The sequence below is a fragment of the Chrysochloris asiatica genome, unplaced genomic scaffold, assembly GCF_000296735.1.
Source record: "Chrysochloris asiatica unplaced genomic scaffold, ChrAsi1.0 scaffold00053, whole genome shotgun sequence".
In the NCBI taxonomy this organism is placed as follows: domain Eukaryota; kingdom Metazoa; phylum Chordata; class Mammalia; order Afrosoricida; family Chrysochloridae; genus Chrysochloris; species Chrysochloris asiatica.
The window spans coordinates 12,652,116-12,720,034 of record NW_006408571.1 but is presented as its reverse complement, the minus strand read 5'-3'; the positions used below and the strand labels follow the sequence as shown (position 1 = coordinate 12,720,034).

Sequence of the window (67,919 nt, the reverse complement as noted above, 5' to 3'; positions counted from 1 at the left end):
AAAAACAAACAAACAAACATAGGGAATAGAAGCAAATATTGTTGAATGATGATGCAGAAATTGTAATCATTACAAATGAAATGATGAGTGTAAAGTTGATGTTTCCCCCATGTAAACTAATCAATTAACAATACAAAAAAAATTTTTTTTAATTAAGTCTTTGACAATTTCGATCTTTTCTCCATTTATATGAATGTTGTTTATTGGACCAGTGGTGAGGATTTTTGTTTTCTTTACATTAGGTGCAACCAATACTGAAGGCTGTGGTCTTTGATCTTCATCAGTAAGTATTTTAAGTCCTCTTTATTTTCAGCAAGCAAGGTTGTATCATCTGTATTTCACAGACTGCTAATCCTGATGTCACATTTTTCTCCATATAATCCAGTTTCTTGGATTATTTGCTCAGCATATTGATTGAATTGTTTTTAAGTGCCATTGAGTCAGTTCTGATCCATAGCGACCCTGTATAGGGTTTCCAAGGAGTTGCTGGTGAGCTTGAACTGCCAACCTTGCAGTTCAAACGGCTTTGCAGTCTGGCGCATTAACCCACAGAGCCAAACCAGGACTCCATAGATTTAATAAGTATGGTAAAAGAATACAACTGGGGTACACAATTTTCCTAATTTTAAACCATTCAGTGTTCCCTTTTTCTGTTCGGACAACTGCCTCTTGGTCTATGTAGAGATTCCTCATGAGCCTAGTTAAATGTTCCGGAATACTCATTCTCTGCAATGCTGTCCATAGCTTGTCATAATCCACACAATCGAAAGCCTTTGCATAGTCAATAAAACACAGGTAAACATCTTGCTGGTATTCTCTGCTTTTAGCCAAGTTTCATCTGACATCAGCAATGATATCCCTCATTTCATGTCCTCTTCTGAATCTGGTTTGAACCTATGGAAGTTCTCTGTCAAAGTATGGTTGTACTACTTTAACAAAATATTACTTGCATGTGATATTAATGATACTGTCTGATTGATGATTTCCACATTCCATTGGATCACCTCTCTTTAGAATGAGAACAAATATGTATCTCTTCCAGTTAGTTGACCAGGTATCTAAGGGTCACTAAGTAGGTTGGGTTGGGCTTTCTATCCCTTCTAAGAAATCTTCCATAGAAATTGACATTACTTGGTTGGTGGAATTTAAGCACAGTTCAGATCTTAAAATTACATTTCTCAGAGTTTTCCACAAACTAGTGGGTATCCTGGCTGTCCTATGACAGCCTCTTTCTACATCTGAAGGCTCAAATGAATTGCAATTATCCTGTATTTCAATGGGACACTTTGAAAAAGGAAGTGTATACCCAAACGTGTTTGTATATTCTTTGGCTACTGGCCAAAGAATATGAAAGTATCCAGCCAGAATTTTTGGCATTCTAGCTTAAAATAATTCATTCATTCATTCAGTTAAATAAAATATCCCATTAAGGGGTCTTGAACAATTTGGAACCCCCATGACCTATACTAAAATAAACAATATTTCATTTATATATATAAATATATATTTGCCTGGTGAGTTCTTGAGGCGGGTTTCAGATTTTTGGTAGTACAACTTGAAAGATTGGGGAAAGCACTGTTAAAATGTGAGTAGAAAATTTCTGTTAAATATCTTGAGTGAAGTTTGAGTTTAAAAGACGTTTGAACTTGGAATTGAGTGGGAGGCCAAAGATTTAAGGAATCAGATTTCTCAAGACAAGTAAATTGGATGATGTGTGTTTTGTGTGCACGATTGGGAATTACTAAATGATGGTGAATTCTAGGCTCTGACAATCATTGTCAACAGAAGATCAAGTTGTAAATATTTTTAAATCTCAAATTATAAAGCTAGTTAAATCTTTCTAATGACTAGTCTACATTTTCCTTAAGTTGCCTTTTATAGTATATGTAGAGCGCTTCATCCTAATCATAGATTGGAGATTGGGAACCACACACAGGCTTTTGTGGTTTTTTCATACATCTGGGGGATGTTGAAGAATTCAACTAATTTCTAACCTAGTTTTTAGATTAGAATGCTAGAAACAAGAATATGCAGAAAACTAATTTGGTTTATAGAAACATTACTACTGGAAAATGAACCAGTAGAGGCCTTTCTTCCAGAACACAAGGACTTGATGGTCAGGCTTATATTAGGTTCTGAACCTTAATGCTACTTATTCATACATATTAAAAATGGTATAAGTGAAAAGTATATTAGTGATATGAACTTCCAGTTCACCTGAGAATTCTTCCATTTGAAAAATATGATATTTGCATGGAATTACTTTGAATCTTTATTTTCTCAGTCTTTATCCCTCCTCCCACTAGATAGAATTGAAACCAGAATTTTCCCTTCTTGATAAAGAAACAAAAACTGAACATGTCATTTGGAAATTGATACTTAATAACTAGTGATAAATTTGAAATACTAGAATACTTTATAAACCTAATCCTAGTCTTATGAAAATGTATCTCTTTTGTAACTATTTTTTGAACCTGTATTGATGTTGCTTTTTAAGATATTTTAAATTGTATTTTTCCCTCTTTTTTTCAGAGCTGCTTGTTCCTTTAGGGGCTTCTGAAATTCACAAGGGGCTAAGTGTTATTAATAAGGCTTATAACTGGGTGAGTGTATTGCTCTAGTCTCCCAAAAAAGGGCCTGTTTATTTTTCAGTGTAATTTCTAAAGTCACATGGTCTTTGAACTTTAGGGATCATTTTGCATAAGTGCAGATACAAATTTAAACCCAAGTACACCCCATGGTGTGTCACCCTGTGAATGAATGTTGGCTGATTTGTTAATATTGCATGTATATGGTAAAGCTAAGGAGCTCTGGTAGAGTAGTGGTTATGAGTTAAGCTGCTGATCTCAAGGTCAGCAGTTCAAAACTACCAGAGGTTCTGTGGGAGAAAAATGAAGCTTTCTGCTCCCATAAAGATTTACAGCTTCACATAACCATCATGACCAGTGTAAAGCTACACAAATCAAGATTACCCCTGTCTTGGGTATATTACCAGTGCTGGATGGAAAAGCTAAAACAATCAAACTTAAAACTGTTTTTTTTTTTTTTCTGTAATGTGTAAATCAGAAAAACTTGACAGCCAGTGGGCTGTTTCCTTGTTGACTTCTGCAGGTGAACTGAGATGATAGTGCTAACTCAGAGACATAGAGTTACCTGAATCTTGATAATATTAACAAATCAGGTAGCTTTTAGAGTTTTGTATGTGTGTATGTTGTTGTTGTTATGTGCCGTGGAGTCGGTTCTGACTCATAGCGACCCTGTACAGGGTTTCCAAGGCTGTAAATCTTTACAGGAGCAGAAAGCCTCATCTTTCTCCCGCGGAACAGCTGGTAGTTTTGAACTGCTGACCTTGCGGTTCGCAGCCCGATTCGTAAGGTTTCCCCTAACCCCCACATACACATTAATTATTGAACTTTTGTAAACTGGCATTGAAACAATGAAATTGTTGTATCAATTTTTTTTAACTTTTACAGTGTAATTCATGTGTTTTTCAGAGGCAAAGCAAAGGTAAAATTCTCAAGGTTCTTTGTCTGTTTTAGTAGCATTTAAGGGAGGATCTTTTTATACATTTGAATTTGTAATAGATAAAAAATAATTGTAAATCCTTTTTATTTTTAAAATTCTTAAACCATGTGCTAGTTTTCTGGTCCAAATTGTGTAGAAAAGAGTAAGTTAAAGTTCAGTTGCATTCTGTTAACCATTATGAGTGTATTCTTGTAAAGTCATATTGAAGCAAAGTTTTTATTTTTAAAAATTGACATTCCTTATCAGCACTTTCAGAGCCTTTATCAGTAGGGTAAGCACTGGACTGCTACCTGCAAGGTCCATAGTTCAAACTCACCAGCCACTCCTTGGAAACACTATATAGGGTCGTTATGAGTCAGAACCAACACGACGGCACTCAACAATAACAAGAATCAATACTTTCAGGGTTGTTGTTGTTAAGTGTTGTCGAGTCGGTTCCAACTCACAGCAACCCAGTATATGGTTTCCAAGGCTGTAAATATTTGTGGGAGCAGGCAGCCTCATCTGTTTCTTGAGGAGCAGCTGGTGTGCTCAAACCACCAACCTTTTGGTTTGCAGTCCAGTGCTAATTCTAGTTGTGACAATGGGTCTGACTAGCCTGCACACAGTTTTAAGAGCTCAGTTATGCATGTTTGTACTGTACTTGAAGTGACCGTAAGACTTCGGAAGCAGTCAAGAGTCATACAGCAAGGCTAGCTCCCAAAGTTTAGTCTTTTTTTTTTTTTTTTAATGCATTACAACTTTGTTGCGGTATGGCTGGTTAAATTGAACTAAAATTGAATAAAATTTCAAATTCAGTTCTTACTTGCACCAGCCACATTTCAGGGAGCTAGTGGCCACTGATTGGACTGTGCATGTAAAGGACATTTTTATGATCACAGAAAGTTCTATTTGACTAGTGTACTAGATTAAAGTCCTGGTGTCACCGTGGGTTAGGTGTTGGGCTGCTAACCTCAAGGTTGGTGGTTCAAACACACCAGCTACTCCTTGGGAGCTGCCTGATCCCATAAAGGCTACAATGAAAAACATGTCTCTGATACTGTTTCAAAGAACAGAGCTAAGAAAAAAACAGAATTATAGAAAGACAGATAATGGAGCTTAGAAATAGTGCAGAACAAGAAAAAGGTAATAGAAGAGGAAAGAATGTAAAAGAGGATCACATAATACAGCCAAGTCTTTTAAATCTCAAAGGTTTTACCAAAGAAAAAGGAGGAAAATAAGGATTTCAAAGAGTGTTAAAGATGGAAAAGATCCAGAAAGGGCTGTGGGCTTTTAAAAAATTCAATGAAGAAGTAGTGGTGTATGTTGGCAAAGAAAAGTGTAGAGTTGAGAGGAGGGAGAAAATTTATAGTAGAGGAAGTAGGTGTGAAGTTTTCCTCTAAAGATGCCCAGCAGAGCAAAGAAGGAATGAAGAAAAAGACCACTGGGAATAAGGTAGGGCCAAGGCTGAAACAGCAGGGAGAAAGCAACAGAGCCCAAAGTAGGAAATTATTTTTTATTTTCATTAACTGACCCAGATTTTGTTTGGGGGTGGGTAGGAGTGTGCCTAAGAGCTATTGCAAGGTTTAAGGGTTGCTATGAGTCAGAACCGACTCAGCGGCCCTTAACAATATAATTTAAACACCTAAACCCACAGCCATCAAGTAGGTTCCACCTCCTAATGACCCTGTATAGGGTTTTCCATGGCTGTAAATTTTTATGGGACCACAACTGCCGACCTTGTAGTTAGCAGTCCAGTGCTTATCCTATAGTGCCACCAGGACACCAACATATATCATTGTTGTTGTTAAGTGCCATAGGATCATTTCCAATTCATATAGACCCTGCACAGGGTTTCTGAGGAGCGGCTGGTGAGCTTGAACTGTTGACCTTGCATTTTAAACTGATCTTGCAGTCCAATGCATTAACCCAACCCATAGTGCCACACCAGGACCCCAAAAGACCCTTAATCCTTGCAAATGTCCAGAATAACATAAATTATAAGGGTCACGACAGCCTTAGTGTCAGGCTGAGACAAGTACTAATGCCATTTTGAGTCGATTTTACAAGAGAAACAAGTCTATTGAATTGCCATGTTGTGAAAATACTGTGTGAATAAAACAGCTTGATACTTTTCACTTGGCTCCCCCCCCCCCTTTTTTTTTAATAAACTGAAGGGTCAATACAGAAATTACATACATGTTCACAGAAGATAATAAGTAACATTTAGTCCTGGTGTGGCATGGAGTCCTGGTGTGGTGCTGTAGGTTAATGCGCTGGACCACAAAGTTGCTTGGACCAGAAGGTCAGCAGTTCAAACTCCCCAGTCACTCCTCAGAAATCCTATACAGGGTCACTATGTATTGGAACTGACTCGGCAGCACTTAACAAGGGTAAAACTGAGACTTCCTTGTCTTTGTATAAATACTGTAGCCCAATGCTTCCTTATCCCAAGGAAGGTTTTACTTAGTTCAGGTTAAAGAATGGCACAGAAGTTAAGGTTAAAGATAGAGGCTGTAACATGAAGGAGAGGAAGACTAAGCAGTGTTATGCTACTCAGACTGAAGAACTGAGGCACTAGCAGAACAGAATTGACTCCAATGAGTGAGAAGAAAACAACACAACACCAAGACAATGGAAATAGCTCAACACCATATATCTTGACAGATTCACTTAGGGTGTTAAATACGAAATCAGATGTTACAACTTTTCTGTTCTTAGTTAAAATTTTTAATTCAATAAAATCACTTGTATTGGGTGACAAATGGGTCATACAATATTTAAATGATAATGAGCAAATCAGTATTACTCATAAACCTGCTTTTAAGTCACCCACTATTTTTCCTGCTCAAAGACCAGCAATGCTCTACTCTAACTTTGTGAACAAACTTAAGTTCTTCATTCTGGCATTCAAAGTCTTTAATGACTTAACTATGCTGTTGTCTTTAAGTGTCTTTGAGTCAGTTCCGACTCATAGTGACCCTGTATAGGGTTTCTGAGGAGCGGCTGGTGAGCCTGAACCCCCAACCCTGAGGTTCAAATCATACTTGCGGTAGAGTGCTTTATCCTATAGCACCACACAACTTAAGCTATAAATGTACTCACAGAAACCTACCTCCTGTTGTTGAGTGTCATTAAGTGTGTTAGACTCACAGCAACTCTGTATAGGGTATCCAAAGAGTGGCTGGTGGGTTTGAACTGCCAACCTTGCCGTTAACAGTGCATTGCTCTATCCTACAGCGCCACAGCAGGGCTCCAAGTCTAATTCGTGCTACTTCCTAAAATCTAACCTTCACTTTGTCCGCTCGACAGATCTCTGTCACAGGTTAGATCTCCGTTTCCATCTGGTGTGCAATTCTTCCCTTCCGTCTTAATTCTCTCCTCCAAGGCCCAAAGTGGCTGTTTTCTGTAACTTCAGTCAACAGAGTGCTCACTCCACAGCTCCAAACCTGTCCCCGAACTAAACCGCCCCCCCACCACTCCCATGGCTTTCTCGCTCCACAGAACACCATCTGGGGTCTTCTCCCAGCCCCACAATGTTTCCCAGGACACTCTCTAAGAGAAACCAGAACATGGGTGCCAACGATCTTTTTACCCCATAAACTCTCACAGAGGTTTTCCTGCCCCAAATCTCTTAGTGTATGTGTATATATATACATACATATACATACATATATATATACATATATATATAAAGGCCCTCCTCCTGAGGCTTGTTGGCGGCTCCAGTTCCCAGTTCTGCGAAGCCGCTCTTCATTCTCCCCTAGCCCTGGTCCCTCCTATCCGCCCGCATGCGCTACTGCGGTGACTCACCGGAGGGCTGGCCTGCCGGGGCCGGAATGCGCTCACTTCCTCAGCCCGCGCACCTGCCTGGCGTTGCTGGCGCGCTGCCCCACCGGGCCTCCGGCGGATGTTTTCCTTATCCCTGAACGAGCTACGAGAGCCAACCACCGTGCTCCACACAAACGGTGCCCCAAATGGCCTCTCCCCAGGAGTCAGAGAGGTTCGGTGCTGACCACTGACACTCCCACACACACACACAAACCACACACCTCACCTCCACCCCCAAGAAAAACACCCCGTATACACACACACACTCCGCCTGCAAGACACCTCGCACACTTAACTGCACACCACATATACACACAGGCATACAAGTCATGCTCTGCAACCAGCGCCCTACACAGTCTCTCCCAGGAGGCATTCGGCACTGGCCACTGATACCCCCTACACATACACAAATATCTCGCCTCCACCCTCAAGAAAAACACTGCTTGCACACATAGAAAGATGAGGCTTTCTGCTCCTGTAAAGATTTACAGCCTCGGAAACCCTGTACACGGTCACTCTGAGTGGGAACCAGTTCCATGGCACAAAACTACCACCACCACCCCACACACACAGCCTGAAGGAAGTACACATCACACACATAGCTGTGCACATACCCACAGGCATGCAAGTTGGTCCAACCACCTCCCTGCTGCTCCCAACTTCTAGGAGAGGAATTTTGGCTCAACCCCTGTTTTCCAAAGTCCCCTCTCAGTCTCTGTCACGGATCCTACCCTCACCACGGTAGCCCCTTCACCTTTTACCACTACCACCTTCAGGCTCAATAGCTTCTCGCTCTCATTCTCCCCCTATTGGGCTGGCTCTGGGTTGTAGGAGCAGAGTAGTCACGGCCCAGCCTTCCAGGGTCTCAGCTGAATCCCCCTCCCAGCAGCAGCAAAGCTACTGAACACTGGGATTCTGGGTCCTTGTGCAAGACAGGCCTTCTAATTCACCTGCTCCAGACAACAGGAGGCCAAGGCCATGCCCACACATAGCCAACATCAGGCCACCCTGCTACAGAGTTGAGTTTTTTTATCTTTCTTTTTGGCCCTTTGGAAAGGGGCTGAAACCAAACTAGGGTGAATGTGTGGTACATTTTGAAATTCCCTCAATCTAAGTGCTCTTTCTGGAAGAGGTTGGTTAGGGAGCTTGCAGTAAACTGAAATTGTTTCTGAACAGTTGAGAGGCAGGGGGGCTCCCTGGAAAAGGCTGAAATAGCTGCATCTTATCCATTGAGGGCAGAGGGTATTGGAATAAATGGGACTGGAGCCTACGGGAAAAATGGGATCAATGCCTAAGTGACCTTACCCTGTAGATAAGAATAGTTGGAAAATGGGTCTTTGAAGTATATTAAAGTGGGGAAAAAAAAATCCAGTTTGCAAGCAGCCTTATATCAAAGAGATGGCTAGCATTAGAATGGACGGTGAGGAGAACGTAAGAGTTCCATGTGGGTGGGGATGGAAAGAAATGGGAGCAAGCTGGAAAACTCTAACTCTGGGACTTCCCAAGAGAGAGGTGATGGGTTTGACCTGGGGAAAGCAAGAACAGTTAAATCAGAACCACTGATTTTAAACCACACATTCAGAATTTCAAGGCTACAAGGACCAAAACAAAAATTCTCTTGGAGGCATTTGTATTTAAAGGCAGTGGTAGGAATAACATGGAGTATGTGACAGGACAGTCTATGCCAGGAGTAGCAGCCTCCAAAAGAACCTTCAGTTGTGTACACAGAGCTGTTAAATAGCATCCAAACAAAGCAAAGTCTCTGGGGTCTTGCATCAATCAGAGGAACTCTTTTTTTCTGAGGGCTATGTGCTAAGGAGCTCTGGTAGCGTAGTGGTTACAAATCGGGCTGCGAACCTTAAGGTCAGCGGTTCAAAACTACCAACCACTCCGCGGGAGAAAGATAAGGCTTTCTAATCTGTAAAGATTTACTCCTTCGGAAACCCTGTACAGGGTCGCTATGGGTCAGAACCGACTCGATGGCACTTAACAACAGCAACAATGTGCCAGAGACAGTGCTAAGAACATTACATGTATTATCTCATTTAGTCCTCATACCAAGCCTGCGAGCTGGCATTATTATCTCCAATTTTAAAGATGAGGAGACAGGCTGAGGTGAAACAGTCTGCTCAGGTGCACAGCTAGTGGAGTCAGAACCGAATGCAAAAAGTCTGACGCCACCGCCTCTGCTCTTAATCAGCCATCTTGAAGCCCTCCAGAACTTTCACAGAATTTAAAAGGGGATTTCAGAGAATAAATTTCTAAAATCTCATTCCATCCTGTTGAAGAAAGAGGGGAACCTCTGTGAAGTTAGACTTGTACCACTAGCACATTTAGAGGAACTGTTCTCTGAAAGGGAGGGGAGAACCATCCCCAGGTAGGCTTTTGCATCTGCCTGGTCTCAGGGTAGTAAGGGACAATGGAGAGTTCTGTTCTGGAGACCCTTCCCCAGCTAGGAGGGGCAGCCCTGTCTCTAGGCTACTTCAAGGAGACCATGCCCCAGGGTCTGGGGGGAAATGCATCCTGCACTCCAGGTGGCTGCTCCCTCTCCTGGAGACTGGCTGTCGCACCCCACTTCAGCTCCTTGGTTTGGCTAGGGCACAGGATTCGCCATCCCCAGGAAATGCCTCCCTCCGGTCCAGGCAGGGATCCCAGCATACACACCCCTGGAGCTGGGGGGAGGGGGGCAGTGGAATGCTTCCTTCTGTACAGGCCAAAGAAGAGATTTGGGGACCACCTGGGGGCCCTCACCCCTCCCAACTCCTTAGTAAGGAAGTGCCCAGTCCAGTGCCCCTTCCACGGTCACCTCCCTCCCCTAGCTATGTTGGGGCATGAATCAGCGCTCACAGCTTGTTAAAGCTAGGCCTCTTGTTTTCATGCCCTCACCTCAGGAAGCAGACTTACAGCTTTTCCAGCTCTGCTCAGCAGGGGGCCAGGGTCCTCACTTTATAAACATCACCAAGCCTGGGAGAGCAGAGGGCACTGAGATGGTGTGAGACAGGAGCCCAGGGGAGAAAGAAATTCAAGGAAAGAAACAAGAAGAAACCAAGGAGGCAGAAGCCACAAAGGGTCCAAGAGCGCAGTGCTGCAGGCAGGAATGGCCCCAAGGATGCTCTGGGCTAGACAGGCCAAAGGAACCCTGAGAGGCCAGGGGCTCATCTGCTTGGTGATCTCTCTACTCCTCCAGCACCCAGGAGTCCACAGCAAGTGCTACTTCCAAGCTCAAGGTAAAGCGGGGGGAGGTATTAGGAAGAGATAAAGAACAGAGTTAGGGGTGAGGGGCTACTGATCAACCTATGTTGGAACGTCAGGATAGCTACCCTCCTTCCCCCAGTTCTAAAGCAGAAAATGAAACAAAATATGAGGGAGTGTGTTCTTACTTGCTTCCATGTCAGACCAGAGGGGTTTGCTTCTTCCACCGTTCCCCACCACACTAACATTTGCCATTCTTCCCTTAGCCCCCTGTCACTATGAGGGGAAATATTTCACCCTGGGTGAGTCTTGGCTCCGCAAGGACTGTTTCCATTGCACCTGTCTGCATCCTGTCGGTGTGGGCTGCTGTGACACGTGAGTGACCAAGGATGGCCAGTGACATGAGGGACTGAGGGACAGCCAGGGAGTGACTAGAAGGCTGTGATGTGAGAATGAACAGAAAAGTTGAGCCCAAACTGAAGGTACCAGTAAGAGTGTGAAAAAGAAAGTTAACAGGTTGCAGAGTGAGGGAGACAAGGGTGTATCTGGAAGGAAAATATCCCTGCAATGAAATGATGACAAAGTCCATATAAGGTTAAGTTAGAGCTTAATGGGGGGAGCCAGGACACAGTACGGAAGATCTGGGAGGACTGCTGGGAGAGAGGGTTGTGGGCAGGGATAGAGGTGGCCTTTCACTCTGTTGATTCCTTCCCCATCCTCTGGTTCCTTAGGTCCCAGCATCCCATCGATTTCCCTGATGGGTGTGAGGTACGTCAGGAGGCAGGAACCTGCCAGTTCTCTCTGGTTCAAAAATCTGACCCTCGGCTGCCTTGTAAAGGGGGAAGACCCAACCCAGAGTGGGGCTCAGCTAACACTCCTGATCCTGTGGTTCCTGCTCCCCGCTCCAGCTAAACTCAACTGATCATCCTTCGGCTGATTGCCCACTGCTGCTGCCACTTCCAGGGAAACCACTAGCAGCTGCCAATTTATTCTGAATAAATAAATTAATACTAGAGCTGACAGTCTGCCTCTTACTGTCCGTGCCTCTGCGCCCCAAGTGGAAACAGTGGACCCTACTAAAGTCCAGGTGTTGCATTCTCAGTGTCCTGAAGGCAAATGGACAGTTGGGCCAGTTTCAGATGGTGATAGTGCTGGTGCTAGGGCCTGGGGCAGCATATGAGGCCAGGGTGGGGCTCGTAGGCAGCACCTTGATGGGGAGGTCCCAGCTGAAGGTGTCTACGGGCACTTGCTCAGGCCCTGTCCAGGTGGCAGGCTCAGGCTGTTCCATGGGGGGCAGGAGCACCAAACCTGGCTCTCGGGATGTGACAAACTCAAAATGCAATCGCCACTTCAGGGACACTAGAAGGGTAAAAAAAAAACAAAAACAACGAGACAAAGGTAGAGGCATTAGAAGCCAGCAGGAGTAAAAGGCAAATGACAGGATGTGGTTAGTGATGAGAAGCTGTATTCAGGAAGAAGGTGAGATGTCACAGGGCAGGGAGCTGGCACCAAGGGTTTTTCTAAAGGCAGCTGTGCATTAACCAGAGAAGTGAGAAAAGCCTAGCAGAGTCAAGTCCCTAAAAGCCTAGGAGTGAGACAGTCAAGATGAGGTAGTTTGAAGTGTTCCAACAGGTAGGGGTGGGGAAGGAGAGCTGCAAAGCTGATAAGAGTTCAGTGGTCAGTGTGTCTAGGAAACAGGAGTAGAGGTTGAAGGACGGTTTCAGAAGGCAGCCAGGGTGGGTATATCTGGGAGTGTGATAGGAAATCAGAATCCATCACACTCTGCCTAAGCACAGAACTTGACCCTCATTCCTCCCTCCTCCCCATAGTGATCGGAGTCTCACCAACTGCTGTGCAGAAGCCTGGGGTGGAGCTGAGAGGGATGGGGAGGGAGAAGCTCGTTCTGGTTGTATGCAGGCAGGACTCCTGGTGTCGGGCATGAGTCACATGGGAAACAGCAGGGGCACCCCCTGCCCCGCGACGCCGCTGGTACTCAGGCTGTACCCGTTCCTCAGTCTGCAAGCTTACTGAAAACTGGGAGCAAGGAGAAAGGTTCAGGCCAGCAGACATCAGGGCGTGCTGACCAGGTGAGAGAAGCCCGACCTCAGCTGTTTAACCTATGAAAGGGACCCTGGGTGAACCCACTCTCCACTTTTACACAGCACCTCTCTTCATGCAGGCTAGTCTCCTCTCTCCATCCTAGCCCTCTCCAGACCTAGTATCCCAGGAGCCCTCTCCTTACTTACCTGCAAACAAGCTACGGTTCCTTCCCCTAAGTTTAAAGTCCCCACCACGTCCTCGCCAAGTCTGTATACAGATTTGAAGATGCCAAATGTCCCGACTTTCCCTCGGCCATCACTGATGTTGTACAGATCTAGGGAGAATAGAAAGATGTAAGTCTGGAGTCCACACTGGCAAATGCCCAAGACTAGAAACTAGGACAAAAAGGTGGGGCTTTTCTTTACAATCTGGTGTGAGCTATCAGTGGATCCTCACTAATGAATGTAGTGGTTAAGAAAATCTGTCCGTGAGACAGGAATACCATGAGGGGAGGGGTAAGGTGCAACAGTTCAGAAAGGATGCTCACGGAGGCTGCGGCAGGATGTGGCAGCCATGAGGCGCTCCCCAGCCAGCTCAGCTAGCCAGGAATCCTTCTTTCCACCTTCATCCTCCTCCAAGAATGGACTGGATGGGGCCACAGCCATATCCTGGGGAAACCTGACATCCTGAAGACCTAGAGAGAGAATGAATGGAAAAGTTGATAGGAGGGACAGAAATGGGAGTAGAGGTGAGGGTTATAGATTGCAACCTGTGAGAGATGAAAGTAAGGAGTAAAGCTCTCATGTCAGCCTATTCTCCAGAACTGGACTTCTCTAACTCGAGCACAGGGGTGGGGGAACATCTGGTCTGGCCCTGCCAAGGCAACCAGTTTCAGCCATCACACTGTTGTTAACTGCCATCAAGTTGGTTTCAACTCACAGTGGTCCTGTATAGGGTTTCTGAAGAGTGCCTGGTAAGTCTGAATCGCCGACCTAGTGGTTCAAACCGAACTTGTGGTCCAGTGCTTTATCCCACAGTGCTCACTATACCATCACATTAGGGGTGAGTGGATTAAATATTTGACCAAATATAGCAGACTCATTTTTAAGTTGATAGTTTTGCATGGCACACAAATGATATTATAAATCTTGGCAGAAAAAAGGTTCCTCACCCCTGGTCTAGCACCTCCAGAAGACCCAGAAACTTCCCTTCATCACCTCTTATGAACTCCTTTACACAATTTCTGCTTTGGTGAGCCTCTTCCCCATCCCTTCCCTCTGGAAACCCTTACTTACCAGTCAGCACAAGCACCCTCAAAGGAACCCTGAGTAAAGTGATGGGAGAGTTGACACGCTGGCAGCCAATGGTCAGTTTGTAGACGTACTTGACTGACTGACCTCGAAAGGAGGGTGGTCCCTCTATGGGCAGGACTTCACTGTAGGAGTCTGGTTGGGAAGTAGTAGTTAGCAGTGTAGCCAGAGGAGTCCCCCCTCCAGGACTTAGAAGGCAATCCGGGGGGAGAGTGGGGCAGTGGGTGGGGTGGGCAATCACTTACATGACTTGGACTCTCCAGGCTCTAGCCTCAAGTCACAGAACAGGATTTTCGGTGGAGTAGAAAGGATGCATTGACCTCTCTCTCCTAAAAGAGAAAAGCCCATCTGAAATGTCATGACCCTGTTGTCTAGGAACTTGTACAGGACCAGCAAGCAAGTAGGGGCACGGAAGGGCTGCTAACAAAGGGCAGCCCAAGCTAAGCTCCCCTTCTTCTTCTGGTGTGAGATAGGAACATAATCTGAAACCCTTAAAGAGGCCATTTCACCCCCACACACACACACACCCCCAATGTGACAGCAACTCTAAGGACCCAACTTAACAATAGCACCCTTTGATGACAATGCCCCATGTAACCTCGGTGTGGCAGAAAGACCGTCTGGCTCTCAGGCTGAACATCAGGCTGACTGGAGTCAGGAGGAGGCAGTGCTACTCGGCTCTCACTGGCATGGAACTGACAGTGGATTTGGGCACTGGCCCAGGCCAGAGCTTCACTATGGGAAGAGGAAAAGGCGGCTTCAGAGGGCAGTCTCTGATCTCACAAATGCTCTCTCAACTCCCTAGCACACTGTCAGGAAACAAGGTGAGACAGCAGTCCTAGAGATCGGGAAACCCAGACACTCCCTGTCTCCCAAAGAAACCACTAAACGGAGAGAAGTACATAATGGGTATAAACGGACATGGAGAAGGGGGGAGGGAAAGGAGGACTATGTCATACACATTGTCTGTTAAATATTCTTTTCCTACAATGAGGGCACAATGAATAAGCAGATAGTGGATGGGTGTAGCTACAGGGCAGCCCTAAGCTGCAGACTAACACTGGAGGTGGGATGCGCCAGCTTCTTCATTCAGTATCAGCATCCTCACCTGGAGGCAGAAGTTGCCGTGGGAGGCAGGGGGTTGGTGACGGTCACCACACATTCCAGTGCCTCCCCCGCCAGAAACACAGGACCCCGGCTCAGCTCTGCTACCACTTCAATCATGGCAGTTCGTGATTAGACCTAGAAGAAAATAAGGGGGATCGGAAGTCAGCACATAGCATGAAAGGTTGTCTGAGGCCAGAACCCGGAGGGTGAGACCTGTGGTGGTGGTCTACACCACGGTTTGGGGAGTGGGCAGGCGGCAGGCGGCAGGCAGCTGAATCAGTACAGTTCTGGGAGAAGGATCCCAGACTCTCGCCCCTTTGAGCTCTAGGTTATTCCCTTTCTCCGCCGGGAACCCCAGGCCAGTCTCCGCCCCATTACCTAAAGGCCCCTGCCCAAGGCCACGACCACCCATCCGTCCCCTCGAGCCCCTACGCCCGCCACCTCACACGGTGAAAACGGCACATCGATGCCCTCACCTGCCCGACCCTCTAGGACCCAGCCAGGTGTGTCGCAGTCTTCCCCGCGACAACGGCGCGGCAGAGGCGGGACTTCCCTTCTGCACTCCCACTGAGTCCCTTCCGGCCGGAAGCGCCCTGCTGGCTGGACCGGGAAGGGCTCGAGCGGTTCCCCCGCCTTGGGTCACCTTCCCACAGGCCGGAACCTGAGCGCAGAGTCCGCCCCGGACGCCGGCCGGCGGGACCCGGTGCCCAACCCTGGAGGGTCTGGTGTCGCGGCTCAGGGCCCCCGGCCCGCCCCGCCCGCCACCGCCAGCTCCCGGGCCGGTCCCGGGGGCGGTGCCTTGCGGGCTGGCCCCGGGACTCCTCCCCTCGCTGTGGGCCCTGCCGCCCTTTGGCCCGGCGCTCTAATCACCGCGGCCCAATGACGATGAGGCTCTACCCTTCCCGCCCAGGACCCAGGGAGACAACCGTGGGACAGTCCGAGGCGGCTTTATTACTGTTGCCGCCACGGCTGCAGCAACAGCTCCTGGGCTCCGCAGAGGCACCAGCTCACCTCCGCTGTCCCCAACACCCGGCCCTTCGGGGCGGCACCTAACAACCACAGGCGCTTGCATCTAGATTTGGTTGGCGAGAGATACTTGGTTTCAGAGGGCTCGGGATCCGAGGCCATCGCGGTCGTGGGACCCAAGATACAGGGAGTATGGAAACCGGAATCTCAACTTCGAAGCAGACCAGCTTCGTCAAAGGGGATCCGCAAGTTCGTTGCATTGAAGATTCTGGAGGCGCTGAGGCTGTGTACGTTGCTGATTCCAAGAACCCTGAAGACAACCGACCCGAAGATGAGCCGGACCGCTGCAACCCGGAGAACTCCGGGCAGCTGATGGCTTCCTATGAGGGTAAAGCTAGGGGATACCAGGTGCCTCCCTTTGGCTGGCGCATCTGCTTAGCTCACGAGTTTGCAGAGAAGAGGAAACCCTTTAATGCCAACAACATCTCTCTAAGCAACATGATAAAGTATATAGGCATGGGCTTGAGGTGAGTAGACCCCATTGCTTAGATACTCTTTTGCTTCACTTTGTTTCAGCACAAGACTTCTAGCAGAGGTGGGAAGGAGGGAGAAAAATAAGCGCCTTATCCTGGTTAAGTGGCCCCTGTTGTTATTGTGTTTTAGTGCCATCGAGTCGGTTCTGATTCACAGGGACCCTGTATAGGGTTTCCAAGGAGTGGCTGGTGGGTTTGAACCACTGACTTTGTGATTAGCAGTCCAGTGCTTATCCTGTAGTGCCACACCAGGTGGCCCCTTGTTGCTGCTGTTAAGTGCTGTGGAGTTGGAACCACCCTTGTGGTTCTCACGCAGTCCAGTGCTTATCCTATGAAGCACATATCCCCAGCATTTTATAGGCCCATGGTTTTGGAAGCTGAGACCAGTTCACATGTCTTTACAAACCCCTCCCTCTCAGCAGCTTCTTGTCTTTTCAGCAGAAAAGGACCAGCAGTCAGTCTATCCCACTTCCCTGCCCTTTCTCAGTCTCTCTTCTCTTTGGGATTGACTATCCTTTGTGACAGAGGGTGGTGCTGTAACATAAGCACTAGGCTGCTAACCTGAGGTCTGCGAGTCAAACCCACCAGCCAGTCTGGAAACCCTATGCAGGGTGGCTATGTGTCTGAAGACTTGACAGCATTTAACAACAACAGATACTTTGTGGCAAGATGGGGCCAGGTAGGAAAAGATAGTGTGGCTGCCGTGGTACTGACACAATGTTCTTTTATTTGGGAGGCGGAGCTTCTAGGACAGTCTTTGTACCTCTTCTAGGCACACCATGTCCCACCTGCTTCTTTCTGCTTAAGGAGTGGGTGAGGAGACATGCAGACCACTCTATCCTCGAATAGACAGGCCCTGGTATGAAAAACAGAGATGACTTCTGACCAGAAAAGGCACTGCCATGGGTATCCCCCAGAGCTCTTGGTAACAGTCACCCAGAGCTTGCCCTGGTTTCCCCCACCCCAAGGGTTGCAGTTGCAGAACTTGTACTGGGCTGTAGAACCCCTCTAGATAGATCCTCACTGAGTTCAAAGAGAGGAGCCAGGCCTATTAACAAGAGCAGGTAGATGTGATGACAGAAAGCATCACCCTGAGGTCATCCTGAGTCAGTTCATGCAGTATAAACACATAAAGGCATAAAGGTTGGGAAACCCAGCTCTGACAGCCCCTAAGTAGGGAAACCCTTCATGTCAACTATCAGTGCATTGGGGCTGGGGCTGAGGAGTCAGACCATTTACCCTTGCCCAGCCTTCAGCAGTAGAAAGGGCCAGAACTGCCTCAGTATCTGACGCTTTTGCTACTTCCTGTGGGTGGCCTGTGGCCGGAGGAGCATCATCTCTCCAGGCTTCTGCTGACCCAGCCTAACATTGATCCCAAAGCCTCGGGGTGAAAATCGGATCTAGGACCAGGACAATGAGGTATCAAGCCTCTCAGTTCCTGAGTATGAAATGAGTCAGAGAGGCCTGAAGCTGTGCTCAGCCCCCTGAGCCTTGACTCCCCATACCAGGATAGGGTGGGGGTCACTGACATAGAGCTTTTGGAATGGGATGAGGTCTTGAGGTGAGAATAGGAATGAGACAAGGAAGAATTCTGAATGGTAGTCCTGAGTTGAGGCTGAAGGTATGGAGTAGACCAAATAGGCCAGGAATGGACAGCTGCTAAATCACGGAAGCAGGAGAAATAGGCCCTAAGAAGGAGTTGAGCTGGGAGCATTCCAAGGAAGCTCTAGCAAGGCAGAGTTCTCAGGCTTCAGGTGTGGTAAGAACTCAGTTTTGATTGCTCTCTCTTCCATTCAAAGTCCATTCATTCAATAAATAGTGGGTATGTTGCCATGGAGTCGGTTCCAACTCATAACGACCCTGTATAGGGTTTCTGAGGCTGTAAATCTTTATGGGAGCAGAAAGCCTCATCTTTCTCCCATGGAGTGGCTGGTAGATTCGAACTGCTGACCTTGTGGTTAGCAGCTCAGCTCATAATTCACTATGAGAGTTACTAAGTGCTTATTCTAGACTCCTTTGCTCTGTCCATCTTCATATTTTGCATTTCTACTTCCTTGCTGACCTATCCCTGCGGCACCCTCCTAGACTAGTTTCAAAGTCCAGTTTCCTCTGAGCTGCCAGAGAGGATCTTCAGTCTTTCCTTCATCTAGTCCTTTGTCTTTTCTTCCCTCCCCTCTACCCCCAGAATCTATCTTCCTTTTAATCACATTTCTCCTTCCCTCCCACTCCTGTCTTTCATCTCTCTTTGCCCCTGTTGTTTGTATCTCACACTCATTTGTAAATTCAACAAATATTTATTGACTCCAAACCATGAGCGCTGCCCTGAGCTTGGAACTTTAGATAATATTCAACTAGTCTCTCCCTTTCCTCAAGGAAACTAAACAATGTCAGACTCACATGAGGAACATTGAAATAATACGACAGTGTCTGGTTAGGAGTTGAGATAGTGTGTTTACAAGTACTAATACCTAACACAGGTAGGTATTCTACGTTAAGGCTTTCCTATCCATTATGTCATTTTCTGCCATTTTATCCTTTCAACCATTCCATGAGGTCAGTAGGACAGGAGGTAGGTATCCTATTATGTGGATGAGGAAACAGAGGTTCAGAGGAGTTACTTACCCTCTCCATGGTTAGAATGATATGTTAGGACAGTAAATATAAAATGCCTGGAATAGAAGTAGGAGAGAATCTGGCAGGGCTGGGGTTCCTTAGTGAAGCCTCACCCTGAATGGAAATAGGAAATAAGATCAAAGATAGACTGGGCCAGATGGTAGAACCTGGAATCCCAAACTGAATCACTTGTCTATTGGGTACACCCCAGGAGAGTCTCAATCAGGTGGTGACAAGTCCAGGAAAACGTTGGGATTTTTTGAAGGCTTTACTAAGGTGTGTGAGAGCAAAATCAGAACGCTTCCAGTGTAAATGCTGCACTAAACACTCAGAGGAAAACCCCAAAATGTAAATGATGGTTGTCTGTGGGTGCGATTTTTACCCCCCTTCCACTTAGCATATCCTCCAAATTTTCACCTTTTATAATTGGGGAGAAAATAACATTTTAAAAGAAGAAAGCTCTGTGCCAGTTCCTATTGAGAGGTGGTGGTGTCAGCCAGGAACCCATAACTGGCCCTTTCAGTGCCTCGGATAGGAGCTCCTAAGGTTTGAACGGAAGCAGTGGTAGAGAGGTCAAAAAGATTTGAAAGCCTGTTCTGAGGAGAAACAGTGACAGTCACTCTGTGAGCTAAAGGGACAAAGAAGTCAGTAGGAGGAGAGGTTTGGAAAAGGAAGAGATGGGTCTTCAGGCCATTTAGTAGGTGACAGAGGGAGGCGATGACTGTAGCCCATGAGTACCACTTACCCACCCACTACCCTTCACACTGCTTCTTTTTCCTCAGGTACTTTCAGTGGTGGTACCGGAAGACTCAGGTGGAGAAGAAGACACCTTTCATTGATATGATCAATTGTGTGCCCTTGAGACAGATTTATGGTGAGCCTCACCCCCGCTTTGCCCATCTCAGGTCTGTCATGGCATTAGGGAAAAAAGCTTGCAGTTGATGCAAGTCACACTACCCTACATCTGGGATTTTAGAAGAACCCATCTGTACAGTCCAGAAAGTGAAAATAAGATCCTTATCTTCTTATGTCCTAGTGACCATTCTGATTCTCTCTATAGGTTGTCCCTTAGGTGGCATCGGGGGAGGTACTATCACCCGTGGCTGGAGAGGCCAGTTCTGTCGTTGGCAGCTCAACCCTGGAATGTACCAACACCGGACAGTCATTGCTGACCAAGTAAGAGCCAGGAGGTGGAGGAGAGAGACTCAGGATAGGACCTACCCAGTCCAGGAGGGACCTCTTGGCTAGTGTAGGATGTGCCAATTCAGTTTGTATATGATTCAATAAGTACTTTCATGATGCTCTCCATGTGCCAAGCCCTGTATTAGGACATACTATAGAAATAAGACACACAGGATACATAGTCCTTGAAAGAGTAAACAGCCCTGGCTCCCCTGCCTTCCATTTCTCTAGTAAACACCTCCTACCTCCACCAGCTGAGTCAGTACCCAGCCACAGAGAGTTTAGACTTCCTAGATCACTTAACCGGGATGAAAAAAAAAAAGAACATTTGGTAGGTAGGACCTTAAAGGCAAACAAAACCTGGAAGTCTATAAATGCATGGAAAAAGAGGAAAGATCTGCACCTCTGTCCTATCTAATTGCCACCTTGCAGCCAGAGGTCAGCTCTGCAGTTGGCGATGCCCCATCTGGGGGCTCCTTGGCTTAGGGCATGGAAAGCCATCATCTTCTAGACATAGGTCTCTGCTTTCTCTCCTTTTCTGAAGCTGCACTTCTTTATTCTCTGCTTCCTCTTTACATCTAGGCCAGAGCTTGTGGCCTGTCATTCTCTCATTCTAGTGATCTCCCATTTTGAATTACCCACCAAGTTCCTGTTTCCTGTAGGAGGGATATCTCCAGCTTTCAGCTCATCTTCAAAGGAAAAATGACCAGGAGACCTTGTGTCCAATTAATGACAGTGCCCTTCCCAGTTCAGGTTTACCAGCCCTGCCCAATGCCCCAAGCTTCCTCTCTGGCTCACCCCTTAGGTATCCCAAGGGGAATGCCCTCTGGAATTGGGACTCTACAGTTAAAGTAATAATGGTAGCTATCCTTTATTGCATGCTTAACAGGTGCTAAGCACTGTACTGGGTGCTTTTTGTATGATAAATTTAAGATGAAAAATAATCCTACCAGGTAACTGCCATTATTATATCCACTGTACAAATGAGGAAACTAAGGTCAAGAGATGTTTAGTAATATGCTCAAGGTCACAGAGTTGACAGATGGAAAGATCTGGACTCAGCAGTGCTTCCCTTTGTAGTTAAAAGTCTGTGGTCTTAACAGACTTCTATTCCAACAACATGAAATGATATTTTATACATACAGTAAAAATATCAGACAGTTTGAACCAAGGGAAAAGATAGCAATCTCTCATAGCCCCTCCTCTCCAGGAGCTTACATTTTAGAGAATATAGAGTATGAGACCACATCAGTGCTCCAGTGACAGGGATGGGTAGCGTACTGAGGAAAAAGGCACACTGCTCACACTTTGCTTGTCCTCTCGCCACACACCCCAACTCTGCCAAGGAGTCATGGGTAGAGAAAGGTACACCAAAGAACTAGAAAGGATCTTCTGTGCTCAAAGAATCTGTAAAGCAATGGGCCGCCCCCCAATGATAAATGATACATTGTAACAGAATGCATTGAATGCTAGAATTGAGATATGTGGGAACACACAGGAGAATGGCTCACTGCTTGAGGAAGACATGGCATTTGACCTAGTCCTTAAAGAATGAGGGATTTTGCCTGATGGAACATGAGCCAAAGCAAAGGCATGGAGGAGGAAAGGCAGTGTGCTCAAGAACCAGTGAGTATGTGAGATTAGAGAGTAGGTGCTTGACTAGGTGATGATGGGCAGGGAGAGGTCAGATCAAGAAGGGCTCTGAAAGCCGGGTAGAAGAGTTTAGACTTTAGTCTGAGGGTCTTGGGGTATATCACTGAAACATACACAGGGGCTGACATATTTTGATAGTCTATAAGGAAGGTCACACTGACATCCAAGTGACAGGGGCAGAAAGAGTAAAAGCAAGGATGGTGAGGGCTTAGGGTTGGTACCAAGACCACAGGGAGTCTAGGAAATGAATGGAGGGGAGGCAGCAGGACTGGGTGGTGACTCACCGAGCTTGGAGGCAAAGCCTAGGGTGACAGCAGGTTGGTGGTCCCGTGGTAACAATTGCAGGCTCGGGAAAGTAGTCTCCCTCACCACAGAGTTACAAAGCAGGAGCCAGGTAACTTTGAAGTGCCTGTGGGTTACCCCATTCCAGCCCGTCTACCTTCCTGATTTAGTTTACAGTGTGCTTACGGCGGAAAGGGCAGACTGTGTACCAGCAAGTCCTGTCCTTGGAGCGTCCGAGTGTCCTACGCAGCTGGAACTGGGCCTTCTGTGGCTTCTTTGCCTTCTATCATGCCCTCTATCCCCGAGCCTGGACTGTTTATCAGCTTCCCGGCCAGAATGTCACTCTTACCTGCCGCCAAATCACACCCATCTTACCCCATGATTACCAGGTGAGGATCTCCCACTCTGTTCTCTCCATTGCCCCTCTTCCCCAGGATCTGCCTTTGCTGGAAATTCTCTGAAAGGGTGGGGGCTGGAGCCATGAGCATGGCATTGGCTTCCCAGGACCACCACCCAATTTGGCTCCGGTCTTCTATCTCCTGGTAGGCAGCTGGTTGTGTGACAGGAGTGGAAGACTGGAGAGAGTTCATGGGGAGTATTTGAGTTAGGTCCTATGTGCCCAGGACTGATCCTGGGGAGTGGGCTGGGATGGGCTGCACTGTGTACTATCTGAGTCCAGTCTTTTGCCCTCAGGACAGCAGCCTCCCGGTTGGAGTCTTTGTGTGGGATATCGAAAATGAAGGGGACGAAGCCCTGGAAGTGTCCATCATGTTCTCTATGCAGAATGGACTGGGGGGTGGGGATGATGCCCCAGGGGGGTTGTGGAATGAGCCGTTCAGTCTGGAACAAGATGGGGAAACTGTACAGGGGCTACTGCTGCATCACCCCACCCTTCCAAACCCCTACACAATGGCTGTGGCTGCACGACTTACGGTAACGTAACGTAACGTATGGACCTGCCCCTATACCTTAGTCCCTGAACCCCTAGCCTCACCCTCACCCTGGCCCTAAGCACACCTCCACTCCATCATGGTCTCTTCATAAATCCCTAAATCCTACCCATACCAGAGTCCTCACATCTCTGGAACTTGGAGGTTGGGAGTATGTCACAGGAACTGGAGAAGTTGTCAGAAGCCATCATGTGTGGGCTTCCCCTCACAGAGTCTTTGGCCCCTTAACAGGCAGATACCACGGTAACCCACATCACAGCCTTTGACCCTGACAGCACTGGGCAGCAAGTGTGGCAGGATCTACTTCAGGATGGACAGCTGGACTCCCCCACTGGTGAAGGGGGCTCTGACAGGGAGGGGGTGGGAAGCCTGGTGATGAATAGGTCTTTCTCCCTGTTAGGGCGCCCTAGTTCTGAAGCTGGAGGGTGGGTGCCTGTGCTGACTCATCCTGTATTTCTCTCAGGCCAAAGTGCCCCCTCTCAAAAAGGAGTAGGTATCGCAGGGGCTGTGTGTGCCACAAGCAAGCTGCCACCTCGAGGCCGATGCTGCCTGGAGTTCTCGCTGGCATGGGACATGCCCAGGATCATGTTTGGAGCCAAGGGCCAGGTCTACTACAGGTGATGGGGTCAAGAAAGTACAGGGCTTCAAGGGCTGGGACTCAGCTGGAAACCATGTTGTCAGCCATGCCCCTTTCCACCCTAGGAGGTACACCAGGTTCTTCGGTCAAGATGGCAGTGCTGCACCTGCCCTTAGCCACTATGCACTGTGCCGATACGCAGACTGGGAAGAGAAGATCTCAGCTTGGCAGAGCCCAATACTGGAGGACAGGTGCTAATGGGGCCCATCTCTATGGCCACCTTGCTGCCGCCCAGCCACTCAAACTATGATTGAGACTCCCAGTTTACTCTCCACCAAAAAGTCAAAAGGATTGTGCCAAGATTGAGTTGGCATTCCCCCACTCTGCTGAACCCCAGAATCCTTCCTTTCCTGGGAGGTTCACACTCAAACCATTCCCTCCTCCTGACTCCCCAGATCCTTGCCTGCCTGGTACAAATCTGCACTGTTCAATGAACTGTACTTCCTGGCCGATGGAGGCACGGTATGGCTGGAAATTCCTAAGGACGCCCTACCAAAGGAGCTGGAGGGGAACATGAGGCAGCTCCGCCCCCTGCTACAGGAGTACGGACGATTTGGCTACCTTGAGGGTACGGGCTCCTGGTGAGCTAGGGTATGGCAGGCTATACTCCTGAGGTCAGGTAGTGCTGTACGGCAAAGGAGGAGACTGGGTTTTGTCTCTCCTCACGTACTGGTTGAGACATGAAGGGTATAACTGGTGACTGTCTCCCCTCCAACTCTAGAGAAGACATAGATAGGCAGCTGTTAGGAAAAAGCAGGAATTCTGGCAACTGTCTCTCTCACTCCCCCAGGCCAGGAGTATCGCATGTACAACACGTATGATGTGCACTTTTACGCTTCCTTCGCCCTCCTCATGCTCTGGCCCAAACTTGAGCTCAGCCTGCAGTATGACATGGGTAAGGGTCCCTTTTGTGCCCCCTTCTCAATTGGCTCTCATCCCTGAACTTTGCGGTTGGTCAGATTGTCTCTCCCTCAGCCTCCCCAAACCCAACACATGCCTATACAGTGTTCACTGGTCCCCTCCTGTGCATGCACACACACTCGAAGCTTGGTGCCTTAGCCCACTCCCACCCACTTATTTGACTCTTCCTTCCCCCAGCTCTGGCCACTCTCCAGGAGGACCTAACACAACGACGGTACCTGATGAGTGGTGTAATGGCACCTGTGAAGAGGAGGAACGTCATCCCCCATGACATTGGGGACCCAGGTAGAAATGTTTTCACCCCACTCAGGTGTACTCCCTCACCTTCTGCTCACTCTATCCTAGCCGCCAATGCAAATGAACCAGGTCCCCTCCCCTCTCACAGATGATGAGCCATGGCTCCGAGTCAATGCCTATGTCATCCACGACACTGCTGACTGGAAGGACCTGAACCTGAAGTTTGTGCTGCAGGTTTATCGGGACTATTACCTGACGGGTGACCAAGGCTTCCTAAGGGACATGTGGCCTGTGTGTTTGGTAAGGGAGTCATGTGCCAGCAGCATGCCTGGTGTCCGGCTCGGATTCTTTCCTTAATCTCTAGAGCCTTAGTATCTTGGTTCCCTCTAGGCCGTGATGGAGTCTGAGATGAAGTTTGACAAGGACCACGATGGACTCATTGAGAATGGAGGCTATGCAGACCAGACCTATGATGGATGGGTCGTCACAGGGCCGAGGTTGGGAGATAGCGCTTGCCAGGTTGGAGGTGGGGAACAAGGGGATTGTGGGCTCCAGGAAGAGTGATTCATTGCCTGGTACACTGACTGGGAGTGGCTGGAGCTGCTGGTCTGACCTCAAGCTCATGTCCCTGGTTAGTGCATACTGTGGAGGGCTGTGGCTGGCAGCTGTGGCTGTGATGGTCCAGATGGCTACTCTGTGTGGAGCAAAGGACACCCACGAAGAGTTCTCTTCCATTCTCAGCCGAGGCCGAGAAGCCTACGAAAGGCTGCTGTGGAATGGTGAGTTAGGGAAGGCTAGCTGGAGGAGGCAAAGGCATTTCAAGGCAGTTAAGGGGACACGGGGCGCCTTACTGCACCGTTCCTCTGCTCCAGGTCGCTATTACAACTATGACTGCAGCACCCGACCTCAGTGCCGGAGCATCATGTCTGACCAGTGTGCCGGCCAGTGGTTCCTGAGGGCCTGTGGCCTAGGAGAAGGAGACACGGAGGTGAGAGGGACGAGATGGAGGAGCCTGAGAGAAAAGAGGATTCTCCTTCAAAGTGGGAAGCAATTATTAAGGGACCATGTTTCTGCCCTTGCCCCCTCCAGGTTTTTCCTAGCAGACATGTGGTGCGTGCTCTCCAAACTATCTTCGAGCTTAATGTCCAGGCCTTTGCAGGAGGGGCCATGGGGGCTGTGAATGGGATGCAGCCCCACGGTGTCCCCGATACGTCCAGTGTCCAGTCTGATGAAGTCTGGGTGGGTGTGGTCTATGGGCTGGCAGCCACCATGATCCAGGAGGTAATACACTACCCTTTCCACCTCCCCATCATCTGTACCTTGGTCCACCCCCTTCTGTGACTGCTTCCCACTCTGGTCCTCTCAGGGAGGCCTCTTCTCTGGCCTGCACCCCAGCTCCTGCCTTCTTTGGGGCTTTTGCTGGTAGGTCAAGCTTTTCCCGACTAGGGAGGCTCCCTAAGGTCACAGCCTCTATTGTCTCCATCTGCCCAGCTGAAGTGGCTGTTGCAGGGGTGCCAAGTTGTATGATGATCATCTTTGCCCACAGGGCCTGACTTCCGAGGGCTTCCAGACAGCAGAAGGCTGCTACCGCACCGTGTGGGAGCGCCTAGGCCTGGCCTTCCAGACTCCTGAAGCATACTGCCAGCAGCGAGTGTTCCGCTCCCTGGCATACATGCGGCCTCTGAGCATCTGGGCCATGCAGCTGGCCCTGCAGCAGCGTCAAAAGGCCTCCAGGCCAGTAGTTGAACAGGACACAGGACCAGGGGAAACCATGGAAAATCTGGACCCAGAGTGAGCGCTGTGACTGTGGGAGGGAGAAGCTAACAACCCAGCCTCCAGCCTGGCCTTCTCTCCCTCCCATTAAACCTCCTGCAGCACTGAGCCACCAGGACAATCACACCTCCCTCCCCACCACCCAACTGGGCCAGTAAACAGGGGCTGGGGGTGAGCCAGGAATCCCAATCATTTATTTATTTCTTTCCTTACCCGTTCCCTGCATGAAATGTTCAAGGTCCACTTATGGGATGATGGAGACAGGCAGGTATAAAATAAAACCCCAGAAAGCCAGTAAGTCTGGTGTGTGTGAGCCTCAGGCTTCCTGGCAAAACACAGGACTAGTGGCAGCCCTTTGTATTTGGACACAGACTGGGGCCCCCAAGCTCTTACTAAGGCCCTACACACCCTCACACCTAGCCTGTGTATCTGACCCACAAGATGACAGTAGGGAGCCCTCTCCCATTTCTTGTGAGATTTGCCTGCAGAGGAAGAATGGGACTTAGGCAGGATTGCATTGAGAAAAGGTCAGGAGACTCCTCGCCAGGAGCCTGAGGCATGTGCCACAAGAAGCAACACAAGTGGTCAGGAGCTTGGAGGAAATGGTCTGAGCTGTCTGTTGGTACCTTTGACTGCAGGGCAAGCAACTCCAGCTGGTGAGGATCCTCACTGGGGAGGGATCGAAGCTGGCGGGACAACACTAAAGAGACAAAAGACATCAGTCAGGGGCAGACCAGGGCCTCTCTCCAGCCCATGCCTGGCTGGTAGCCTCTCACCTCCATTCTCAGCTGTCAGGCTCCCCTTTGTGTCAGAGGAGTACATAGTAGGGACGAGGAGGAGGCAGAAGGAGAAGAGTAGGACCTAGAGCACAGAGAAAAGGAGATGAAGAAAGGGGCTCTGGACCGCACCCTGTCCCCACCACCTGAGGAAAGCATCTCCTTCCCCCAGCAGCCTCACCAGGACACAGGTGCTGCCACTGGTGGTTTGGCTGGATATCTGAATCACCATGGCCTGGAGTTTCCTCAGCTGATCCAGAAGGGAGCTAGAGGAAGAGAAAGGAGAGTGAGCACACTGTCCTGACAACTGAGATGCAATGAAACCATCCTATTAAAGCCACTCCCTCCATCTGTGCCCTGGATCTTCTCTAATTTTTGTCCTGTTTTTGCCAATGACCACTTTTCTGCAAATAAAAAGCTTAAAGCACTCTATTAAATAAACAACCAATCACTAAACAACCTCTACCCTGACAAGACTCCTTTGCAAATACCTTCAGTAGTTAGGCTCACCAATGATGCACAGCATCCTCACCAGGCATTCTATACCCTCTGCCTTCGAGCTGCAACTCATCTGTGTCAGAGTTCCAGCCAAACCAGACAGTGGTGTGTTCTCTGCTTGAAATGCTTTCTCCATTCCCAGAACCCTAACTACTATTCAAATGTCATTTACCACTCAGGTCTTTCTTGATCCCTCCTTTCTTTCTTGGTACTTGATATTTATGAATCTATTCCGCCAGTACTATGAACTGCTTGAGCTCAGAGGTACAGTGAAGTGCCTGACTGCATTTAGGAGCTGCCAGAGGTCAAGTGTGGAATGGGAAAGAGTGGGGCCACATTAAGTGAGAGACAGGAAAGGACTGATGGTGGAGGGCTGCTTACAGATTTTGTTCTTCCAGGTGCTGCACTTTGTTCTGTAACTCCAAATTCTGGGCTGTGTATTTCAAGATCCTGGGGGAACAACAGGGATGTGGCCTCTGTCCACCCTTCAAACACAACACTTCCAACGTCTTTTCCCTCCACTCTTGAGTCCCTCTTTTCCTTTCATACCTGCTCTCTAAACCCCCCACATACACCTTCTTCTTCCTACGACTCTCCTGAGCAGACTTTTTGTTTCGAATTTTCCTCCGGACTCGTTTCAGAGCTTGTTCCTCCTTCTGGGAAAAGATGGGAAAAGGGCATCAGAGAAACGTTGGACAAAGGATTGGAAAGCAAATTTCAATCATCTGATTACTAAGTGCTCGATTGCTGTGCAAGTATCTCAGGGTGTAGGTGTTAACACCATTGTTAACAAACCCAGATCTTTTTACACCATTTTTTTAAAAAAACAACACTCTTGGGCCCAAATCTGCCTCCTCAGGATTTCTATACATTAGCCTTCAAATTTTTTTAAAAATCTTTAGCTGATCATCTTAACTAATCTCTTCAGGATAGACTCCATCTTGTTAATATGTGTTAAAGATCTGGATCAAAACTGGATGCTAAGATTTGTTGTATAATGCATATGAGTAGCTTCCAACTCATAGTGATCCTGTATAGAGTTTCCAAGGAGTGGTTGGTGTGTTTAAATTACCAACCTTACTAACTGCAAGTGCTTATCCTATGGACATGAAGATGTGCCCTGGCAAATACAACAACAGGGCAGTCACTGCCCTTCTGGAGGCAACACTTCCATGGGCACAGCCTCCAAATCCCATTCACTTAGGAGCCATGTTATACTGCTGACTCATCTTGTACCTTTTCAGAAATTAAAATTTTCTTAACCTGTCGATGAACAATTTAATCACAATTTTACTATACTGCCTGTGAAGTCAATAAATTTTAACAGGAATTTACATTTATTCTTGTTACACTGTTAGTCCAGCTTTAAGTTCTCTACAGCTTAATCCTACCATTCAGCAAGAGATGGGTGACTAAAGCCAACAAAGTCTAAGTGTCTCTCAATTGCACAAGGCCCTGAAGTAATACTGTGCTGATAATTTTGAATTTTTTTCTTAAGGAGAATGTTTCAGACCCCGCAAAAACAGCATTTTGCATTCAGCATATTATCCACATGTCCCAGCTTTCTATTAGCAACACATTTGCTGAATTTCTCCACCCTGTCCTTTTATAAATTACTGATAAAAAAATTAACAAAACCTGCTTACTTGAAACCATACAACTTCCTTCCAGCCATTGCTCTGTCAATGAGAGTCTTACCTTTGTGAGAGGAAGTGATCCAGGCAGAGTAAGGCCCTCCTTCTCTAACAGCCTCTTCTCCTCATCTGTTAGTATCAGTCTTTCAATATCCTGGGATTATTGGGGAAATGTCAGAGATGAGGGAAATCCTGCCCCCAATAGAGAATAATCCTGAAAACCTGGTTACCTGCTCTGCGGGCTCCTTCACCTGCAGTAGAGTCATCTGGGCTGCCTCCTGCCCACAGCTCCCACTGTCTGCAAAAGGGAAAGTCTGAATAGTCAGGCCCAGGAGCCCTTTCCTCCCCATAAATTCAATTATTCCAGACGCACCTAAATCTAGGGAGACGTGATCCTGTGGGAGGGAGTAGTTGTGATCATGATCGACAGGACACAGATTGGAAGAGCTGAGAGCGTTCAAAGATGCTGGAGGACTTAGCAAGGAACACAGAAAATCCTCCACGTCCCACTCGTTCAATACCTGCACAAGGTTCAAATTAACGGGCTTTACCCTATCACCACCACCCCAAGCCTCAAGGATGCTCCCAAACTCCGCATTACATCTACTCACAATTCTCACTTACCTCGGAGAGCGGCGGCAGCTCCCAGTCCAGCAGAGACTCCAGTGCTTGCTCGGGCACCACCTCCAAATCTCCGCTTTCCTCTAGCCGAAAACCCAGCAGGTCCTGGTCACCGGGATCCAGTGTCAGCTCCATATGGGACTTCGACGGAAACGATGGCAGAAATTTGGGGATCCACTTAACTCCAGAACTCCAGGCACGATCCACAGTCCAGTTTTCGGCCGCCCACCTATGCTATTCTGCAAGGTCGGTCTGAATCGCAAGGTCGGTGGTTCAAGCTCACCAGCCGCACTTCGGAAACCCTATACAGGGTCGCTATGAATCGGAACCGGCTTGACGGCACTTAACAGCAACAATCTATGCCCTGGTCCCTCTTCGGTCGGACTCTCCCGGGAGAGGCTATCCCTCACTCTCTAGTAGACCCGCCTTTCAGACTCGATTCTCAGCAACTTCCAACACAACGGAAGTAAGGCACCTCGCCACCACGGCATTCTGGGACATGGAGTTCCCTCCAACTCGGAAGTGGCCTGTGTGCTACGCCACGTCCCGGAGGCTATGTAAATTGTGGGACGTCCATTCATCCTCCGCACACCCTGAAGGCGGGAATTCTGGAGCTCCAGCTCCACCTTCGCCTAGAACAAGAAAAGGAAGGATTCGAGACTAAAAGGGAACTTGGGAGCAGTTCAGGCGTTTTCTCCGGATTGCACACACCCGTGTTTCCTGCCGGGGAGGGGCTGCCAGTCTTCAACCAGCTCCAGAGCATCGAGAACTGAGACCAGAGTAGCTTCCTGCAGACCCTGCAACCATAGAGCGCGGGCCCAGGGCGCCGCCCGCGGGTGGGGGACGTTGCAGGGACGGAAGTGGACGAGAGAGTCTGTCGGCGGGAGGGCGAGGCCAGAGCCCCAGAGCGACCGGGAGAACAAGCGGGCTAGCGGGCCGGCGGGCGGGGCGCAGAGCCGGGCAGCTCAGGTAGGCTGAACCGGGCCGAGCTGGAGTTTTGGGGTGGGGCCGCGAGGCCCGGCCCGGGAGGGCGGGCGGGGCCCCTGTAGCTCCTGTTTCGGGTCCGGTTGGAGAGGTCAGGGTCCAAGGTATCTCAGCTTGGTATCAGAACTAAGTAGGCCGTTTTGCGGAAGCCAGGCCTTTCCTGGGAGGCAGCCCGCTGCTGGGATGGGTTTTAGGGAAGGTTAAGTGTAACCTTGGAGTCGGTTCCGACTCATACCTACCCAGTACCGGGTTCGGGGCTGTAAATCTTTACGGGAGCAGAAAACCTCATTTTTCTCTCGCGGAACAGCTGGTAGTTTCGAACTGCTGACAGGGAGATTAGCAGCCAGTTCGTAACCACTACGCTACCAGAGCTCCTTAAAGTTAGTGAAAGTCAGACCCATTTTGTACCTAAGGTTTAGATTAAGGTCATTTGGTTTTCTGGGATGGACAACCAAAAGCAGAGTTCAGGGTCAGGTCAATAGGAATTGGAGTAGAAATCCGTTTTTTGGGATTACGAACTTTGGTAAGGCCATTATAAGGGATAAGTAGTGGGGGAGGGGGGGTCAGAAATCAAGATATAAAAGAATCTTAGGTTTAAGCTGTTAGGGTCAGGGGGTATGGTGTTAAATGTAAAATCGTATTAGTATTTGGGAGCAGGCATTGGATGTGGTTCTTTGCTGTTAGGGTCAGGGTTAATGTTAGAAATTAGGAGCAGCTTTAGTGGTTATGGTGTTGACCTACGACTTGGGAAATGTAAGAGGCTGTCAGTAGTTAGATGCTCTTGTTTTGAAGAGACTTCTCATTCCTTGGGAGTCAGTTGCAGGGGCTTCTTTGGAAAATGACAAACTGGATTGGAAGCACAGGAGTCTGGTCCATTTGCTAAAGCTAAGGCTTTTTCTGTGGCCAGCACAGTTGAGGGACCAGGGTTCCTGGATTATGTTGTTTACAAGGTAGGAGACAAGAAAGGGTTAGGGGCCCAGGAGAAGCACAATACCTAGTCTCAACTAGTGAACTGCCTAAGGGAGAGGGGGAAGCTGAGCAAGGAAACACTGTTGTCCTGGGAGAAGGGGATGGCTTAGTCCTCTGAAAGTCAACCCCCACTGCCCCCTCATTCCCTAGCTCTCATCCCTGCAGTTCACACCCTTCCTGTATACCCCCTTACAGAACACTTCCCTTGCCTATAAGTCTTCCACATTCTTCATCTTCTTACCATCTGTTTCCAACCTCAGTTCTGCCAACCCCTCTCCACTTGATTCACACATCCTACCTTAATTTACCCTCACCCAAACCCAGCATCTTAAAACACTCTCCCACCATTTTCACCCACTCACCCACTCATCTGGTCACTTAAGCAGACTCCAACCCAATCCAAATGCCATGTACACCAGTTTCTGCTGTGTGCCATCCCCCAATTCTAAACCTCCTTTACATTCTTGATCCAATCGCAGATCCCCTTCCCCCACTCCCCAAACAGAAAAGAGGAAATGAGACCCAAAGAGGAAACTGGGTCTTGCTGATCCCACGCCCAGCCAGACCACTGACCACACCCCCATTGCACTCCCAGCCTGACCCGGCCACTGACCACAGCCCTATCACGTACCCAGCTGACTGGACCACTGACCACACCCCCATTTCACTCCCAGCCTGACCCGGCCACTGACCACAGCCCTATCACGTACCCAGCTGACCCAGCCACTGGCTGCATCCCATCATTCCCCCAACTCCAGCTTTACTTAGTCATCGCCAATGCCCCCTTGCCTCCCACAGCACCACTTAATTTAGTCACCTCTTCACCCCCTGTAGCCTGATTTGGCCTCTGAATCTGATTTAGCCATTGTACACATATTAATTTCTCTCCTTCCTCTTGCCTGATCCAGTCAATGATCATATGCTCATTTTTCTTACCACCATCATTACCACTGTCTTCCCCAGGCCCAGCCTGCTGCAGTCACTGACCACACCCCATCCACCCCTACCTGGCTCCTAACCACATACTTATCAAAACCCTTTCCCCACAGCCTCATTCTCACATTCCTGATCAGCTTACCTAAAGTCTTAAAGTCAAGTTATTGCTGCAGCTCCAGCCCCTAAAGAAAGCTATGAGAGAACCCAGCCTGACTTTAGGCCCCATTCTCTGAGGGTTGATAGGGCAGGCTTGTCAAGGTCCTATCAGTTCCACCTTTTAGCATTTCTTCTGAGTGATATCCTCACCACCTTCTAACTTTAGTTTCAAGCTCTCACTTGGGCTAATACAATGTCCTTCTAACCAGTCTCTTAGATCATTAAAATCTAGTGCTGGGCATGTCCCTTCTCTGCTCAAAAGCCTCCCTGGGCTCCTGCTGCCCTCCAGTAGATAAAATACCTCATGCTCCTCTTCATCCTCCCTGCCTTCCCATCCTAACCCTAACCCCCAACCACTGCTCCCTTGCAGGTACCTGTGCTTCAACCAGCCTGCCTGCTCACTTCCCTGAATGCTTCTCCACCTTTCCTTATGCTATTTTCTGCCTGGAATGGTACCCCTGACTCATCTCCGGCTGACCTAGTGGAGAGAGCTGGGGCCTTGGAGTCAGAGAGACCTGAGTTCAGATCCTGGCTCTACAACTTGTTAGCTGTGGAACTTTGGACAAGTACTTGTTGAACAAATACTTCTTGAGCCTCAGTTTCCTAGTCTGTAAAAAGAAGATAATGGCACCTACCTTGCAGGGTTGTTGTAAGGTTTTCAATGAAATGATGTACACAAAGCAGTTCACACCTTGCCAATAAATGAGAGACCATTACTACTTTTTATTATCCTTATTTAAAAACACACACAAAAAAAGAACAAAAAAACTTCAGATGGAACCTTTCCCAGAGGCTTTTGGTTCCTCTTCTCTAACCTATTGAGCTCTTCTCTCTGCACAACCCCCCTGGCTCTTAATGCATCCTGCTCGTTATTGTAATTCTGTTCTTGGCTGATCACTTTTCTCCTCTTGAGGGCAAAGGCTATGTCTTACTCATCTTAGTTCCCAGACACTGAAACCGGGGCCCAGGACCTTCCCCACAACAGGCCTTCACAGAATGCTTGCCTGGTGAATGAAGGGGGATACATACCTCCTGGAAGGAGAGATGGGGGTGGGGGGCTGTGTGCTGACGATGGTGGTATATTTGTGGGCACGCTGTGTGCATGGACTGGGCCCCTGGGCAGATAAAGTGGCTGTAAACGGGCTATGTGTGAGACTGTGATTGAGATAGCAAGTATGTAAAGAGATACCAAGTAGGTAGCTTGGTGGGAAGCAGTTCTGTGCAAGGCTGGGTGACTTTGAGGAGGATGAAGGCTGTGTCAGGGGAGGTCAGGTCCAGCCCTAAGCCAGCTTCCAGAAGCCTGAGGCCGGATATGTCAGTCTCACCCACAACCCTCCCCCCTTGGTTGTGGACTCAGAGGCCAAATTTGGTAACAGATTGAGTATTACTCCCCAACGCTCTCAGCTCTCACACTCGGTCTTCAGGTTTTTCTCTCCCTTTGTCCTTCTGTGACTCTCTTCCTGCAGCATCCTTTGTGGGTTTCTGCTCTGGGTTCTCCATGTACCCTAAAATTCCTTCCCCCCAATGCACTTAAATTCCATTCTTTGCTGGGATTTGACCTCCTGTCCTCCATCACACACCTCCCCCCACCCCCATTGCCCAACTCCTCTGGAATGCATCTCAGGAATGTCTTGAAGGGAGGAGGAGTTCCTTGGGAAGGGGACCCAGGGGGGTGGGAGCTGATGTTGCTATTCCATAAAAAATCATGGAAAGGGGAGCAATGTTGTCAGACCAGAGAAGGAACACTCTAGCTTTTCCCCACACTTCCAGGCACACTGTTCCCTGCCATCTCCTCCCTCAATGCACTGTTCAGTTCCTACTCCTCCCCTTCCCTGTGGGTTTCTGTGGTGTGGAGTCCACACAGAACCAGCCTGGGAGCAAGAGTCGGCATGACTCAAGTCCCTTATCGGGGTCTCACCAGAGGTTCCGTGCTTAAGGAAGAAGGGGGTGTCCGTATGTCCGGAGGAAATGGGGGGAGACATGTACTTTCAGCTTAGGGTGAAGGGGCCTTTCAGTCCTGCCCTCAGCTCCTCTGGCTCCTCCAGCTTCTCTGACCCGCCAGCCCTCACTATTTTGTGGTCAGCGACCCCACTGCCAGGTCTGTTCAGCTACTGGTAGAGGTACTCCAGGAATGGGAAGGGAAGCAGAGAGCTGGAACTGGGGAGACTGGGAGGGTCCTTTCTTCTTTGAGAGTGACGATCAAGAGTGGGCTGTGGTTTCTTCGGCGATTCTGAACTATTTATAAGGTCAGAAATGGCCTAGCAGCCCCAGGACACTAGACTTCTGATCCGGCCCTGCCTTCTTTTACCTGGATTTCATAGACACACCTCCTGACTCCTCTGAGCCTCTCCACCCCTTTTAAGTTCCCTGCTTCTCAGCTGCACGCTCTACCCTAACATTCACCTCTGCTTGCCTGCCTTTGCCCTCAAAACCCATTGCCATCGAGTCAATTCTGACTCATATTGAGATCATTCTGACTCATAGCGAGTCCATTCCGACTCATCACAACCCTCACAGGCAGAGCAGAACTGTCTCATACGGTTTTCCAGACAGTACACTTTACAGAAGCAGACTGCATGTCTTCCTTCCACGGAGCAGCTGGTGGGTTCAAATCAGTTAGCAGCTGAGCACTTAACCACTGCAGCACCCAGGGCTCTTTTCCTTCCCCTAGTTCTACTTTTTCTCCCGTGGGGCTGGCAGTTTGCCCCCACAGGGAGTGGAGAGCCTGGCTTTGCTCATTCTCTTAGTTAAGAAGCAGCCAATCCCGGTACTGAACTGGGTCACATCATCAGATACTAGGCAGAGTTGTCCTCTTACCTCCTGGGTGCCCCCTGCTACCTCTAGAGGCTCCAGGAAGGACTGCCCTGACGGTACTGTCAGAGGCGGCAGCTGAGATGGAGAACAGAGATTGAGAAGGACTTGCTGTAAGAGAAAGCATAAGAGTTTCAGTGAGAGCTGAGTATTAACTTGGTGACTGGGGAGTGGCAGGGACTGAGTTGGAAGAGCTAGGCTCTTTCTCTGACCTGCCTTGAAGTTTTTCCTCCTAGGATGTTTCTTCCTCAGCAAAATTGAAAGAGTTGACTAGGTAATTGCTGAGAGCCCTCTGGAATGGCCAATCACAGTTTTAGCCTGATGGTCAGGGAAGCCAAACAGGACCAAACTCCTCAGGGAGGCTCTCCACATCTCAGATTCGAGAGCAGCTCTGGAACGAGATTAGGTCAATGACTGAACCACCAGTAATTGGTTTCCCAGTCAGACCTGCGCAAGTCAACGTTTGCAGGCTTCAAGAGCCCTTGGGGATTCTCTGGTATATCACAGTCATTTTGCAGAGAAAGGAGCCTAATAGGTGAGAGAAAAGGTCACATGAGTCAGGCTGGAGCTCTGACAATCCCAGATAGGGAAAACTAGCAGGGCACAGTGGGAAACAAGGAGAGAAACAGACGAAAACAAGGCAGAGGGCAGGGCTGGGAAGGGAGGTGAAGGGACAAGAGAGGGAGGCACAAATTCCAGTGGTAGGGCAGGGTCCTCAGAAATCCTTGCATTTCAAACCTACTGGATGGATACAGAGTCGCTAAGGGTGGGAATCCGCTCAATGGCAGTGGGTTTAGTTTGGTTTCACTGGGCCTTCACAGAGCCCTGGTAGTATGATGGTTAAAGTGCTTGACTGCTAACTGAAAAGTTGACGGTTCGAAACCACGGAAGAAAGGTGTGGCAGTCTACTTCCATAAAAATTTATAACCTAGGAAACCCGATGGGCAATCTATTCTGTCCTATAGGGTTGCTATGAGTCGAAATTGACTCCACTGCAGCTGATTGATTGGAGTACTGGTGTGGCACTGTAGGATAAACACTGTACTGCTAACCACAAAGTCAGTGGTTCAAACCCACCAGCTAGCTGCTCCTTGGAAACCCTAAGCATGGCCACTGTAGTCAGAACTGGCTCGATGGCGCTAACAACAACAATAACAAAGACCTGCCTCTCCCTCAGATGTCTTAGAAGGTTTTGACTGGTTCATTTGATGTAAATTGTCAAACTTCTAAGATTATTAAATAAAACAACCACCTCATTGCTGTCTACTTTGGTAAGTCCCATTCAACACCATCCCTCCCTGAGACTCCATCTGGAGCCTCTTCTTCTCCTATGAGGATGTGTTCTGCTGCCCTGATGCCAGGTTGCCATCATGGTTGCACTTTCGCTGAAGATCAGCATTGGAAATGTGGTGAAGACGATGCAGTTTGAGCCATCCACCATGGTATACGACGCCTGCCGCATGATCCGGGAGCGTATCCCAGAGGCCCTGGCTGGCCCTCGTGAGTCTGACTGCCCACTGGCTAGGGTGGGAGTCCTCTTCAATCTCTCCTTGTTTTCAGGCTCTTGACCTGAGGAGTAACCTTATTGTTCCCCAAGTCTAGTCTCCCCTTAGGTTTATGCTATGCTCCATGGTTCCCTCCCTTCCCTTTAGACCCAGGGTCACAAGAGAAACAGTGAGGGGCAGTGCAGCCAGCCATTCAGCCACACTGGGTCTTAATGAGTCTGAGGTAACCCATCTTCTCTTCTAGCCAGCGACTTTGGGCTATTTCTGTCAGATGATGATCCTAAAAAGGGTATATGGCTGGAGGCCGGGAAAGCTTTGGATTACTACATGCTTCGAAATGGAGTAAGTATTAGTACTTCATCAAGGATCAACAACATCCTCTTCATCAACTTTCTTCTGTCCCACCACTTTTTCAGCACCCATATCTGTGTCTCTGGCCCCTCCCCAAGCTTTTTGTCTTTTACACGCTCTCATACTTTCAAATGAACAACCCTAACCTTCCTTTCAGTACTCTGCTTTCCTCCTCTATGACCCTGTAAAACAGAAGTAATACCCCTAGCCTAACAGGGTCCCTACCTCCTTTTCCTGCCCTTACAGGACACCATGGAGTACAGGAAAAAACAGAGACCCCTGAAGATACGTATGCTTGATGGCACTGTGAAGACCATCATGGTGGATGACTCTAAGACCGTCACCGACATGCTCATGACCATCTGTGCCCGCATTGGTAAGGGCTCTAGGGGAGGGCCTGCCCACGGATGTCATGCCTGGATGCTACCTTACTATTCCTCTTCCCAGGCATCACCAATCATGATGAATACTCACTGGTCCGAGAGTTGATGGAAGAGAAAAAGGAGGAGGTAACAGGGACCTTACGAAAAGATAAGACACTGCTGCGAGATGAAAAGAAGATGGAGAAATTAAAGCAGAAATTGCACACTGATGATGAGCGTAAGCAGATGGGAGCTAAAAAAAGGGGACCTAGAAACAGAGTAGGGAGCAACTATTTATTCATTATTTATTGAACATTGCTTTGTGTGAGGCACTCTTTTAGACACTGGGGATGTATCAGTAAATAAAACAAAGTTCCTGTACTCAGAATGTAACGTCTAAGTGAGCAAAGGTAGGCAGTGAAGAAATTAACAAAAAGCCAGAGACTGGACAGCCAGAAGTTATGGGACTTGGCATTGAGGGACTCTCTGTGTCCCAGTGAACTGGCTGGACCATGGCCGGACCCTGAGGGAACAAGGAGTGGAGGAGCATGAAACCCTCCTGCTACGGAGGAAGTTCTTCTACTCGGACCAGAATGTGGATTCCCGAGATCCTGTCCAACTCAACCTTCTCTATGTGCAGGTATGGCAAACATTTGGCTGGGGCAGGAGGGAGAAGCGGGGAGGCAGAAGCACCCACATACATCATTTGTCTCCTTTTCCCGGGCTCTCCAGGCACGAGATGACATCCTGAATGGCTCCCACCCTGTCTCCTTCGACAAGGCCTGTGAGTTTGCTGGCTTCCAATGTCAGATCCAGTTTGGGCCCCACAATGAACAGAAGCACAAGGCTGGCTTCCTTGAGTGAGTGTCTCACATCCACAACCCTGTCAGGGCCCAGGACTCCTTACCATTGTGACCCTTTTCCATCTCAGGCCTTCCTCCCGTTTCCTGTTCTGAGATACCAAGGATTGACCTAGTTGGATACCATTTTAACTGCTACCACCCATTCTTGTCCTCACTGGCCCCATGTGGAATATGAATGTGGGCCAAAATCTACCCCCTCCCCCACCCCCTAGACAAACACAAAACTTTTTGAGATTCTCTGAAGATTCTACAGTAGCCAGAGGGAAACGAGTAAACTTTTCATCGTAAGGGACATCAGATTTTAAGTCTCACAAGTTGTATACACTGGTTTTCATTGGAATGTATAGAGTTTGATGTGACTTTCTCAGCTTTCTGAACATATATGGTCATCCTTCTAGTTAGCTTTCTCTTAGTCCCCTCAAATGGAGCTCTTAGTCCTCTTTCCCTCAGGGACTGAGCTTCCAACTTAAGTTTCCTCAGTCCATGAAGGGAAAGACACATGCTGCATTCAAGAGCTAATGCAAAGTCATCTCTATTTCAGAGGACAATCCAGGCTTTATTCCCTCAGAGTCTTTTCCTCTCCCCAGAGTTAAGACTGCCCTAGACATTTCCTCACACCCCTAGGCCCACAGTTCATGGCTCACATTATCCCTTGATACTGTCCACTACATTCTGACCCTCCCTTTTCTGGTGTAGCCTGAAGGACTTCCTGCCCAAGGAGTATGTGAAGCAGAAGGGAGAGCGTAAGATCTTCCAGGTGAATGGGGGGTAGGGCAAACTGTTTGGGATTACCCAAGAGCTTTGCTGCTTAATCCTACTGATGAAACAAACCTCCACCTTCTCCCCACTGCTCCCCCACCTGCTACCCGCCGAGCTGTTCTCCCACATCTCCTATGCTGAGGACACAGGAGATGGATGGGCTTTTCGTCTCAGCTCCCTCATTGCTTTACTGTAGAATTTAATTCAGTATTCTTGTTTTCTTTACCTTTATTATGGGATAACACTACCTGCCCTGCATAGGGTCGATAAGAGAATCAAATGAGATGGTACACAGGAAATTACTGTGAAGACTGTAGTCTTTGTACAAATGCAGGGTGTCATCCCTCCTCTTTGCCTCCTGTTTGCCCTACTTCCTAACGATTCACTCATGTCTCAGAAAGACTGCAAGTTCCTTAGCCTTCTCCTCGGACCCCACGGCTTCTGCATCTCCTTTGTCAGCCCCATCACATCCCCCTCTCACTTCTCATATCCTGCACTCCCTAATGCTGTGTCCCATTAGAGTTAACAAACGTGCAGAACGCCTTATCTGTGATAGTCTCTCCTCATCCCATACTCACAGGCACACAAGAATTGTGGACAGATGAGTGAGATTGAGGCCAAGGTGCGCTATGTGAAGCTAGCTCGTTCTCTCAAGACATACGGTGTCTCCTTCTTCCTGGTTAAGGTGGGTATGAACCCAACTCAACTGCCCTCTTTGTTTCCTGCTCTTACCCTTTCCTTATTCTCTGAAAATTTCTGATCCTGCTGTCAGTCACATATCATTCCCAGAGTCCCCTTCTTGACCTTACGGAAACCTGTCCCACCGTCAGTCCGCCACCACCACTTTCATCCCTGTCCTACAGTTTCTTTCCCTTTTCCCTCACACAGCCTTGGCCTGGGTGGAACCATAGACACTATGGTTTAGCTCTCCTGGCCACCTCAACTCTCCCTTATGGTCTAGCTGATCAGTTACCTCTCATTCTGCCTCTGACCTATAACACCAACAACCGTTTCTGCCTATAGGAAAAAATGAAAGGAAAGAACAAGCTAGTGCCCAGGCTTCTGGGCATCACAAAGGAGTGTGTGATGCGGGTAGATGAGAAGACCAAGGAGGTGATCCAGGAATGGAATCTCACCAACATCAAACGCTGGGCTGCCTCACCCAAGAGCTTCACCCTGGTAAGTCTTAGAGCTCAAAGGAGAAAGGATTTTGGAATTTTTAGGCAGTGAGCAGCAGAAGTGGTCTTTTCCCCCTCCCTTGAGGTAGGTACACCGAATGTCAATGTAGAAAAAAGGAGAATTACGAAACTGCTGCAGGAACCTGAGCTTAGAGTAGAGGGAGAGACTCCCTTCTCCTGTGGAGTAATACATAAAAGAAACAGGTGAGGAGCTTATTTTTTCACAGTCCACATAAACAAAAATGTAGACAGCAAACTGAGATCATAGAAATACTTGGGGGCGGGGGTGCTAAGAGAAAGGTAATAGAAGAAAAACCAAGCCTTGTCTCTTTCGGTAGCAACTATGTAAGTTTCTCTTCAGATCATATGTTAGTGGTAATGAATTGAAAACAGACTCCAACTTGATAAAATACCCCTATGAGAGAAATAGAAATTAAAAAAGTTTCCAGTTTGGTTGCTGGTGCTAACTTTTGAGTATGGTCACTTAATGACAAATGTTTATGTCCTCCCAATTTTGTTACCAGGATAAAGAGAAAAGGGATTTCCTAAATGACATGTATTTGGAAATATGTAGCATAATGACTATTCCTCAGAAATCAGATCTTTCCCTCCAAGGAAGAGGAAAGTAACAAAATAGGAGATTGAAGGAAGGTGGACTTCTTCCTTGAGGGATGGTAGCCATGGGAAGGCACCTTCATCAGCTCCCATCCTATTGTTTTTCTGTAATAGATACGTGTTTTCCCACTGAGCTTCTGCCTTGTCACCGTAGGATTTCGGGGACTACCAAGATGGGTACTACTCAGTACAGACAACTGAAGGGGAACAAATTGCACAACTCATTGCTGGCTACATCGATATCATCCTGAAGAAGGTGGGGACCGCCTGCCCAGCCATGTCCTAATTTCTTACTCTCTTCTCAAGTCAGTCCTTTAGAAATAGGGACTGAGGTTCTGAAAAACGGCTGCTTAGGGAAAGAATATTCAGCCTTTCCCCACATCCCCCTCATTAACTGCCCCCAACTCTTCTTCCTTATTTCTTCCTACAGAAAAAAAGCAAGGACCACTTTGGGATGGAGGGAGATGAGGAGTCTACTATGCTGGAGGACTCTGTGTCCCCCAAAAAGTATGAAGGGCACTAGGCTGACCCCATTGCCCCTGGGCGGGGGTGGGGGGATTGGGGAGTCAAAGCTTGACTCCAAGGTTGGTTGGGGGTGGTGGGAATTCCTTGGAGTCATAGTCCATAGTGAGACCTCACACACTCCCAGATCACAGGACCTGCAGAGGTAGCATACCTGGGTGGGAAGTGGTAGAGAGGAGACAGGTATTCTATAAGCTGCCCTTCTCTAGGTCAACGGTCCTTCAGCAACAGTATAATCGTGTGGGGAAAGTAGAACATGGCTCTGTGGCCCTACCAGCCATCATGCGCTCTGGAGCCTCGGGTCCTGAGAATTTCCAGGTGGGCACCATGCCATCTGCCCAGCAGCAGATTACCAGTGGCCAGATGCACCGAGGACACATGCCTCCTTTGGTAAGTGCACCCCCACTTCCACTAAGACCTCTTTCCCACCCTCAGCAGGGCAGTCTCTTCCCATGTCCTTCCTAGCCTGGTTTTCTCTCCGGCAGTCCCTGTCACACCTCCCTTTGTCTTTCAGACTTCAGCTCAGCAGGCACTCACCGGAACCATCAACTCCAGCATGCAAGCGGTACAGGCTGCCCAGGCCACTTTGGATGACTTTGACACTCTGCCCCCTCTTGGCCAGGATGCTGTGAGTATGGGCTAGAGGACAGAGCAGTGGCACTGAAGGTGGGACTTCAAGAGCTAGGGTTGGTGGTGGTGGTTATGTGCTGTGGAGTCGGTTCCAACTCATAGCGACGCTGTACAGGGTTTCCGAGGTTGCAAATCTTTACAGGAGCAGAAAGCCTCCTCTTTCTCCCGCGGAACAGCTGGTAGTTTAGAACTGCTGACCTTGCGGTTCACAGCCCGATTAGTAACCACTACGCTACCAGAGCTCCAAAGAGCTGAATGGATCTGAGATTTTCCTCTTTCAGGCTTCAAAGGCCTGGCGTAAGAACAAGATGGATGAATCCAAGCATGAGATCCACTCCCAGGTAGATGCCATCACAGCCGGTACTGCCTCCGTGGTGAACCTGACAGCAGGTAGGCTGGATGCCAACCTGTGTGGGAGGTGGAGGGCAGGGGAGGGGCTATGTGCCTCATGCTGTGTGTGACTGGCTGTGGCCGGGCTCCTTCTGCACCTGCTCCTCTTCCTTCTTCTCCCCCTAGGAGACCCTGCAGAAACGGACTACACTGCAGTGGGCTGTGCAGTGACCACAATCTCCTCCAACCTGACGGAGATGTCTCGTGGGGTGAAGCTGTTAGCTGCCCTGCTGGAGGATGAGGGCGGCAGCGGCCGGCCCCTGCTGCAGGCAGCCAAAGGCCTGGCGGGGGCCGTGTCAGAACTGCTGCGCAGTGCTCAGCCAGCCAGCGCCGAGGTCAGGGGCCGCGGAGCAGGGCTGGTGTGCAGAGAGGGTTGGAGCCCACAGAGAAGGGGACATGACCAAGTTGCTGGGAGGAAGTATGGGCCCCAGGGGCACATGAGAAGGGATAAGGCAGCTTCTGACTGGTGTTCACTCTCCACAGCCCCGTCAGAACCTGCTGCAAGCAGCTGGGAACGTGGGCCAGGCCAGTGGGGAGCTGTTGCAGCAAATTGGGGAAAGTGATACTGACCCCCACTTTCAGGTTGGTGACCAAGCCCCAGCTTCTAGGGGAACCTCTGAATCCATTTCCTGTTCCCTGCCTCTCTGAATTGACCCCCCATAACCAACCTGAGCCTCTTTATTCAGAGGGTGATGACACTGGGAATCTCCAATCATTTTGGGGGTTTGAGAATTCAGAATCCCTGAATCTGAATTTCAGTCTACTAACTTACTTTTGACTTTTATTGGTGATTTTTTTTGTAGTCCCTTTTCATCTTGCTCCATCTTCCATACACATCCCTTTTCCCAACTGGAGAACTTCAGGAACCCGCCTCCAATCCTTCAGAACACACCCCCTGAGGACACTGGTCCTCTAGGTTGCCCCCTGCCCTACCCCTTGCCAATTTCCTCAGCTGACTTTTCATCCTGGATTTTCCATACAGATATATGCACCCAGAGGGTCTGGGGTTCGATCTACCCCCGACCCCCCCACGGTAACGGCCTCTGGCCTGGGCCTTCCCAGCTTTGTCCTCTCTGAGCCGCATACACTCGTTTCTGCACCTCCCCCCCAGCCCCCTGGGAGGGCAGAACACGATGAGAGACGGGAGGCATGAACTGGGCAGGACTTGGAGAAACGGGATCAGGGCAGATATTCCCAGGACTGTAGGATTGAGCTGCAAAGAAGCTGGGGGTGGAAGGGACCCCAATACACTCCTGGATCCCTGTCCCATTGTGACAGCACTGTCCATTCCCCGCTCCCTTCCCCACCCCCATCACAGCCGAGTGTATCCGCCTCACGCATTATCTTCCTTGGTGTAGGCTCTATTTCTCTTGGTGTGGGTTTGTTCCTTGGTGGGGGTTCTGTTCTGCTGGGGGCTCCAGGCAGGGGCTTGGGGTAGGTTCTGGTGCTCCTGCCTTTGCTGTCCTGTGATTGGAGTCAATGGGAATAATGAAACAGCTTCTGCCTCTGAGGAGGGGCCATGGATCCCCAGCCTGAATCCAGCCCCTGCTAACTGCCACTTCCTCACAGGACATGCTCATGCAGCTAGCCAAGGCAGTGGCAAGTGCTGCAGCTGCCCTGGTCCTCAAGGCCAAGAGCGTGGCCCAGCGGACAGAGGATGCAGGGCTTCAGACCCAGGTCATTGCTGCAGCCACACAGTGTGCCCTGTCCACCTCCCAGCTGGTGGCCTGTACCAAGGTGAGCCTGTGCCCGGGGGCAGTAGTGCCACTAGAGCCTTCGGTTCTCCATGTCTCATTCTCCCTCCCAGTGGCTTGTGAACACCCCAAGGAGCCTACTTGTGATAGCTTCCCCTTGCGTACCTCTTTCACATATTTTTTGTACACAGGTGGTGGCACCTACAATCAGCTCACCTGTTTGTCAAGAGCAGCTGGTAGAGGCTGGGCGACTGGTGGCCAAAGCTGTGGAGGGGTGTGTGTCTGCCTCCCAGGCAGCCACAGATGATGGGCAGCTGTTGCGAGGGGTAGGAGCAGCAGCCACAGCTGTGACCCAGGCCCTGAATGAGCTGCTGCAACATGTGAGAGCCCACGCCACAGGGGCTGGGCCTGCTGGTCGCTATGACCAGGCCACTGATACCATCCTTACTGTCACCGAGAACATCTTCAGCTCCATGGGTGATGCTGGTAAGGAGCCCCCTTCCCCACTACAAACAAAGATTCAGAACCCAGGTGGTTCCCCAAACGCCTTAGACCCTTCCTGCATACCCAACCACTTCATCCCTGAGAAGCCAGCCCAATGTAACCTTAGCCTAATTGCTCAGTCTCTCTGAAGCTTCCTCTTCCCCATCTGTCAACATCATCAATGTTCTGCCTGCCCTAGAAAGTTTGAAGGCTATACCACAGTATACCTTTAAAAAGCTATGAGAAGTGGAATTAAGGGTAAGCCTTTTCTCATACCACTTCAGCGCTGCACCCCCAAAAACCTTCACAAAGAAAGGTTCATTCTCGTAAGACCCTTTGCTGAAAGTACCAGTGGAGATTATCCTTCCTGCCATAAAAGCCCACTGGGAAAGCTGTTCTCCAAGACCGTAAGCCCAGTAAAAATAACCACAAAGAAATCACTTCAAGAACTTGTGTCCGTTTCGTGATTTCCCCCAAAAGCTCCCTCTACCTGGCGAGACCACTTTTCCCAATCCTTGTCCCCACCCCTGATAGTCCCTTAGTTTCTCTGGCTTTCTCACATGACTTTGTCCTATCCTCCTAGGTGAGATGGTACGACAGGCCCGCATCCTAGCTCAAGCCACTTCAGACCTGGTCAACGCCATCAAGGCTGATGCTGAGGGAGAAAGTGACCTGGAAAACTCACGCAAGCTATTAAGTGCTGCCAAGATCCTGGCTGATGCCACAGCCAAGATGGTGGAGGCTGCCAAGGTACATGTCCCCAGGCTGGAAGTAGGATCATAGGTGTCACCCTCATCTGATGAGGGAGACCCAGGAATAGCAGAAAAAAACAGGAGAACGAATATAGTGACACCATATTTGTAAATGAACTCTAAGGCCACTAGCGGATGGTGGGGCCCAGGCTTCCCAGACCACTCTTTGACATTTTCTGAGACTTCTAAGTATTTCTGAGTGCCTCTACTGAAAGAATTCCCTCTGTGATGTTGAGATTCTTTCTTTAGGTGAAACTGTGTCTTCTTCTGCTTGGGGAAGGGGATCATCCTTTCTGGTCTCCAAAATACAAGTTTTGGCAACTATAATCCCCTTTCTTCATCTCAGTCCAAGTTTTGCTGTCCCCACTTTTTCCTATTCTTCTGCCACCACCTGCCAGCAGTGTTACACAGAGACCCAAAGATGCAGAGAAGGAAGTCCAAAAAATTCCAAGATTCCCTAAGCTTAAAGTGTTCATCTGCAGGTGTAGCCAAGCCCACTACTTTAGTATTCCTGAGACCTCTGCTCAGAACCAAGCTTCCTTTCTCCCCAGGGATTCCTACTCACTCCCATTTACTTATGGTATTTTGGGAATCAAAAAGGATGACTCCTTCCCCAAACAGGAGGAGAAGAAACAGTTCCACCTAAAGCCTTTCAGTGGAGACACTTAGAAAGACTTCAGAAATAAGGGAACTTCTATACTGAAAGATTTCCTAGGCATTAGTGAGCTGGAATGGACTTGTCCTGGCCATTTTGAATCAGACAATCATATGATCTACTGTGCTGGGAATGAAAGGTTAAAGAGGAACAAGGTCTCACCCATCATCACAAAGAACATTTCAAGATCTATTCCTGAAATACAATGCTGTCAGCATTACAGTAATATCCATATGCCTATTTAATTTAACCAATTAAAATGACTATTACTCAAATTTACATACCAACTACCAATGCCAAAGATGAAGAAATTGAAGTTTTTACTAAATTCTGCAGTCTGAAATTAATGAAACATTCAATCACAATGACTAGATTATGAAACTGGGAAATAAGCAAGAAGGATTGTTAAGTGCCATTGAGTTGGTTCTGATTCATAGCGACACTGTATAGGCTTTCTGAGGAGTGGCTGGTAGGTCTGAATTGCGAATCCTGTGGCTCAAACTGACCTTGTGGTCCAGTGCTTACCCTACAGCACCACACCAGGACAAGAAGGACTAGTAGTTGGTATATACAGCTCCAGGAATTGCTGGAGTGCTGGTTGAGATGTTTCAGCAAACCCATGCAACACTGGAGGCTCATACATCTATGCTAAGAAGTTTGGGAGACACCTACAGGCCAACTGACTAGAAGAGATTTGTGCCTATTCCAAAGATAGATGATTCAACAGAATGAAGAAACTGTTGAACAACATCATTAATATCACATGCAAGTAAATTTCTGCTGAAGATAATTCAAAAACAGTTGCAGCATTACACTACAAGGAACTACCAGAAATTCAAGCTACATTCAGAAGAGGATGTGGAACAAAGGATATCATTGCTGATGTAAGATGGATCTTAGTTGAAAGCAGAAAATACCAGAAAGATGTTTACCTGTGTTTTATTGACTGTGCAAAGGCATTCAACCGTGTGCTTCACAACAAACTATGCGTAACACTGCAAAGAGTGGAAATTCCAGAATACTGCATTGTGCTCATGTAGAACCTGTACACAAAGCACAGAGGCGGTGGTTCGAACAGAATAAGGGGATACTGCAGTGGTTTCAAATCAGGAAAGGTGTGCGTCAGGGTTGTATTCTTTCACCATACTTATTCAATCTATATGCTGAGCAAATAATCCAAGGAAGCTGGACTCTGAAGAAAAATACAGCATCAGGTTTGGAGGTAGACTTATTATCAACCTATAATATGCAGATGACACAACCTTGCTTCCTGAAAGTGATGAGGACTTGAAGCACTTAGTGATGAAGTTCAAAGACTACATCCTTCATTATGTACTACAACTCAAGGTAAAGAAAACAAAAATCCTCACAATTGTATCAATAAGCAGCGTTTCGATAACTGGAGAAAATACTGAAGTTGTCAAGAATTACATTTTACTTGGATCTACAATCGGTGCCCATGGAAGCAGCAGTCAAGAAATCAAACAATTTAGATTTGCACTGACCAAATCTAAAGTGTTCAAAAGCAAAGATGTCATTCTGAAGACTAAGATGCACTTGAACCAAGCCACAGTATTTTCAGTCGCCTCATCTAGACACTTAATGAGGCAGACAGAAGAATTGATGCCTTTAGTGTGGTGTTGGCAAAGAATACTGATTATATTATGGACTGCCAGAGGAACAAACAAATCAGCCAGAATGCTCCATAGAAGCGATGATGGTGAGACTTCATCTCATAGACCTGTAACAAGTTATCATGAGGGACCAGTCCCTTGAGAAGGATATCATGCTTAGTAAAGTAGAGGGTCAGTTAAAAAAGACCCTCAGTGAGATGGACGGAAACGTAACGATTATGGGGCTGCCACAGGACTGGCAGTGTTCCATGGTACATCAGGTCTGTATGAGTTGTATCTAACTCAATGCCACCTAATGACAACAGACTGAGTATAGAGGGATCACAGAAGGCTGCTGGGTGGTGACTGTGTGTCTACTTCTCTCAGGGGGCAGCTGCCCATCCTGACAGTGAGGAGCAGCAGCAGCGGTTGCGGGAGGCTGCTGAGGGCCTGCGCATGGCAACCAATGCAGCTGCACAGAATGCCATCAAGAAAAAGCTGATGCAGCGGCTGGAGGTAAGGCTAGAAATCAACCAGAAATGGGATTGGATGTTGTTATTAGAGGAATGAAACTGTACGATAGGTAGATCAAGGACTGTAAATGGGGTGGCCTGGGACTTGTCCTGACTACTTTGTCCTCATAGCATGCAGCCAAGCAAGCTGCAGCCTCGGCCACACAGACGATTGCTGCAGCCCAGCATGCATCCTCCACCCCCAAGGTTTCTGCTGGTCCCCAGCCTCTGCTGGTGCAGAGCTGCAAGGTGAGGCTCTAGGAAGGGGGTCGGGGTTTGAGAGGCGTAGGGGAGGTGGTCAGGGAGGAAGACCTTCTCCCGATCTCTGGAGATAAAGCTCTGATGACATTTTTACCTATAGGCGGTGGCAGAGCAGATTCCACTACTGGTGCAAGGTGTCCGAGGGAGCCAAGCTCAGCCCGACAGTCCCAGTGCTCAGCTGGCCCTCATTGCTGCCAGCCAGAGCTTTCTGCAGGCAAGGACCCTCTGCCTACCTCAGACCAGACCCGTCCCACCCTTCCAAGACCCTAGAGTGCTCACAATTCCAATCTGTCAATAGCCTCTTTCCCAGTTCCTACAAAGTAACCTGTCCCAACCACTGTCATTTTCCCCAAGCCAGAGAGAGAACTGGACACTTAATCAGTCTGTTCCCCCACAGCCAGGTGGGAAGATGGTGGCAGCTGCAAAGGCCTCTGTGCCAACCATTCAGGACCAGGCTTCTGCCATGCAGCTGAGTCAGTGCGCCAAGAACCTTGGCACTGCCTTGGCGGAACTCCGTACCGCTGCCCAGAAGGTAGGAGATCCAGCTCTGTTTGGGGGTGGATGAGGCTGGGGAGTCCATGCAGAATAACCTATAGCAGGAATAACTGTATCGTCAGTGAGACCCAGCAGTATAAACGTGCCGCCTTCTCCTGGTAGGCTCAGGAAGCATGTGGGCCTCTGGAGATGGATTCAGCACTGAGTGTGGTCCAGAATCTAGAGAGAGATCTCCAGGAAGTGAAAGCAGCAGCTCGAGATGGCAAACTTAAACCCTTACCTGGGGAGACGGTAAGGATTCTCAAGATGTCATTTGTACTCAAGTCCTGAAGATTTCCTTCCCAGCTTTGCCTCAGAGCTCCCAGAAACTCTCATCGAAACTTTTTGAGTTCCCTACCCCCAGCTCCTCCCATGTCTGAGCCCCTGAGTCTTTCTGCCTTCATCTGCCTAGATGGAGAAATGTGCTCAGGACCTGGACAATAGCACCAAAGCCGTGAGCTCTGCCATCGCCCAGCTACTAGGGGAGGTGGCCCAGGGCAATGAGAATTATGCAGGTCTGTGGACAGAGAGCCAGAAATGGGTTACAGGGGGAGGAGGAGCTGGCCAGGGGTTGGGGCTGATAAGAACCCACTGGGATCAGGACCTGGCAACAGTGAGCCCTCTCCCTTCCTCTGTCTCCAGGCATCGCAGCTCGGGATGTGGCAGGTGGGCTGCGGGCACTGGCCCAAGCTGCAAGGGGTGTAGCTGCCCTGACATCAGATCCTGCAGTACAGGCTGTGGTGCTTGACACAGCCAGTGATGTACTGGACAAGGCCAGCAGCCTCATTGAGGAGGCGAAGAAGGCAGCTAGCCATCCAGGGGACCGTGAGAGCCAACAGCGGCTTGCCCAGGTAAGGTATTAGGAAGGGGCCATCTCCCTCCTTCTTGCCCAAGACCCTGACTGGGGCAAAAATGTCCTCAACACCTGAGTCTCCCCAACCCTGGCAGTGGGGTCTGCTCTAGGAAGCTCCTTACTCAATTTCACCCTTCTCTCAGTCTTAGTAAAAATGTCTCTGTTAGACTACAGTTTGGGCCTAAATACCAACTTTGGAGTTAAGTCAACATCACTTGATACCTTGACCTACTCAGCTACTCCACGCCCTTTCTTTTTTCACACACACAGACAGTAGAGCTAGTTCTCACCCATGGCCTGTGCATGGAGGAGGCGTCTCCATTTTGACAAAGCCTTCTCCTTTCCTACCTCAGGTGGCTAAAGCAGTGACCCAGGCACTGAACCGCTGTGTCAGCTGTCTGCCCGGACAACGAGATGTGGACAATGCCCTGAGAGCAGTTGGAGATGCCAGCAAGAGACTCTTAAGTGACTCGGTAGGACTGGGTCTTAGGCGGGGGAGGAGCAGAGCGCAAGTACTGCACACCTCTCCTGTCATCACTCCCCCGACTTTGTGCCTGTCTACCCAGCTCTGCCTCTCATCATTCCCCAGTCTTCCTTATGATGGTGCTTTCTGACCTTCCAGCTTCCCCCCAGCACTGGGACCTTTCAAGAAGCTCAGAGCCGGTTGAATGAGGCAGCTGCTGGGCTGAATCAGGCAGCCACAGAACTGGTACAGGCCTCTCGGGGAACCCCTCAGGACCTGGCTCGAGCCTCGGGTCGATTTGGACAGGACTTCAACACCTTCCTGGAAGCTGGTGTGGAGATGGCAGGCCAGGCTCAGGTAGGAGGGAGGATCTGGTGGCATGTTCCCTTCAAGGGTTAGTTAGCAGACACCTATGCAGCCCGAGTCCTGACCTTCACCTGGCTCCCTCCCCTCCCCAGTCACTAGCAGTACTTGAGTGTCTGGGAAAGAAGATTCCTTTTAGTTAGAGACAGATAAGAAAGGACTGGACAATGTGTTGACCTTCTGACCTTCAACAGAGCCAGGATTATCAGGCCCAGGTTGTGTCCAACTTGAAGGGTATCTCCCTGTCTTCAAGCAAACTTCTTCTGGCTGTCAAGGCCCTGTCTACAAATCCTGCTTCTCCCAACCTCAAGAGTCAGCTAGCAGCAGCTGCCCGGTAAGTAGGAACTGGGAAACCCAGCCCTAGAATATTAAAGGAAAAGTGGGGAGAGGGCATTTCATGAGAAAACCCTGACTTAGGAGTAGTTACAAACCAAAAAGAAATCGCTAGTGACTTCCTATGTACAAAGGACCCAGAAATGATGTCATATTCATTCAACTTTCTGCCTCTCCCAGGGCAGTGACTGACAGCATCAACCAACTCATCACCATGTGCACTCAGCAGGCTCCTGGCCAGAAAGAGTGTGGCAATGCCCTGAGGGAACTGGAGGTGGGCACTGGCAGACTCAGTGTGGAGGTGGAGGAAGGTGGAGTGGGTTTAGGACTGAGGGATTTTGCTTCTCCCTCCCTCTACCCAGACGGTTCGAGAACTCCTGGAGAACCCCGTCCAGCCCATCAATGACATGTCCTACTTTGGCTGCCTGGACAGTGTAATGGAGAACTCAAAGGTAAGACAGGAGTCCTGGGGGGAAAAGGGCAGGCAGCTAGAAGTAACCAGATGCTCCTCTGCCTCTCTGAAGACAGGAACTGACTGCTGGTGCCCTCCGTTCCTCAGGTGCTGGGTGAGGCCATGACTGGGATCTCCCAAAATGCCAAGAATGGAAACCTACCTGAATTTGGGGAGGCCATTGCTACCGCCTCCAAGGCCCTGTGTGGCTTCACCGAGGCAGCTGCACAGGTTAGTTTCCTGAGATGGTTCTAGGCCTTACCCCTATTTTCTTAGGCTGACGCATACATAGATAAACCAGAAGGTTTAAATAATATAATAAACCAACTTCTCCTTCAGAAGTAGATATATTCCCTGATACTCTGATCGTTCCAACCTCTGAATAGTGGTGTCCGTCTGTTAGGGCTTTGCTAGCTGTGGCTTTCTCAGTATGTACTAATGTGCATATACAAATCATTTTTATCAAATTGATATTTGTCAACCAATTTTTCAGTTGTTTGAGTAGCCATTTAACCTTACCTTTTTGACTTTGTTGTTAAGTGCCTTTGGAGTCAGTTTTGACTCAGAGCTACCTTGTATAGGGTTTCCAAGGAGCAGTTGGTGGATTTGAACTGCTGGCCTTATGGTTAGCAGTCTAGTGCTGATCCTACAGGAGTCCTTTTTCTCTGTAGCCCAATATAAATATAATTGGCATTGTGGGTTAATGCACTAGATTGCAAGGTCAGTTTAAACTGCAAGGTCAGTAGTTCAAGCTTACCAGCCGCTCCTCAGAAACCGTATGCAGGGTTGCTATGGGTCGAAGTCAACTCAACGGCACATAACAACACCAACAATCTCCTATTAACTCTGAAGGAGCCCTAGTGGCAAAGTAGGTTAAGCATTGGGCTGATAACCTAAAGGTCTGAACCCATTTCCCATGTACAGTCTCTGAGAGAGAAAGATGAAACAGTCTGCTTCCAGAATGATTTACAGTCTCATCAACTCCAAGGAGCAGTTGTACTATGTCATGGAGGGTTGCTTTGAATCAGAATCAACTTGTTGGCAGTGGATTTGGGTTTGTTTTTTTTTAGCTCTAAGTATTTTGTGTCAAAACAAACTGGCTTGAGAGTTCATCTCAGATTGTTTCTTCTCCAAAAACCTACCATCCTACTTGCTGAGACTCTCCTACACCTCACTCCCTGACCCCCCATTTGCCTCTTCATGTTGAATGAAGTATGAGCTAAACGTTATGATGGTCTTCAAATTATAAAACTGTTTCCTTAGCAGCCACTGTACCCATTCCTTCCCTTTTTCCTTAAGACTGCCATCCACACACACGTCTAAATAGACATCTGATAAAGCCCTTACTATATGATTTCTAAAATGTTTGTATGAATTTAAACAGAGGAGGAGAGTTGTTGTTCTAAATCAGCTTTGTTTTACAGTGCATTTTTTTGTTATTGTTAAGTGCCATCGAGTCGTTTCCAACCCATAGCGACTGTGTAAGGTTTCCCAGGAGCAGCTGGTGAGCTTGAACCTTGCAGTTTAAACTGATTTTACAGTCCAGCGCATTAACCCATAGCACTACACCAGGACGCCTTACTGTGTATACATAGTTTTTTAATATGTCTCTACTCACATAGAGCCCTGGCAAAAAAATCCTGATCTCCAATGCTACCCTTGTTCTCCTTTGTCCCCTACTATTACTATTTACTTCCCACCAGCAGTCTTTATGCCTCACCCTATCCCCCTTTTCTGTCTCCAGGCTGCATACTTAGTTGGTGTTTCTGACCCCAACAGCCAAGCTGGACAGCAAGGTCTGGTGGAGCCCACACAGTTTGCACGTGCCAACCAGGCAATTCAAATGGCCTGTCAGAGTTTGGGGGAGCCTGGATGTACGCAGGCCCAGGTAACTCAAGGAGATGCTGTGGGCCGGTGTAGATAAGGGTGCTGAGCCAGGATAGACCCACCCCTGTGAGGAAAGAGGGAGACTTGGGACATGCAGAGGAGAGAAGGGCAGGAAGCCACCTCTAACTTTCCAGACACAGCTTCTCTTGGGGTCGTTGTCTTTTCCTGCCATGTTTCTCATCATTCTTTCAGTTACTGCTAAATTCACAACAACTTTATAGATGTTTACACTTTCTCTCCACTTTATTTAGATTTCTCCATCAGTGTATCTATCACCCATCTCTCCTTGCTCCATACTCAGTTCATCCAGGAGTATCGCTAGCTCCCCAAATCTTGACTTTTCTTCTTTCTTAGACTTCCAAGGGTATAACTACCCAACTCTGGTTCCTCCTTGGGTCTCTACACTTTGCTCCCATGTTCTTCATAGTTCTTCATATGCCTTATATATGACTTATCTCCTCAGGTGCTCTCTGCAGCCACCATTGTGGCCAAACACACCTCTGCATTGTGTAACAGCTGCCGCCTGGCTTCTGCCCGCACCGCCAATCCAACCGCCAAGCGCCAATTTGTACAGTCAGCCAAGGATGTGGCCAACAGCACAGCTAATCTTGTCAAGACCATCAAGGTTCCCAGCGTTTGAATTCCCAGCATCTCCCTAACCTATCCAGTTTTCTCTTCAATGAATCCACTGTGACCTTGTATCAAATCCTATCTGCCTGAGCCCAAGCCCTTCCAATCCATACAATTACCACTAACATCTCCACAACCCATGAAAACCTGGGGGTAGGGATTGGGCTTTACCTCTTATGCCTAGAGTCTGAGTCCTGAAAGCCTCTCTCACTCCTGCGTTTAGGCACTAGACGGGGCCTTCACAGAGGAGAATCGGGCTCAGTGTCAAGCAGCAACAGCCCCTCTGCTGGAGGCTGTGGACAATCTGAGTGCCTTTGCATCCAACCCTGAGTTCTCCAGTATTGCTGCTCAGATCAGTCCTGAGGTAAGGCACTGCAAAGGGAAGACTGAGGGATAAGCTCAGCAACTCCATCTCCTGGGGAGTCTTGAAACTGACCTCCCTGCCTCCTCCCTGCCCAGGGCCAGGCTGCCATGGAGCCTATTGTCACTTCTGCCAAGACAATGTTGGAGAGTGCTGGGGGACTGATCCAGACAGCCAGGGCCTTAGCTGTCAACCCCCGGGACCCGCCACGGTGGTCAGTGCTGGCCAGCCACTCCCGTACTGTCTCAGACTCCATTAAGAAGCTTATTACAAGCATGAGGTATTGAGATGGCAGAAGGGAGGGGCTGGGCGCCTCAGTGTGATTAGATGGCATAATGCTGGAAACCTGTTGCCAAAACTTGGGGGGGCCCTGGGAGCATAGACTAAGCTGGCTTTAAGGGGAGGCATGTTGGAGCTGGCGCCTGTGATGTGTCTGCAGGGACAAGGCTCCAGGGCAGCTGGAGTGTGAGACGGCCATTGCAGCTCTGAACAGCTGTCTGCGGGACTTAGACCAGGCTTCCCTGGCTGCAGTCAGCCAGCAGCTTGCTCCTCGTGAGGGAATCTCTCAAGAGGTGAGGGGGACATCTGAGAAAAGGGATGTCAGACCTGAGGAAGATGGGTTATCAAGGAGTGGACTTCATAGGGACATTGAGGAGGTTGGGTCTACCAAGGTGGTTTCATTAATCCAGCATGGAGGAAGGATGGGGTTCTGTGCAACCAGAGAGCCCTCTTCCAGGTCAGAGTCAGGGCTGACGTCACTTCCTCCCCCAGGCCTTGCACACTCAGATGCTCACTGCAGTGCAGGAGATCTCCCACCTCATTGAGCCACTGGCCAGTGCTGCCCGGGCTGAGGCCTCCCAGCTGGGACACAAGGTACCTGGGGAGACACACAGGGGTAGGTAAGACAGGGTGCCAAGCCCTGCTGACTCTGTTCCAAACCCCTTGCCACAGGTGTCCCAGATGGCTCAGTACTTCGAGCCCCTCACCTTGGCTGCAGTGGGTGCTGCTTCCAAGACCCTGAGCCACCCACAGCAGATGGCACTCCTGGACCAGACGAAAACTTTGGCAGAATCTGCCCTGCAGTTGCTGTATACAGCTAAGGAGGCTGGGGGTAACCCCAAGGTATGGAGAGCCAGGAGGGAGGGTCCACCGGAAACGCCATCAGAGAAGCCACTGGACTCATGCCCTCTCACCCCACAGCAGGCAGCTCACACCCAAGAAGCCCTAGAGGAGGCTGTACAGATGATGACAGAGGCCGTCGAAGATCTGACCACAACCCTCAATGAGGCAGCCAGTGCTGCTGGGGTCGTTGGTGGCATGGTGGACTCCATCACCCAGGCCATAAACCAGGTGAGAGTCTAAGGATGCCTGTGGATGCTGAGGCTACCCTGGGCCACGGGCCCCGAGCTCAGTGGCAATGTCCCCAACACTTTCTCTTCCCCTCCTCAGCTAGACGAAGGACCAATGGGTGAACCAGAAGGTTCCTTCGTGGATTACCAGACAACTATGGTTCGGACAGCCAAGGCCATTGCTGTCACTGTCCAGGAAATGGTGAGTTGGGGAGATTATAAGAGGACTGCCCTTGGAGAGCTGAGTTTAGACATAACCTCCCTGCCTCCATTATCGCCAGGTAACCAAGTCAAACACCAGCCCTGAGGAGCTGGGCCCTCTCGCTAACCAGCTGACCAGTGACTATGGCCGTCTGGCCTCCCAGGCTAAGCCTGCAGCTGTGGCTGCTGAAAATGAAGAGGTAAATACGGAGACAGCACTGACCTTCCCCCAACACCTCACAGGAAATCCCAGTGACCTGAGCCCTAGTCTCATGTCAGCTTCTGGGGCTGTCCCATTCTCACACCCTCTGGTCTGTCATGGTAAGGGCCACACCACTAAAGAGTGATCTGTCTCTGCTCTCCTGCAAGTCTGGATTCCCTTCTTGGTTCTTCCTTGTGGCAAAGCCACAAAACTCTTCCTTCCTTAATCGCGAGACTTTCCAAGAAAGCAAGTAACTGGATCTTAGGATGACTCGCCTAATCCTTACCCCCAACATCCCACCCCTATCCCATGGCGGCCAAAGTGTAATCCATGGCTCTCTGATTCACACTCCCAGGCATCAAGTGCTTCTCTCCCGCCTCCCACCATGCTTAGCACAACCCTCACCAGTTGGTGCCTACGTGCTGTCATTTTCCATGTGTAGGAGGTGACCTCCTGCCTAAAGGATATGAGACAGTAAAGGTCTATGTGCTGGGATTTTTCTCATAAGCCCTTTGTCTGTGATGCATGTGTTTTCTAGGTCCTTCCCGACTCCTCTGTAGCACACCTCCAAGCACCATGCGGGGATTCAGAATGTCCCTGGTAAAACCTGTCTCTCCCATCTTCTCACAGATCGGTGCCCACATCAAGCACCGGGTACAGGAGCTGGGACATGGCTGCTCTGCTCTGGTCACCAAGGCAGGTGCCCTTCAGTGCAGCCCCAGTGATGCCTACACTAAGAAGGAGCTGATAGAATGTGCCCGGAGAGTCTCTGAGAAGGTGACTGTGTTACCCCGAGCTCATCCCTGAGAGTGGTTCCCCAACCTTACAGCCTTTCTCTTCCTCCACAACTTTCCCAGCCCCTACTCTTTTCCCTTCTCCCTGACACGGCCCCTTCCCTGGTCACCGTGTAATGTTCTCTACCCCAGGTCTCCCATGTCCTGGCTGCTCTCCAGGCTGGGAATCGGGGCACCCAGGCCTGCATCACAGCGGCCAGTGCTGTGTCTGGTATCATTGCTGACCTTGACACCACTATCATGTTTGCCACAGCTGGCACACTCAATCGTGAAGGTGCTGAAACTTTCGCGGACCACCGGTGAGCAGGGGACTAGGCCTAAGGGAGGCAAGTGGGGGAAAGGGGCCAGAAAAGGCACAGTATCATTAGCTCCTGTGGACAGACTTTGGTCTGGAAACTTGCAAAGACTGAAAAGGGTAGGGGAGCACCGAGGAGAGCTAAGAAGGCTGGACTTCCCCATAGGGAAGGCATTCTGAAGACTGCAAAGGTACTGGTAGAGGACACCAAGGTCCTGGTGCAGAATGCAGCTGGGAGCCAGGAGAAGTTGGCTCAGGCTGCCCAGTCCTCTGTGGCTACCATCACTCGCCTCGCTGATGTGGTCAAGTTAGGTGCAGCCAGCCTGGGAGCTGAGGACCCTGAGACTCAGGTACCCATCCATCTGATGCCCCTAATTCTGGTCAGAACCACTTCTGGGTCCCATTTTCCCCCAACAGACTACAGTAGCCTCTCCCACACAGGTGGTATTGATCAATGCAGTGAAAGATGTGGCCAAGGCCCTGGGAGATCTCATCAGTGCAACAAAGGCTGCAGCTGGCAAAGTTGGGGACGACCCTGCAGTGTGGCAGCTCAAGAACTCTGCCAAGGTGGGAGTGATGAGAGCAACAGCAGGAGAGGGAGGGGTAGGAGGTTAATGCTCTTTCTTCTGCTCTTTACAATGACCCCCTCCCCCACTCTTCTGATACCCAGGTCATGGTGACCAATGTGACATCACTGCTCAAGACAGTGAAAGCTGTGGAAGATGAGGCCACCAAAGGCACACGAGCCCTGGAAGCAACCACAGAACACATACGGCAGGAACTGGCGGTGAGAGAAAGCCTGAGGCATCAGGGACCTGGGTTAGAGAGGGACCGTGATAGACTACGAGCGTCAGCTCATATATTGCAGAGATAAAAGCCTTCACACTGTTCATCGCCAAGTTTCCTGAGCTACACTCATGCCCATCCCATCCTCACACATTTACTCCTGGACTTTTACAACCTCTGTTCTTTCACCAGCACACTCTCACTTTCCTTAGTCACCCATGGCCTCCTAAGGTACCACATTGATTTGCTTCTTCTTGGCCTTCATCCTCTCCAAGCATTTCCAAAGTATTTGGCTCAGATAATAATGTCTTTGAGCGTCTTTCTTCCTTTGACTCCCTTGACACTGGTCTTTGCCTCACTAATAGCTCACCTATGTTCACATCACTGAACCACCTTCACCTCTTCTCCTGAATAAACACAGAGACCTTCCCAGAATTATAGTCTTGTGTGCTCTCTTCTTTGGCAAGTTTAACCACTTAGATTATTATTCTCCAAGAAGTTGACTTCCAATTCTGAGTTTTGTTATTTCCAACTGCCTGTTTGATATCACCACCTAGTTGCAGTGCCTCCAAAGCAATTTTTCTTCCTGACATACCACTTCTTATTAATGGTATGAAAAGCCTTCCAATTCTGAAGATTCCACCTCAGTCCTCTTTGGCTTTACTGTCTTACTCACTATTTCCAGGCAATAACTGCCCTTCTCCATTTTCTTTCCTATTCCTCCGTCCCTTGCAGACCAACTGTCAGCACTCGTCATCTCTAGTTAAGTCCCGACTCCTTTAAGGCCCATGGCTCCTACCTCCTTCTCCTATCTGTGCCCCAGCCACACTGCTGTCAGTTCCGAGAACATGCCAAGCTTTTTGTGTCAAATGCAGTGCCCTTGTACTTTTTTTTTTTTTTAATAATCTGGCTCCTTCCATCTTTTCAGGCTTCAGCCTAAATATGACCTCAGAGAAGTCTCCCCTGACCACCTATTGAAAAATTGGACGCCCCTTTTATTTCTCATCACAGTAATGTGTTCATAGCCCAAATCCTAGTTTACAATTGTTCTGCTCACTTGTTTACCTATTTATTTTCCATATTCAAAACTAGTGCATGTTGTTGTTAAATGCCTTCGAATCAGTTTCAACTCACAGTGACACTGTATAGAGTTTCCAAGCCTTTTTTTTTTAAATCTTTGCAGGAACAGAAAGCCTCATCTTTCTCCTGTGGAGCAGCTGGTGGGCTTGAACTGCTGACCTTGTGGTTCGCAGCATTGTGCTTATCCTACAGAGCCTAGAGTATAAGGTCCATGAAAACAAGGGCCTTATTAGCTTTATTTTCTCCATTGCATCCCCACACCTTGCTCAATATCTACCACCTAAATGAACTTTAATAAGCATTTGTTGGATGAACATATGCATCACAATTTTGTCTGACATTTACCTATTGTGTAAAACTCTTTTAAGTTCTTCAGTCTACTGCTACTCAAGCCCCCAGCAACCTTTTCTCCACCATCCCAATATTTTAAAACAGCCCATGCTTCTTTCCCACTTTGATATCCTGGTTATTCACATACCTCCATTTACTTAAAATATCCTCCTATTATCTTTATCTCTTAAGACCCAACTCTTCCTTGCCTCACATATAGAGAAACTTCCAGCTTCTCTCTTTTAGGAATGAAAACCCAGTTCTAAAGCTACTTCCATTTTAAACAAACTTTCTCCGATTACTTCAGTTACAAATGATAACCAACTGCTTTCTAGTGTATTAGCTGTGAGCATGAGAGCTTCTCCAAGGTCTTGATCTACAATAAGTACTCAGTGGATGCTTCTTGAATGAACTTGTATTGTACATGAACTTACCAAATTAAACATATACAGATTACTTCACTGTCATACATCTTCATTCACTGTAAAATCTTTTTTGCTGTTGTTCCGCCCCAACAGGTTTTCTGTTCTCCAGAGCCACCTGCCAAGACCTCTACCCCAGAAGATTTCATCCGCATGACCAAGGGTATCACCATGGCAACAGCTAAGGCTGTTGCTGCTGGCAATTCTTGTCGCCAAGAAGATGTCATTGCTACAGCCAACCTGAGTCGTCGTGCTATCGCAGATATGCTTCGATCTTGCAAGGTAGAAATCCTGGTGCTTGTCTGAGGTAGTCAGGCAGCTTTGGAGAACATAGGAGGAGGGAAACAGTCCAGGTGCCGGGGGTGAGGAGCTCTTTGGGATCCTAAAACTAACATATTACTCGGGGTGGGGAACAGGAAGCAGCTTATCACCCAGAAGTGGCTCCTGATATGCGCCTTCGAGCACTGCACTATGGCCGAGAATGTGCCAATGGCTACCTGGAACTGCTGGACCATGTGCTCCTGGTAAGGGCAAGACTGGGCCTCATAGCAGCCTCCCTGAATGCACAGTCCTGTTCCCGCAAACATCCAGCCCAGTTCTCAAGTTGTATGTTCAAATACCACCATCTGTTTCTCAAATCTGCTCCTGTTTTCAAATATCCTCACTGGGACCCCAGCCTTCTTAAATTATGTTTGATTCTCTCCGTTCACCTCTTCCTCTTCCTCTTTTTCTTTTCTCCTCTTCCCCACCTGACCTCTCCTTTCTCCTCATTTCAACATTCTCCTTGTCAGCCGGTGAGTGCAGTGTAGCCCCCGCTGTCTTCATCCCGTGTGCAGTGACGGGGATGCATGGAATGGGCTTAGATGGTAGCATGGTGCCGGAGGGGTCTGGGATGGAGTCAGGGACTGTAGTTGGTCCTGTTTCTTAGATCAGGGTAAAACCGAGGCTCTCATTCTCCCTGCTTCCCACCCATCCCCCCACAGACGCTGCAGAAACCAAGCCCAGAACTGAAGCAGCAATTGACTGGCCACTCAAAGCGTGTGGCTGGCTCGGTGACTGAGCTCATCCAGGCTGCTGAGGCCATGAAAGGTGAGGGCTGACTGGGGCATGGAAGAAAGGGAGCCCAGTCATGGTGACAGCTCTACTCCTGGTTAGATGGCTCTGAGCTCATCTCTGTCCGTAGTCCCCCAGTGCTCCTGACCTCTGCACCCTGCCTTAGTACCTGTCTTTCCCCTTCACCCCACCAGGAACAGAATGGGTAGACCCCGAGGACCCCACAGTCATTGCTGAAAATGAACTTCTGGGAGCCGCAGCTGCCATTGAAGCTGCAGCCAAGAAGCTAGAGCAGCTGAAGCCCCGGGCCAAGCCCAAGGTCAACCCTGCACCCTCCCTCTTCCTTGCACTCATAATGACAGACTGTCCCTCCCTCCAGCCCTGTCTCTGGCTTTGCAACTCTCTCTACAACCTCTGTCTCATCATTGCAGGAGGCAGATGAGTCCCTGAACTTTGAAGAGCAGATACTGGAAGCTGCCAAGTCCATAGCAGCAGCCACCAGTGCCCTGGTGAAGGCTGCATCAGCTGCCCAGCGGGAACTGGTGGCCCAAGGGAAAGTAAGTACTTAAAAGCCCAGAAGAAGGGAACAGAGCAATAGCATTGCTGTCCACCTCCCCTCATGATCCAAGTTTCCAGGTATGATGAGCACTAGACTAAGCTAACACTTTCTCCCTCTTCCTCCATAGGTGGGCGCCATTCCAGCCAACGCACTGGATGATGGGCAGTGGTCCCAGGGCCTCATTTCTGCTGTGAGTGTATAACACCTACTAGGTCTCTCTGAACTTGTGAGACTTGGGAAGGCTAGAGAGGAGATGAAGTGCAGGAAAAGGCATATTTTAATCTAGCTCCCTCGCTTTAGGCCCGGATGGTGGCTGCAGCCACTAACAATCTGTGTGAGGCCGCCAACGCAGCTGTACAAGGCCATGCCAGCCAGGAAAAGCTCATCTCATCAGCCAAGCAGGTCGCTGCCTCCACAGCCCAGCTCCTTGTGGCCTGCAAGGTCAAGGCTGACCAGGATTCTGAAGCAATGAAACGGCTTCAGGTAAGGAACCCTGATCTGACCCATTGTACTGTGGACTGCTTTAAGCTGTTACCCCAACACCTGCTTTTCTCAGAAGGAGTTGAGGTCCCTCACCCCTAGGGACCCGGCCTGAGTTCTCAAGCTCACACTGCCTTCTCTCTGGTCCAGGCTGCTGGCAATGCAGTGAAGCGAGCCTCAGATAACCTGGTGAGAGCAGCTCAGAAGGCAGCAGCCTTTGAAGACCAGGAGAATGAGACAGTGGTGGTGAAGGAAAAGATGGTTGGGGGCATTGCCCAGGTGAGCTTTTGCCGCAGACACTCAGGAACATTGTCAGGAGGGCAATCACATTACCCGGTTTCAAATAATGTACGTCCCTCATACTCCTAATGCACTTGTCCACTGACTGAATCCCCCATCTCCCTCCCTCAGATCATCGCAGCGCAGGAAGAGATGTTGCGGAAGGAACGAGAGCTGGAGGAGGCACGGAAGAAGCTAGCTCAGATTCGGCAGCAACAGTACAAGTTTCTGCCTTCAGAGCTTCGAGATGAGCACTAGGGCAGCTACTTTTATTTAACGCAGACCCAGCCCAGAGACTGTGCCTGCCACTACCAAAGCTTTCTGGGCTGTCAGGGCCCAACCTGCCCAGTCCCAGCACTCCCCAAAGTGCCTGCCAGGCCCACTGCACATCCCCTGTCTTCTCCCCGACTCCAAGTGCCTTCATGCCCTAGGGCCCCCTAAGTGCCTGCCCCTCCCCAGAGTATTAACGCTCCAAGAGTATTATTAACGCTGCTGTACCTCAGTTCAAACCTGCCAGGGCCCTGGCCTGCTCCACCCTGCCAGCGGCTTCCAGCCAGACCCCACTTCAGCTCTACTTGTCCTTTTTTTTTGATACTGTCTATTCCTAAACCCAGCTACCCATGAGGGCTGCAGGGCTGTAACCAAACAGGTCTTGCTCCAATAAAGGTGATTCTATGTGCAACCTCTGGCTTGCTTCATAAGGAAATGGGATTTCCCCAAGGGAAATCACTCAGGTTGATCCTCTGGCTCAGAAATGGTATTGGGGGCGGGGTGGTGGCGCATGAGACCCCTTTCTTCTCCTTGTAACCAGATCCCTGTTGTTCCTGAGAAGGCATACTCCTGGTGTCCCCCACCTCACTGTCCCATACATAAGCCTTACCAAGTGTCATTCTTCTCTTAACTGGGACAGCAGCTACCACTGCTCTGTGGCTACCAAGGACACTCAATTCTTTAGAACTATGCAGAGCATGTGAAAGAATCCAGCCCCAGGCCAGATTGGAATTTTCACAGCCAGTTTTGCTAAAATAGTAAGCCTCTAAGATACAAGTACCTGAGCCTAAGAAAATGCTGGTCCCAGATCTAGGTTGAGTGAGTTAGCAAGCCAATGCTGTTGATTGCAATGAGGAACTCCTAGTACATTACTAAAAAGGGAGAAAACTTGACCCACGTGTGACACTGTATTTGAGGGCAAAGCACCCCTAGTGGCCAGAAGGTGCTAGCAGCCCTATTGCAGCCACCTTGCTCAAGGTGGTTCTGAGGGGAGGGCAGATGGTGCTGTGTGTTTCCATTTCCTTCCATATTCATGCCCCCTGTACTCACAGCCACGTAGACTGTCTTGACAGTCTAAGTGAGATCTGCCACGTCTTCATTCATGATTCTTCAGTCAGTCCTGTTCTCCTGTATGTTATTTCCTCGCTTCTCCCTCCATGCTCTTTGTGGCTACCAAGGATACTCAGTTCTTTAGAACTACACAGAGCATGTGAAAGAATCCAGCCCCCTGCCAGATTTGAATTTTCAAAGGTAATTTTGCTAAAATAATAAGCCTCACAAACACCAGTTGCTACTCTAGCTAGGCACCTTTTGCTTCCTTAAAGTCATGACACCTACCCCAACACCACTAGTAGATGTAACTACTTTACCCTCCCTCATCAGTCTATTAGGGAAGGTGCCAACTTCCACTTGTGATTCATTCATTCAATATTTACTACACCATGCCCATGCTATGTACTAGAAAACAAGATGTATAATCATGTCTGACGCAGAGGACTGCCAATTCCAGTACCTACTGCTAGGGTCTCTAGTCCTAGGTTCAATATCATAGCATTGTGAGCTGAGAACCTTGGAGTTCAAATTCCTACTACAACTTCAATAACATGACAAGTGGTAGTTCAGTCTGATACACCCCAGCTACATGCCCAGGACAGCTACTTGGTCCTACTTCCTTTTCCCTGCCACATGCCTCATTTTGGAGAGAGGAAAAACACCCATTAGTTGTCTTTAAAATATGGTTTCTTGGGGGCCACCAACACTTTTTCGGCAGTTCAACATAGATAAAAAATTAAATTATGTATTTTTTAATATTTTTATTTAAAAAGTATTATTTTCCTTTTCACTATGTTAACATTTGTTAAGTATTGACAAGTCAGTTCCAGCTCTTAGTGACCCTGTATAGGGTTCGGTGAGGTTGGCCTAGGATCAGGCAGTGTTTTGTTTTGCTGTGCATAAGATCGCTATGAGTCGGTACCGACTCGATGGCACCTAACAACAAGAAATAGGATTTCCTAGAAGCAGCTGGTGGGTTTGAACTGCCGCCCTTGTAGTTAGCAGTCCAGTGTTTATCCCACAGCACCAATATTAGCACTGATACAAAAGGATTGAGTAAAACTGCCTTAGCTTAAATCAAGGCAGAGGCAGCAAATTACTAATGTCAAGTGCCATTCAGTCAGTTCCGACTCATAGCAACCCTGTATAGGGTTTCCATGGAGTGGCTGGTGGATTTGAACCACCAACCTTGTGGTTAGCAGTCCAGTTCTTATCCTACAGTGCCACACCAGGACATTGTATTCTTTACCCTCCATGAGTTAGCAATTTAAAAAAGAAATGCTAGCTTCCTTTCAGTATGTCCTTGACAAAGGATTAAAAAGTCTTCAATATTCTATGTGATGAAATGGAAAGTAAATACAAAGCATGTCTGCTATGTGATGATTAACTCAAGGAAAAGCACTTAGAAAGTTGTAAGCTGAACTAGCTGTTTTTTTCATGGAACACCATTTTTACTGGAAAGAATAACAAAGACTTACTGGTTATTTTTTCAGTTCAAAAAGAAACAGTGAATCTTTCATTCTAGGGAGGAAAAAAAAGCTGACAGTATCTGACCAATTCAAGCTTCAAGAGAAAATTCAAATCTTGAAAAACTGCATTTGCCACCAAGTACTTGACAGTGTTTCCAAACGATTCTGAAACATTTTAAAATATTTAAATCTTGGAAGACCTGTACCTGCCACCAAGAGTCTTATAGTTTCCCATGATTTTTCTGTTGAAATTGTTGGTGATACTAAAGAATAACTTTTTGATAATATATAATGAACCAATATTTTCCAAATGACCAGTGAATGATGTTATAAAATTCTGCATGGGTAAAGATCTAACCAAAATACAAGACAGACCAATAACCCTTAATGTAACATATGAAATAACCAATAACCCTTTAATGTAACATATGAAAAGTCATTGATAGGGTTTTACTTTCTATACTGCAACTAATCCTTAAAAAACTACCACTTGTCGAGGTTTGGTGCAGTATACGAGAAGATCCATTATCTGAAAAGTCTATAATAATACTTCTCCCTTTTCCAACTACATATTTGTGTGAGAGCAGCTTTTCTGCATATACTTAAGCCAAGCCAATACAAAATAACAGATTGAATGAAGAAGATTTTGAGACTCTAGGTATCCTATATTAAACTACACTATAAAGAGATACACAAAAATGCAAAATTAATTGCTTTTCCTCTCCTTATTTGGGAATATATAATTATTTGGGAATATACAAAAAAGAACTTATGTTAATGTGTAATGGGTTTGTTTTTATTTCTAGTGAATTATTTTTTCTGTTTCCATTTTTAATATGGTAAGTATTGATGGACATAACCCACTTCAACCAAAGCTCTTTGGGATCTTTGATAATTTTTAAAGAGTATAAAGAGGTTCCAAGTTTCAAAAGTTTGAGAACTGCACTAGACTGTAAGGTATTCTAGATCCGCACAGTATCTTAGTTATCTTTGTGTACCAGGAGCCTGGTTCATAAAAGTCACCATTCATTTACCAAGTATCAACTCTGTGCCTTTGGGCTGTGTCAGGCATTGTTGTTGTGTGCTGTGGAGTCGGTTCCAACTCAGCAACCCTGTATAGGGTTTCCAAGGCTGTAAATCTTTACGGGAGCAGAAAGCCTCCTCTTGCTCCCGTGGAACAGCTTGGTAGTTTCGAACTGCTGACCTTGTGGTTCACAGCCAGATTCGTAACCACTATGCTACCAGAGCTCCTTGTGTCAGGCATTAGAGACTCAGAATTGAAAAACACATTCCTCGCTCTTGAGTACTCATCAGTGGAGGAGTCAAGAAATAAGAACAGATGATAATCATTGATGCCTGCCCTAGATAGTGAACCTAAGTGGGGAAGGGGCTGCGTTGTTGTTGTTAAGTGCCGTGGAGTTGGTTCTCACTTATTGCGACCCTGTATAGGGTTTCTAAGGAGCAGCTGGTGGGTTTGAACTGCTAACCTTTTAGAGTAGCAGTTCAATGCTCCAAAGGGAGTGTGAGTGGGGGGAAGTGGTTAGAGAAGGCTTTCCAGCAGTGCTGACACTTGATCCGAGTCTTAAAGGCCACAGAAAACCAGCCTTGGGAAGGACGGAGGGGGTGGAAAGGGCATTCTAGGGAAAGGTAACAGAATCTATAAAATGTCTTAACATTAAATATGGCCGTTTTCAGCTCCTGCTCCTATTTCAGAATTAATGCAGCGCAAGACTGTGTATTGGGGGTGAGGTTGGGAGTGTACAGATGAGGCTAGAGCAGTAGGCAGGGGCCAAAACAAGGGACCGTCTATACCATATTAAGAAATATGGTTTTTTTATCCTCCAAGAGGGAGGGAGTAAGGAGGAGTTTGGGAGGATTTTAGATCCCATCCCGTTCGCATCAACTTTTTAAAGGATCTCTGGCAGCAGTGTGGAGGGACAGCTGAATAAATGAATGACTGGATAACTAAAAGTGAGACCCTAACAGATCTGCTAGGCAAGTGCTTCCTGAGGACACTTGGAGGAAGAACCTAATTTACAGAAGTAGAATCCACAGGATTAAGTGAATGTGGAATATGAGGGAGCGCTGATGCCTCCTAGGGGTCCGGCATAGGCTCCCAGGTGGATGGAGGTGTCTTTTGTGGACTTCAGGGCACTCAAGG

The 67,919-nt window shown here is 48.6% G+C and overlaps 5 protein-coding genes across 5 annotated transcripts; 3 read left to right on the top strand and 2 right to left on the bottom strand.

The window, feature by feature from the left end:
- Positions 1 to 10,309: 10,309 nt before the first annotated feature.
- On the top strand, positions 10,310 to 11,547 carry MSMP (microseminoprotein, prostate associated). The gene is made up of 3 exons (XM_006863086.1): positions 10,310 to 10,562; positions 10,794 to 10,902; positions 11,259 to 11,547. Exons 1-3 carry the CDS (start codon positions 10,433 to 10,435, stop codon positions 11,437 to 11,439), a joined length of 420 nt encoding a protein of 139 aa, XP_006863148.1. The 5' UTR covers positions 10,310 to 10,432; the 3' UTR covers positions 11,440 to 11,547.
- RGP1 (RGP1 retrograde golgi transport homolog (S. cerevisiae)) lies at positions 11,272 to 15,143 on the bottom strand. The gene is made up of 8 exons (XM_006863087.1): positions 14,986 to 15,143; positions 14,476 to 14,612; positions 14,123 to 14,206; positions 13,863 to 14,012; positions 13,115 to 13,261; positions 12,774 to 12,901; positions 12,372 to 12,561; positions 11,272 to 11,886 (listed from the first exon to the last, which is right to left on the bottom strand). Exons 1-8 carry the CDS (start codon positions 15,099 to 15,101, stop codon positions 11,663 to 11,665), a joined length of 1,176 nt encoding a protein of 391 aa, XP_006863149.1. The 5' UTR covers positions 15,102 to 15,143; the 3' UTR covers positions 11,272 to 11,662.
- Positions 15,144 to 15,831: 688 nt separating this feature from the next.
- Positions 15,832 to 27,023, top strand: GBA2 (glucosidase, beta (bile acid) 2). The gene is made up of 17 exons (XM_006863085.1): positions 15,832 to 16,477; positions 19,879 to 19,970; positions 20,157 to 20,272; positions 22,384 to 22,602; positions 22,907 to 23,146; positions 23,395 to 23,497; positions 23,627 to 23,780; positions 23,866 to 23,991; positions 24,196 to 24,368; positions 24,591 to 24,695; positions 24,899 to 25,006; positions 25,107 to 25,258; positions 25,349 to 25,455; positions 25,595 to 25,737; positions 25,831 to 25,946; positions 26,048 to 26,239; positions 26,505 to 27,023. The coding sequence occupies exons 1-17, from the start codon at positions 16,143 to 16,145 to the stop codon at positions 26,751 to 26,753; spliced, it is 2,730 nt and encodes a 909-aa protein (XP_006863147.1). The 5' UTR covers positions 15,832 to 16,142; the 3' UTR covers positions 26,754 to 27,023.
- Positions 27,024 to 27,147: 124 nt separating this feature from the next.
- CREB3 (cAMP responsive element binding protein 3) lies at positions 27,148 to 30,395 on the bottom strand. The gene is made up of 9 exons (XM_006863174.1): positions 30,264 to 30,395; positions 30,013 to 30,160; positions 29,870 to 29,937; positions 29,704 to 29,793; positions 28,555 to 28,661; positions 28,387 to 28,455; positions 27,689 to 27,773; positions 27,508 to 27,592; positions 27,148 to 27,431 (listed from the first exon to the last, which is right to left on the bottom strand). Exons 1-9 carry the CDS (start codon positions 30,393 to 30,395, stop codon positions 27,148 to 27,150), a joined length of 1,068 nt encoding a protein of 355 aa, XP_006863236.1.
- A 7,091-nt stretch (positions 30,396 to 37,486) lies between these two features.
- TLN1 (talin 1) lies at positions 37,487 to 63,224 on the top strand. Its single transcript, XM_006863084.1, has 56 exons — positions 37,487 to 37,616; positions 37,866 to 37,963; positions 38,219 to 38,348; positions 38,420 to 38,572; positions 38,832 to 38,974; positions 39,067 to 39,194; positions 39,894 to 39,954; positions 40,537 to 40,641; positions 40,980 to 41,135; positions 41,904 to 42,005; positions 42,180 to 42,256; positions 42,481 to 42,661; positions 42,786 to 42,899; positions 43,183 to 43,291; positions 43,418 to 43,626; positions 43,775 to 43,873; positions 44,861 to 45,028; positions 45,177 to 45,471; positions 46,052 to 46,218; positions 48,876 to 49,004; positions 49,133 to 49,249; positions 49,362 to 49,475; positions 49,659 to 49,793; positions 49,919 to 50,047; positions 50,208 to 50,310; positions 50,438 to 50,646; positions 51,002 to 51,121; positions 51,271 to 51,468; positions 51,669 to 51,808; positions 51,988 to 52,081; positions 52,170 to 52,259; positions 52,367 to 52,489; positions 54,003 to 54,146; positions 54,609 to 54,770; positions 54,999 to 55,139; positions 55,235 to 55,416; positions 55,576 to 55,708; positions 55,908 to 56,009; positions 56,088 to 56,258; positions 56,337 to 56,486; positions 56,586 to 56,687; positions 56,767 to 56,886; positions 57,519 to 57,665; positions 57,815 to 57,981; positions 58,144 to 58,327; positions 58,419 to 58,544; positions 58,648 to 58,764; positions 60,692 to 60,877; positions 61,012 to 61,119; positions 61,579 to 61,684; positions 61,843 to 61,967; positions 62,080 to 62,205; positions 62,335 to 62,397; positions 62,508 to 62,690; positions 62,838 to 62,966; positions 63,099 to 63,224. Exons 1-56 carry the CDS (start codon positions 37,487 to 37,489, stop codon positions 63,222 to 63,224), a joined length of 7,626 nt encoding a protein of 2,541 aa, XP_006863146.1.
- The last annotated feature ends 4,695 nt before the right edge of the window (positions 63,225 to 67,919 follow it).

What these genes read in the sequence shown, in the direction of transcription:
- MSMP (XM_006863086.1), top strand. Translation starts at nt 10,433, where the DNA reads ATGGCCCCAAGGATGCTCTGGGCTAGACAGGCCAAAGGAACCCTGAGA. An exon ending in GTGCTACTTCCAAGCTCAAG is followed by an intron (nt 10,563 to 10,793) that starts GTAAAGCGGGGG and finishes TTCTTCCCTTAG; the next exon opens with CCCCCTGTCACTATGAGGGG. An exon ending in GGTGTGGGCTGCTGTGACAC is followed by an intron (nt 10,903 to 11,258) that starts GTGAGTGACCAA and finishes CTGGTTCCTTAG; the next exon opens with GTCCCAGCATCCCATCGATT.
- CREB3 (XM_006863174.1), bottom strand. Translation starts at nt 30,395, where the DNA reads ATGGAGCTGACACTGGATCCCGGTGACCAGGACCTGCTGGGTTTTCGG. An exon ending in GTGGCAGCACCTGTGTCCTG is followed by an intron (nt 27,593 to 27,688) that starts GTGAGGCTGCTG and finishes TCTGTGCTCTAG; the next exon opens with GTCCTACTCTTCTCCTTCTG. An exon ending in CCTGACAGCTGAGAATGGAG is followed by an intron (nt 27,432 to 27,507) that starts GTGAGAGGCTAC and finishes TTGTCTCTTTAG; the next exon opens with TGTTGTCCCGCCAGCTTCGA.
- TLN1 (XM_006863084.1), top strand. Translation starts at nt 37,487, where the DNA reads ATGGTTGCACTTTCGCTGAAGATCAGCATTGGAAATGTGGTGAAGACG. An exon ending in ATGCCCTGAGGGAACTGGAG is followed by an intron (nt 52,082 to 52,169) that starts GTGGGCACTGGC and finishes CCCTCTACCCAG; the next exon opens with ACGGTTCGAGAACTCCTGGA. An exon ending in GAAACTTTCGCGGACCACCG is followed by an intron (nt 57,982 to 58,143) that starts GTGAGCAGGGGA and finishes ACTTCCCCATAG; the next exon opens with GGAAGGCATTCTGAAGACTG.
- GBA2 (XM_006863085.1), top strand. Translation starts at nt 16,143, where the DNA reads ATGGAAACCGGAATCTCAACTTCGAAGCAGACCAGCTTCGTCAAAGGG. An exon ending in ACAGCTGGACTCCCCCACTG is followed by an intron (nt 23,498 to 23,626) that starts GTGAAGGGGGCT and finishes TATTTCTCTCAG; the next exon opens with GCCAAAGTGCCCCCTCTCAA. An exon ending in TAGGAGAAGGAGACACGGAG is followed by an intron (nt 25,947 to 26,047) that starts GTGAGAGGGACG and finishes TGCCCCCTCCAG; the next exon opens with GTTTTTCCTAGCAGACATGT.
- RGP1 (XM_006863087.1), bottom strand. Translation starts at nt 15,101, where the DNA reads ATGATTGAAGTGGTAGCAGAGCTGAGCCGGGGTCCTGTGTTTCTGGCG. An exon ending in CACATCCTGCCGCAGCCTCC is followed by an intron (nt 12,902 to 13,114) that starts GTGAGCATCCTT and finishes TATTCTCCCTAG; the next exon opens with ATCTGTACAACATCAGTGAT. An exon ending in AGGCTTCTGCACAGCAGTTG is followed by an intron (nt 11,887 to 12,371) that starts GTGAGACTCCGA and finishes TTACCCTTCTAG; the next exon opens with TGTCCCTGAAGTGGCGATTG.